Genomic DNA, 72,089 nt, shown 5'->3' with positions numbered 1-72,089 from the left:
TAGATACCATCCCATTTATTGATTCTTGATTTTACTTCTTGTGCTTTAGGAATCTTGTTGAGGAATATGGTTCTCATGCTGACATGCTGGAGAGTTAGATCTATTTTTTTTCTTCTAGTAAGCACCTGGTCTCTGGTCTAATGCTTACATCTTTAATTCACTTAGGGTTGAGTTTTGTTGAGGGTGAGGTATAGAGGTTCAAATTTATTCTACTACATATGGATTTCCATTTTTTACACCATAATTTGCTGAAGAGGCTATCTTTTCTCCAATGTATGCTTTCTGACACCTTGGTCTAGTATGAGGTAACTAGATTTATGTGAGTTTATCTCTGTGTCTTCTGTTCCATTGGTCTTCATGTCTGTTTTGGTTCTGACACCATGCTGTTTTTGTTACTTTTTGTTACTATAGCTATGTAATAAAATTTAAATCTGCATCATTTTCATGCTAAGGATTGCTTTGCCTATTCTGGGCCTCTTATTTTTCAAAAGGAATTTCATGATTTTTTGCTATTTCTGTGAAAAATGTCATTGAGATCTTTATAGGAATTGCATTAAATCTGTATAGTGCTTTTGGTAGCATGATAATATTGGTTCTGCCTATCTAGAAACGTGGCAGATATTTCCATTTTCTGAGTTCTTCTTTACTAGATTGAGGTTTTATCTCTCTCACTTCAGTCAGAATAGCAATTATCAAGAATACAAATAATATAGTGTTGGCAAGGATGTGGGGGGAAAGGTATACTCATACATTGTTATTGGGATTGCAAATTAGCATAACCACCCTGGAAAGCTGTATTGAGATTCCTCAAAAACTAGAGATGGAACAACCATATTGCTGAGGGCCATTACGAAGTAGGAAATTTCCTTGCCAGCGTACCCCATGTTAAATTTGCTGTTGACCTTGCATGTGTGTTTGAGAAAGGTGACCCTGCTCAACGACCAGGGAGGATCCAGGATTAGGGTGTATCCTGCAGTTTGAGGAAGTATCCCACTCCTTGGGTTAAGGGCGTTCCTAGTTTAAGACCTTGGGTTTTAGGGAAGTTCGATGTTGAGGATTATTGCTGCTGGAATTAGGGCGTTCCTCCTGCCTGAGCTCCCGTTGAGTTCTCGTGAGATTCAGAGAGCATTTTGGGAAAAAAAGCCTCGTGGAATTGTGAATTGGGTGGCAGAAGAACTGGGATGGCCCCAGAACGTGTGTGGAGGCCGGTGTGAGTTCGGGAATAAAGAATTGCTGTTTGAATCTACAAAGCTGTGTGGTGGCTCGTGATTCTGTGCCCAGCCAAGACTGCGGCACCATATGACCCAGCTATCCCATTCTTCAGTATATATCCAAAATACTCCAAATCAGCACACTATTGGGATATATTCACATCAACATTTATAGCAGTACAATTCATAATAGCCAAACTATGGAACTAATCTAGGTGTTCTTCAACGGATGAAAGGATAGAAAAAAAGTTGTATATATACACAATGGAGTATTACTCAGCCATAAAGAAGAATGAAATTATGGAATTTACTTGGAAATGAATGGAATGGAGGTTATCATGCTAAATGAAATAAAACCAGACTCCAAAAGTGAAAGATTGAATTTTTTTCTGATATGCAGAAGCTAATATAAAATAACAGGGCCACAAGAGGAGGGGTAGGGGAGTTCTGTCAATATAGAATATTGGTGAACTAGGTGAAGGAGATTGAGGGGGAGGGAGGAGGGATTGGATGAAGGAAGAATAATGGATTGAATCTGAGTAATATATATATATATATATATATATATATATATATATATATATATATCTATCTCACAGTGAATCTCACCATCATGTACATCCATAAGACATTAATTTAAAAACATATAAGTACATAGAAGAAAGATGACTAAAGTAGAGTAAAGAAAATGGGGCTGGGAGGAGTGGAGGGAAAATGAAAGTACTGGGGACCGAATAAGAACACATTATATTCCATGCTTTTATAATTATGTCCAAACAAAACTTAATGTTATGTACAACTAAAAAGAACAACAAAAAGAATGTATTCCACACTTAGTATGTGTCAGGCTGTATTCTAGGTGCAGATAGTACACCAATGAACAAAAAAGATAAGCACCCATGCATCTGGAGAGCACACATTCAATGTGGTAAGAAACTTAAAATTCTGGGCACTATGGAGAATATTTAAATCCATAAACTTCCTTTGAGTTTGTTAAAACTAGTTTAGAAAATAAGATTGCTACTCATGCAACAACAAAACAATTCAAAGCAGGATATAATCAAGAATTATTTCCTATGTCATAAATAATTTTCCTCTCTTGCCTAGACAGCTACAACTTCCATTAAAAATCTTTTTAAGATAAAGATTGAGTAAGTCATATTTTTTGATTTACTGTGCCTGTTATAAATGCTCTATGAAGAGCTTCTTTCTTGCTTTTGTTTATTTATTCACCCATTTGTTTATTTATTTTCCACTGTTATTCCCATTTACAACTCTCATTTCACAATTTAACTATTCCATTCCACAGGCATATATTGGCATCATAAATCTTTCTTAGTTCTCTCTTTAAATATCATCTCACAGAAGCCTTCTTGGATTCTTTTGCCTAATCACTATTTCTTTTTTTTTTTAAGAGAGAGGAGAGGCAGACAGAGACAGAGAGAGAGAAAGAGAGAGAGAGAGAGAGAGAGAGAGAGAGAGAGAGAGAATTTATTTATTTATTTTTTCAGTTATCGGCGGACACAACATCTTTGTTTGTACGTGGTGCTGAGGATCGAACCCCGGGCCGCATGCATGCCAGGCGAGCACGCTACCACTTGAGCCACATCCCCAGCCCATAATCACTATTTCTTATCCCACCGTTATTTTTTTTCTATAGAATATATCACAATTTAAACTTCAATTTTTTATCCCCATCACTAAAATGAAAGCTCTGAGGGTGTAGGATCTTTGTATCAAACCACATTTTAAATTAGGTCATAAAACATCACCTGCCACAAAGAAGATGATTAATTAAATATTTGTGGAATGAATGCATGAATGAATGAGCAAATGAAAAAAAAAGAAGATTATCAATGACTGCAGATTTTGAGAAGTTCCATAGATGGCTTGTAAATTCCTGAAATGTTGTGCATGTTCAAATTTAGTGTTTTTCTTTGTCTGTACTTTTATTGACATATTCCTTCAACAAAAACAATGCCTACTCTAAAACTGGCACTGTGCTAGACACCACAGAGTCCAAAGCAAAAAAGAACATTATTTTCTTCAAGGAAATTTCAATTTAATGTGCAAAATTGGCATATAATTGGATAACTATACAGCATGAGACATAAATAGACATATAAATATACATATATGGTGTAAGAATAACTTTATTAAACACATGGACAAAGTGCTGTGGGATCTCAGAGATATAAGGAATGAATTTCAGAAGGGTAAAAGATGTCTTAATGGACAAGATTATATTTCTTTTATCATTTCAACAACGATTATGGAGCACCTGTCCTGTCTATGCTATGCTAGGTACCAGTGACTCAGTGGCAACAGTGACTGAGGCTCAACATGATGGATAGCTAAGCACAAAACAAGAATCATTCACTATTAAGAATAGCTGAAACTAAGTTGTAACCATTGAATGACTGCTAGTGTGAAAGACTATTTCTCAAGCAATTGAAAAGTCAAGAAAAAGGACTTTTGGCAGCCTCTTGGAAATAGACATGCTCTAGAGAAACAAAACAAACAGAGATTTCAAATAAGTTTAGGTTGACTCTGCTAAGTAATTTAACATTGCTTCAGCTCCCTGCAAAGGAAAGGTGAGACTAAAAGTACACTGTATTCCAAAGGTTAGGTAATGTTGAAGGAAGGTTTTGAGATCCCAAAGCAGAGAAAACTAAACTAATGCAATATATTTGGAATTCAGATAATTTGAAAGCCAGCAACTGGGGGCACAATGCACATTTCAAAATGGTGTGTAAAGGGTATTAAGTACAAATTCTTCAGCTCCTCTTAAAGAACTTCAGCTGCTTTAAAAATCCATAGTTACCTGAAAACATTTGCTTTGTAGCATAACCATAGTTATAAGTCACAATAGCTAATGCTCCAAATGGTAGGTCCTGGTTTTCAATGAAACTGCTTCTTACATGGGCAATTCTAATCTAGTGTGCTATAGAGGGAGGAGCTTCAGAGGTTTATAGTAGATTGACAAATTGTCCATACAACTTCTTTTATACAAGTATAAAACTTCTTTTCAAAGTTAGAAATTATTATAATTCTTTATTATCATAACAAATAGAATCAATAACACATACCCAAATATATTTATTTTATTGGTTCATTGAAGTGTATTTAACAAGGTTAAAATATAATATCTGAGAAACATCTGAGAAACACCAGTTAAGACAGTGAGTAATAAATATAAAAGTTACACACACTGCACCTAAAACTTATCACAATTAAACTATCCATAATATACTACTATCTCAATGCAACATGTTGTGCATTCTGATATTGTTCATGTGACTATCAGGTACCGAGAAATGAAGGCACAAAACAAATGAGACTGAAGTTTGATTGTCCATTTGAATGGGTACATACAGACTAAAATCAATGAAGGACTATGACAAAACTAGTACCTTCCTGAACAATAACTTTAAATATAAAGTGAAAATGAATATGAACATTCCAGGATATGAATTTCAAAGTCTGCATGAAACGCATCTTACAGTCCAAGTCAATGAATAACTGGTTTTCAAAAGAGTTCAAATTTAATGCATTACACATTAATATATTTTTCTTTTGAATAATACTTTATTACAATGGTTTAAAACACCCTTTAGATATATTTAGAAAAAATTTAAAGTAAAATAAAATGGCTGTGGCTTTTCTGAAGCATTTCCATTAGTCCAGTTCATAGTCACTTATCAGGGACTGAGTAAGTCTGACTAAGAGGGAAGGAGGAAATTATCATTTTCTTTCAACAACTGTTTCCTTTTTAAAATTTTTTCTTTGTAGATATACATGACAGTACAATGTATTTTGACATATTACACACAAATGGGGTATTACTTACTCTAATTAGGATCCTATTCTTGTGATTCTACAGGATGTGGACTTTCACTGGTCATGCATATGAACATGGGAAAGTTATGTCCAATTCATTCTACAGTCATTTCTATTCCCATCTCTCCTCCCTTCCCTTCATTCCCCTTTGGTCCCCCAAAGGTCCATGTGTTGACCCAATGAACTTCTAAGCTTATTCCTTCCCTTGTTGTTTGTAGACAGTCACATATAGTAGAGACATTTTGACCTTTGGTTATTTGGGTTTGGGTTATTTCACTTAGCATGATGTTTTCCAGTTCCATCCATTTAATGGCAAATGCCATATTTTTTTCTTCTACATAGTGGAGTTATATATATTGTGTAAACATATCCATTCATCTGTTGAAGGGCTCATAGTTTGTTTCCCTAGCTTGGCTGTTGTGAATTGAGCTGCTATAAATATTGATGTGGCCACGTCACTGTAGTACGCTGATTTTAAGTCCTTTGGGTATAGACCAAGGAGTAGGACAGGTGGATCAAATGATGATTTCATTGCAGGTTTTCTAAGGAATCTCCATACTGTTTTGCATAGTGTTTGCACCAATTTGCAGTCCCACCAGCAATGTATGAGTGAACCTTTTTTCCTACCTCTTTGCTAACATTTATTGTTACTTCTGTTCTTAATAATTGCCATTCTTATTGAAGTGAGATGAATGTACCTCACATAGAGCATTAGTCTCCAGGATATACAAAGAACTCAAAAAATACTTAACACCAAAAAGAAATAATAATCCAATTGATAAATTGGCAAAGGAACTAAACAGGGACTTTACAGAAGAAGAAATATGAATGGTCAACAAATATATAAAAAGTGTTCAACATCTCTAGCAATTAGAGAAATGCAAATCAAAACTACAGTAAGATTCCATGAAAAGGAACACTGTTTTTCAAACTGTGATTAATAACCCACTAAGAAGGCATAAAAGTAATTTAGTGGGTAGATTGTAATCAGTAGTGTACATACTTAAATAGTGTGCATACACACACATATACACACATACATGCACAGAATCAGTAATTGTATACATGTACTTACATATATGTGTTGACTTTTTAATATGTATGTACATATATTCCACTTATATCAATGTTTTATATGCCATAACGCATCATATTTGTTTTTAATAAAAATTGTTTGTGATTCAGTGCTGTAGCTTAGTGGTTAAATGCTTGCCATATCCCTGGGTTTTATTCCCAATACTGCCAAAAGTTGTTTTGAAGGAAGTTTGGTTTCTTTTACACACACCTCTGAACACATATAAAATATTGATGTTCATTTTTTTACAATACATCCCAAACAAAAAAGGATTAGGAATTTTTTGCCTCAGATCTTCTTTTCTTCCATGCATCAGAACTTACTATGACTTTGTTTTGGTTTGGATCTGGAAAGTCCCCCAAAAGTCCATGTGTTGAAGCCTTGATCCGCACTGCACCAATGTGCAGAAAATTGGCCATAAGGAAGTTATTGGATCATGAGTGCTTTCACCTCATCAGTGGATTCATCCATTAATGGATTCATAAATTGATGGCCTTATGGGGGGATGATAGAAACTTTAGGAGGTGGGAACTAGTAAGCCACTGGAGGTATAACCTTGAAGGGTCTATCATGTCCCTGGCACCCACCATCCACTTCTCTCTTTTACCTTGTTGGTCAACATGTAGTAAGCATCCCTCCTCTATCACAAGTTCCCCACCATGATGTTCTTCTTCACCATAAGCCCATAGTGACTATAGATGGAAATTTCATTTTGGGTGGCATGGATACTGGGGACTGAACCTAGGGATATTTTACTCATTAAATACATCCCCAGTTCTTTTTTAAAATTTTCTATGTTGAGACAGAACCTCATGAAGTTGCCCAGGCGGGCCTCAAGTTTGACATCTTCCTGCCACACCTTACTGAAGCACTGGAATCATAGGCATGCACCACCTACCCTGGTTTGGACTAAAATTTTTGAAACCTGAGCAAATTAAATCTTTCTTCCTTTGATTTCCTTGGGTGTTTTGTCATAGTGATAAAAGCTTGACTAACACTACCCTATTTGTTTCTCAATCCTGTCATATGGGTTGCAGCCAGTGCCCATTTTATTTGGCCCTCGTCTACCAATGTTATCTCCAACTGTTTGCCTCAAGGAGATTGGCTTCCTTAATCTCAGCCCTTTGACCACACATTCAACCACACAAAAACTGTAGTAATTTATGTCTTTGAGACATTACTCCTCCAACCTCTCTTATTCAGAGTACCATTTATGTCTTCAAAACTATGAAATTTTTGTCTCTAATACCCAGAATAAGTATGACTTATTCACATGAGGCCATAACTGTTAATTCATTTGTATTAGCACTGACATTCCTCTCTTTTATTTCTGATTTTACCACAGTACTTATATTACATGCCATATGTATCAGTACTTAATGTAAGAATCTCAAAACTATGAGAGACTTGAAAGGCTATTTGTTTTCACTGTGCACTGTAGGCAAGGCAATCCAGAAATTTTCTGTACATGAATAACTTTAAGAATGTATTCTACATTCATATTTCTGAGTTTTATGGCCAGAAATTGTGGATAAGATTCTTGGGTTTAGAGGTTAGTTAGGGATTTGCATGTGCATTGTTCTCTGGGGACAATGATATTCTCAAGTTTGAGAAATGAGTATCTAATTTGACCTATCTCCCACCTCAGGGACTATTGATTTCCTTATTTTCTTGGGAAAAGCACAATGTCATTATTTATATTCGTAAGTATTTTTTTTTTCTTTTTTATGGATCCTGCCTAGCTAAGCAGTAGAATTTCCCATCTTGCAGATTTGTAGATATCAGAATAAGAAAGTTGCCACCAGGCAGGAGGAGGACTAAGTGATAACATGTGCACAGCACCATAGGGAGTTAATTGTTAGGTACCCTCCCAGGACTTTGTGTCCGTCTCTAGAAAGGCAGAAAAACCTCTATTTATATGTATCCTGAAGTTCAAACACACTGCTTCTTTAATCACCAGAGCATTGGCCCATAATCTGAAACTCTTTATTTACAGCTCAGCAGGTTAACTGTTGTGTCTGAGTTTCCTCATCTGGAAAATGGAGGTACTAATAGTACTGACTTTACAGTGTAATGTGAGAATTAAATAAAGCAATGAACAGGAAATTGGCCATCAAACAGGAGAGGCTCAATAAGTGATGTTTGTTGTTATTATTCCCATGGTCTCTCTGGTTCCAAATCGCCTTCAACTCTTATTTTATCACCCAGGCCCAGCAGACAATTCTAAGGCACAAAGGACTCTTTACTGAATTCTGTCAATGTGAATGGATTCAACCCCTGTACAGCTAGTCCTCAGACAATAGCAAAATCATGCCCCAGAGAAAGCTGGAGATAAGGCTAGAGAAATAAGTATGGGCTGATCCATAAGGGCTCTTGGTCTGCCTTACATGGAAAAATCATCTGAAGCAGTTCAGTGATAAGGCAGACTTGAAAAACAGTTGGGTAAACAAGCCTGGATCAAGAGGGTTTGGGGAGGCTTTCTAAAGCATTGTTCAAGAATATTTCTAGCCCACACTTTGCTTTAGCCCCAGATAGGCTGGCTGGGACAGGGGTGTTATGAGGACTGGAAATGGGCTAATGGAACAAGTATGGTGTATGGAAACCATTGGGGAGTAAAGAGGGCCTGGTAACTTGGCAAGTGTGAAAAGAGAAAGCCTTGATCAGGCATCTTATGGGGCTATAGTATTCACCTGTTGGTAGTGTAGGCAGGATAGAGGGAGACAGCAGGGCAAACACAGGTGCCAAGTAGGAGGCAGGTTTAGGGACTTGGACATGATGATCACAAAAACTGAGTTCACTCAGTTATTAGAACCCAAGTGCCTGGTAGATCCCAAAGCAGCAACTTTCCAATCCTACAATGGAACTTCCAGGGGTTTAAGTAGGCATGGTTAGTAGGCAACTCACCCCAACCCATACACAAACAGACATAATCACAAACATAACGGTTCAGCATTTGGTTCAAATGTTAATGTCATAGTTTTTTTGTAAGATTTTGTCTGAAGAAAGGAAAAGTTCCATTGATAAAAAGGAAGTTGTAAGAGCATTCATCATGATACAAATCGGGTATAGGGGAAGAGGCTGGGGTCAAACAGTTTAAGGGACTTGCAAAAGTTTATGGAGCCAGGGCCAGAAGTAGGACAGGAGCCCATTCCATTTAACTACCAATGCAGTACTCCTTGCAGTCTTTACCACTGGCCTCACCAAGTATTAATCAGCCAACCTCAACAGGCTGCTGCCCAAAATAGAATGAGAAACATTTTGGGGATTTTGTTTGAGATACCCATTCTGAGGATCTGCATCTGAATTGAAGTCTGGGATTGGAAACCTAGGTATTTGAGTCTAGTACCCTAGGTGACACTGATGCACTGCACACTTGAGACTGAGAACCATAGCTCCATTTGATGTAGAAATTTCATTTCACAGTAACATTAAAGAATCTTCTCTTTGCACAACTTCTGCTTGCAAGATATTTACTGTGACTTGAGATATCCTATTCAATTTAGTGATGTCTGTGAATAAAAGTCCTTTGTCATAAGAGTTGAAATTTCTTCTTGGTTTCATGTAGCTTCTTAGGTCTCTCAGATCTTGACTGTTCCATTTGCCCTGTGAGAATCCTTGGAAGGTCTGAAGACAGAGATGATGTCCCTGTGATACTTCTCCAGTCTAAAAATTGATTCAGGCTGTTGTATGTATGAGTTGTGTGGAAGTTTCTATTTCTGAGCAGTGTCTCATGGAATGAATATATCACAGTTGATGTTTATCCATTAAACCATTGATGGATATGTGTTGTTTTGGTTTTTCCCACTTGGTGATTTTAAGTAGGGCTGATGTAAACATTAGTATAAATGTTTGTGTGAATTAAAGATTAATTATCTATGTTAAATACTTAGAAATGGAATTTAGGAATCATATAATAAGTGCATTTTAACTTTTTAAAGAAATGTTTAAAATGTCTTCCAAAGTACTTTTACTACTTTACATTCTCATTATTTCACTTTTTTGAACTAAGATTGGGTCCCTATCTTATCACCCCTACTAGTTAGAATCTAGGGGCTTTGTCTCTGTATAACTCAGAGTTCATAGCCCAGGGAAACATATATCAAGTACTTGTTTTGTGTCATTTATGGCTATGTGTTTCCCTTCCACCTCTCATACATGCCCTTTTAAAATTTATTCTACTTAATGGATCCTTTTTAACTCAGAATGAAAGACAAATAATTCAGGGTTGGTCCTCAAATTTGTTTCTTAGCTTTATCACAATATATCATAGCCTATAGCCTAGAAACATCATAAAACTTCAGTTTATTCCTTCATCCTGGAATGCCCCTTTCCTCATATTCTAATTTTACTGTGAATAATAGTAGCTATATTTGCTATTTCAAGTCCATTTGTGCAATATGTTCTTTATGTCATATCACCACTGAAGTATGTTTTATTATCTCCATTTTACATATTCAGAAACAATTGTTCAGATAAAGTAATTTGCCCAGGGTAATTCAGCTAGTGAGTTATAGACACTGAAATCAAAACCCTACAAGATAGAGCTTCAAGTTCTTACCCTGGTGTCCAATGTCCTTTATGATCTTCTTGCAGTTTTTGTTGAAAGGTAATATAGAGTTTGAGAGAATGGGATCTTTCTGTATCCAAACTTCTTGGGTTTGAATATTTATTTTATCTCCTGCTGTTTGTGGAATATTGAGTAAGACGCTTAACTATTTTAGACCTCATTTTCTGAACTAATAAATGGAGATAAAGATGATAATATTAATTTGTCTCCCAGGGTTATAGTGAGGATTAAATAAATTAATACATATTCAACTAAACATTATTCCTGACATATAATAAGTGATCCACAAATACTATTAGTATCACTTTCTATCTTCATCTTCTCCCATTCCCATCAGTACATATCTTGTATTCTTCATTTCCTGTCTCCTTCAATATGTCTATGCATTTCTCTGTATGTAATACATATGTGAGTAAACCCAATTCATTCTTCCAAGGCTAGGTCAACTGCTGCCTTCTTTATATAACCTTGGATTCCTCCAGCTGTAAGTCAGCCCTTCCTCCTCAGCACTCAAAATAGTTTAGGTCTCTCTCATCATAGTGTTTGTCCATGGCTATTTGATTAAGATTGGTAGGTGACTGTCTCTTCCATGTCTTCTTATATTCAAGGATGTCAACTTATTCCTTTTTTCTGTTGCTTACAGTGTGCAGCACTATACATGGCACAGGACTTTCAAATGCAGTAAATTGCTGTTGAATTGTATTCATCTTTTTCTTGTTACTTCCAGCAGTGCCAGCTGCAGCCTGGAACAAGCTGATGGAAGCTTCACTCTGAAGTTAAGCCAGCCAAGGCTTTCATCTCCTCTTTGCAGACACTTTTATTTTGTGTTAATATTTTCCATGTGGGTATCTTTGAACCAAAGCTCTGCAGGTGGGAGTGGCTAGCATAGGCCCAGTCCATGCAAATCACCCTATAGTTAGTAGTTGTTGTCCACTTTAGGGTTTGTTCTTCCAGTACAGATTAGGGTAATAAGCCCCTCTAGTTTCTTAACACTGATATAGATATTGACTCTGTTGACATAAGATACCCTCAAGCAATTACACAGAAATGGGGCTTTCCAGATATCTGGCATCCAAGGTAGCTTCCAAGTTGGCATTGTTTGGTTTCTTCCAGGCCCATACACATACATTTCCAAATGTAATTACAAATAATGCTCAGTCTTCTTCCTCTGCAAGAAATCATATTAGAGTCCTTAGAATGACCAGTCTTCTAATATCTGTTGGGGCAAGCATGAGGAGTCAGTGGGGAATATGGCTAGGCAAGGTTGGGAATAAGAAAATACCTGGAATGGCAATGAAGATAGTTCTAATCCCCCAAATACTGGGGATGAGCCGGAGAGCCATCATTTATTGAGCCAGTTGCATTCATTTGCTTCTCAATCCTCATGGTAGTGGGAGGGACTCATTCCTAGCGTTAGAGTCCTGTCATCGGAGTGTACTGCCCTCTGCTTTTTTTCTTTGCTATCACCTTCTAACTTCCTTGTTGATATCCATCATGTGGATGATTTTGGCACTGTGAAAGATGACCCAATTAATATTCTGGACTCTTGGTCCTTTGATTACCTCATTGGCAATGAGTTTGTCCTCCATTTTTTCTCATCCACTCTAGCTATTGTAATCACCCATAACTGCTCCACTCTTCAAATATTAAATTCAAACATAAAGTTACCATAACACATCCTTCCAGCTTTTCCTTCTCAGGCAATCTCTCTGTATTCTTCCTACTTTATGCAGGTCTTTGCTAGCATAGAAGCTTGTTTATGATGTCTCCAAAAGGTAGGAACTGGGTCAGTAATTGCTCATTGTAGGGTTAATCAACTCAAAATTAAACAATGGTTAGGTTCAACAGCTCCAGTCATTTAGCACTAGAGATAAGGCATGTGGGTATAACAGGTATAACGAGGGTCTTCCTAGATTATTGTGTGGAGTGGCCATATAACTGTAATTATTTGGGGGCAAGTCCTCTTTGTGGGCTTTAGAACCCCAACCAAATGACATTTTTATTTTTATTTTTTATTGGTTGTTCACAACATTACAAAGCTCTTGACAAATCATATTTCATACATTAGAATCAAGTGGGTTATGAACTCCCATTTTTACCCCAAGTACAGATTGCAGAATCACATTGGTTACACATCCACATTTTTACATACTGCCATATTAGTGACTGTTGTATTCTGCTACCTTTCCTATCCTCTACTATCCCCCCCCCTCCCCTCCCATCTTCTCTCTCTACCCCATCTACTGTAATTCATTTCCCTCCATGTTTGTTATCCCATTCCCCTCACAACCTCTTATATGCAATTTTGTATAACAATGAGGGTCTCCCTCCACTTCCATGTGATTTCCCTTTTTGGCACTAGAGCAGATTATGCTTAGTGAAGCTAGCCAATCCCTAAAAAACAAATACCAAATGTCTTCTTTGATATAATGAGAGCAACTAAGAACAGAACAGGGAGGAAGAGCAGGAAGAAAAGATTAACATTAAACAGAGACATGAGGTGGGAGGGAAAGGGACAAATGACATTTTTAAATGAGACTTTCTTCCTTCAGTTACCAGAGTGTTTCTTTAAAGATTTCAATCCTTAAATGAAAAGCAGACCAAAACAACTTGATTATAAATGCAGCAGTTTGGGGCCCAAATATTACACTTGAAATGTAAGAGTGACTTTTAGCAATGTATTTGAAAAGCACTGGTGAATTACCATTGCCTGAGAAAGCTAGGTATGGAACACTTGAGCTCTTGATAAGAGCTATGACTATGCTTAGGGCCTTCTGTATATGGAATCCTGAAGTAACAGGATATATTTCAAGTATCAGACAATATTGCTATCCCTGCTAGAACCTTCCATTGGGATGTTTTCTACAACCAAAGAGGACAGACCCAGATCTTTTGAGATCTTCAGAAGGCTAGAAGTGATGTTCACCAACCTTTTTTATATTCTTCCTAAATGAAAGAAGCTTTTATTTTTTTATCCTCTCTGGTCTAGACAAGAGGTCACTCTAAAACTTGACTTTGTTTTATTTACTTCTGGCCAACCTGTGCTTTCTGAATAAAGGTCTACTTGTTTAGAAGGGAGAAAATGCTACTCTTAGTTTTTACATTTGGAACTGGAAATTTTGTCACAACCATGTAAGAATAGATGTGAGTCAGGCAGGGATAGGTGGAAAGGCTGAGCTGGGTCAAACCAGAAATTACCTGGAACACCACTGGAGTGCATGAGAAGGGGGTCTGGGAGCTGAAAATATTGTTACAATAAAAAAAATTCTCCAAGTTGTCATGTTGTAATAGAGAACAAAATGCTCTAAAGTCAAAATACCTAGATTTCAAAACAAAAGTAGTTGTGTAGACTTGGACAAGTAATTTTACTTCTATGAGTAACTTTACCTCTTAGATTCTCCATCTCTAAATTAGAGATACTTCATTCCCCGTAAGATTATAGTGAATTGTGAATAAAATGATGGATATGGAAGTATTTGACTTTTTATTTATTCATGGCATCTATAGGGAATGAAACGGAATTTCCTCTGAGTAGCAATTTATTCAGAAGTCAAAGGGCAGAAAGGAGAAACAGATGGGAATGTTGAGTCCTGGGGGTACTCGGCTCTCTGTCTGACCACTTAATCCAACATTCCATATCCCCAGAGTTGATTAAGTTTGTCCTTTTCAAAACCTAACAACAAAGAACATGGATTTAAAAGTTACTGATTTAAAATTCTATCACATTCTAGTTATGTCATCTTATGCTTTTCAGGACTCAGTGTGTAAAATTGGGATGATAATGGAATAAATATATTTAAAGCCCTTAGAATTGTGCCTTATCCATTGTAAGTGCCACAGAAGTTATTCCCTTTTATTTCCCTCATTCCAATGCTAGTCAGAATGCATTGCATTCACCTATTATTAGTTTGTGACGCATGCACCCACTTCTCTGGGAACTCATCCAAAACAAATAATACATACTCATTGTAAAAATTTCTAACAATATTACATGAGTAAAATGAAAAATGTATATCATCTTTAACTTGACCCTGGAGATAACCCCTGTTCTTGTGTGAGTTTATTTTATATATATATATATATATATATATATATATATATATATATATATATATATATATATATATTCATACTGTATATACAGTTCTATCATTTTTTGTCACTTAACAAGGAATCATGATAGCCTTTTTATGCAAAATCTCTTTTTTCAAAGAAAATTATGAGGTCACTTATAAGAGCATTGCTAATATTTAGTATGAAGTGATTGAGAATAAATTTAAATATAAAAAGTCACTCCATATCAAAATCATATCTAAAAATCATTGAAAAATTATACCTCTACCACATGTGAGAAAATTATTTTTTCGAGAGATGTGTCTAAGGCTTAAAATACTCCTCCCATATTTTTAGGGTGCCATAACATAGGATTCATAACCTCCAGGAGACAAAATTGTGATGCAATCAAGAGATATTTCCAAATGTGATACTCTATAGCTTTATGTAGGAATGTAGGATGGTAGACTGGAACATCCCCTTTTGCTAATATCCTTGGATGACTGGTGAAAGTAACTGTTTTGTTTTGTTTTGTTTAGGAACAAGCTTTCCATGTGGACTAGAAAGTTAGGAAGGAGAATGGGAGAAAGGAACAGGGTGGAGTAGAATATTCAGAATATTCAATCACCACAGAGTCCACCAGGAGAACCATCAAATGTGTTGATGGGGGATTTGGTCATAGCAAAGATATGTGAGCTCTAAAAATTTTGTAGTTCCTGCTGAGGGTTGGAATGAACATTGATAAAATGCTGTAAAACACCTTTTTTGTAACTTTCATATTGGAAATGAAGAAGATAGATATAAAACAAAAATATAGGCCTCCCACTGTTTCTATAGCCTGGAAATAAAGATATACATAGAAATCACAGACACTTGTTAACAAGGCAGAGGAACCTGTGATTCATACTTCTTGTGTTTTCCATCCCAAATGACTCAGAGAAGGAAGTTAAAAATCCTGGCTATTAAACTATCCTATCTAGTTCTCTGCCTCAGAAAAAATGCAATGCTGAATTTCCTGGAAAGATGGTAGCTTTCTCCAGTACTTTTCATACCCATGGAATTCACAGACTAAAACATTCTTTTAAAGAGGACAATCATAAGGCCATCAGTTCTTTGTTTTGTCAAGTAAGAAAATTAAAACAATAATGAAACTGCTCTTACTAGTTTCACATTTTCTTTAAATTAAGTATGTTTCAATATTTCGAAATTAGGTGTGATTAATCACAGCATATCCAGTTTATAACAAAACTATTTAACTTAATGAAAATTGCTGCACAGCTCTTTTTTTTTTCTATTTCACTAGGAGGGCCATATGTCCCTTGGAGCCCAATATTTGTAAATATCAGCCTGAATTATTTTCATAATAATCTTATTAATAGGTTCAAATAGTTTAGTCAGATAGATCTTTTTCTCTCTGATTTAATGCTCTTCAATTGCTGTCTCTGACATTACTCCCTTCTTCCATCCTCCAAGCAGACAAAAACACTAGAACAGCACCATTCTTAAGGTAAATCTTCAGATCCAGAGAGAGTATCAAGTCACCCTTTTTGTACATAGGATCATTGCAGAAAACACGTGGCACACGCAAACTGGGAATTTGAATTTAATAGGAAAAATATCTCTTTCAATTGACAAAATCAAGGTAGTTTAGTACCTTAGGACTATTACAATATGGTGCATGTCCATTCCCCTAGGCCTGAAGTAGACAGGTACACAGGGAGGTTGCTGCCCAACTATGGCAAAATCTCTGCCCGCAAAGGACTAAATGGGGGAGACAAATATATTAACTGCTGTACTCCACTTCATACTTCCTTCCAGGACACCCCTTTGGCTAAACTCAATCAAAAACTCTAGAAAATACCCTCATACATATATGAGAGTGAAATACGGATCTGGAGTGAGAAACAGAAGGTATTTAGTCCACCTAATATCAAATGACTTTTTAATTCCTAGAAAATCAGATAAAAGTCCAGACTTTTATCTGTATGAAACTAAGATCCATGTAAGGAAAGTGACCTACCAGTGCTACAGAAAAACCAGATGAATATTTAGGGAATTTTTTCATTTCAGTTCATAGATTACATTTCAATTTTGTAGTGTCATTTTATGACTGATATATATTTTTTAGAAACTACATGTCTCTTTCAAAATAAATACACAAAAATAATAGAGAAAAAAAAGAGATGTTAAAGATAGATTTAACTTTATGGAATAGATGATTTCCTGAGGGGACAAAAGGTTCATAAATCAAATTTTGCATCAAATTAAATTCTACCAAGGATTGAAGGTATATTTGTAATTGAAATTACTTTTTAGATATCAACTTTGTAACAAAATAGCAAGCTTACAATTAGTGATATACAAAAACATAATTTTAAAAGTCTCAATAATAAGCATAAGTATATCAAAAATTAAAATACAAAATTTATTCAAATATAGTGCAGACAATAATGACCATGAATGATACATTTAAAACAATTTTAATAAACTCTCATTTCCAAAAATAAAATGAATTTTTAAAAATTACCTATTTTGGGGCTAAGGATGTAACTCTGTGGAAGAACACTTGTCTAACATGTGCAAGGTAGTAGGTTTATTGCCAGCACCCCCACACACACACACACAAGCATAAATCAGATTACATATTGAAAGAAAAATTAAATTGTACTTGCACATTAATATTAAAAATGTCACACAGAAAAAATATCAAAACAAACCCTCAAATATACTAGACACTGAATTTATTGAGAAAGATATTTATGTATTAGAAAATGTATTGTGCATGCTGAACAAAGCTTTAAAGTTTTTCAATGATTCCATATCTATTCATTAAAATATACCCTATTAAATTAAAATAGGCATTTGCTTGTCCCTTTTGAAATGGGTTATAGTCTAGGAAATGCTTTAGTTCCTGCTATTTATCATTGTAAGTAAGAACCATCAATTATTCTCCATGTGTTTGAATAGTATTCTTTGCAGAACTCCATGGTGATGCTATAATAGTTCACTGCATTTACCATTAAATGCATAATTTCCAGGTTAATTTGTGTTTCTCTAGGTCATACTGCACTAGAATTTTTTTAAAATAGGCCATTTTTCTAGTCTTCCCTCTCTCCTACTTTATAAGGACATCGAGCTCCCGTAACCTTTATTTTTTTTTACTTTTTTTCCCATGATTTTGTGCAGCACAGTGTTATCAAATGAAGACTATGCAGTTGAGAGGGACATAAGTTAAATCCTGGCTTTTGACTTGCTAGTTTTTGACCTTAGCCAAATTCCTATTAATTTCTCTGAGTCTCAGCTTCTTAACAGCTAACAAAGGGAACTAACTTATGTAATGGTTCTGTGGATCAAATAAAATCATACACACTTTGAATGAAGTACCTAGAAAACTGAATGTGTGTGTGTGTGCAGTTTTGTATATATACAGATTTTATATAGAACTAAAATTATATATATAATATATTTGATTATTATACATAAAAATTATTTGAAATAAAACACAATATATGGGTAATGAAGTTTCTACCCCCATGATAGGATATGTAAGCAGACAAAAGAAGCATGTACCTTTAACTTGTGGTGTCATACTTAGTTGTATGTGATATCCTCATTTCTTCAGAGGTATTATGATTTGTACCTGGATTGTCCCCTAAAGGCTCATGTGTTGATGGCTTGGTCTCCAATGCAGTAGTGTTCAGAAATGGGGCCTTTGGGAAGTGATTGGATCATGAGATTTCTAATCTCATCAGTGGATTAATCCACTGATAGCCGAATGAACTACTGGGATGTTGAGGGAACTATATCTTGTCCCTGGTTCCTTTCTCTGCTTCCTGGCTGCCATGAGGTGAACCACTTTCCTCTGCATTGCATTCCTACCAAGCTCTGCCTCACTATGGGCTCAGAAATAGTGTAGCCAGCTGACTAGTGACTAACCCTCTGAAGCCATGAGACAAAATAAATATTTTCTCCTTTATGTTGTTCTTCTCAAGTATTTTTGTTACAGTGACAAAAAGCTAACAAACACAAGATATTTCCATGAAGATATCTATTTCAGTGTTTTTCATAATTTTTCCCACAAGGATTTAGGAATGAGTGCATGGAGATCTGGAGTATGGAATATATTCAAATGATATCACACTGTATATAGTATCATTTATTCTCTCCAACTGAGATGTTGTTACTGAGACAAATTTTCTTGTCCACCCTCTCTGCTCTTAGTGTGATTTTTCCCCCAGAAGATTCCTTTGTCCTTTATATACAAAATAAAATGTCCCTGGTGGGCTTATCATATCTTTAGTAATGGTTGAGCCTCAATGAATAAACACAAATTCAATTGAAACTTGGATCTGTGGTGTTGTAAACATTGCTAACTATCCCTCAATATCCATTCTCCATGCCTTCCTTTTTAGTAATAAAACCATTCTTGTTTTGCTAAGTACATGAGCTAGAAGCTACATTTTCTACCATTTCTTGCAGCTAAGTATGGTAATGAAACTAAGATGTAACCAATAAGCTGCAAGTGGACATGATGAATGCAATTTCTTGATTATCATCTTAATGTTGAACTTGTGTTTCACAAAATTTATCTCATTCTCCAACCTTGATCACCTTGAAAAAAGAGACGATGGTGAAATACTTACATCCATTTTGATGAAGTAAACATTCTAGGAATTCGGAGAAATTTAGAGAAGTTCCCAAATGTTCTACCTCTAGAAATTGGTTCACAGTACATGTTCATCCCACTCTCTTAAGCACTTGAGACAAATTTTCCTAGATAAACCTTAGGATTGAAACTGCTTCACCAACCTGGAGCATTTACCTCTGGAGAGTTAGGAGATTAAAAAAATTCTAAATTAAATCTCTGAGTTTGGGGGTCTCTCTTATAGTAGTAACTTACCTACCTGACCCTATATAATAAAATTGTGTTTTTGTATGTGTGTGTGTGCTTATGCCACAATAAAATCCATCATTCTGTATAACTGAAATGAACCAATTTTTAAAAATTACATAGTTTTTCCGAGCATAGAATGTCACACAATGGTTCTTTTCCAGTGGGGTATGTATCTATGTGTTATGCTCCTTATTCCTTTACGAAACTTATTTTGCCAGTCCAATGACACACATAGCAATGGCCATTGAGGTGGGAGGGAATCCTTTTTCAGAGGTCAAAGTGGTACATGTACTAACCTTCCTTCTGGGCAATTTCCTGGGGTTGGATCAAATGGGAGCTATATTATGATTTTTCTCCTATGACCTAGATGTTTAATAATCAGTCAGAATTAGCTGAAAGCATCTATTACTTATATCACTGACAGACATTCAACACAGACATTCTACAACCAGATGACTTTGGGAGCCACATGAGAAAAGAGTAAATTTGAATTTGTCCTCTCTCCAAATCTAGTGCCTTCTTCCCCAACAGGTAGTAGCTATATGAAAATAATATAGAGTAATTATGAAAAGAACAAACTCTGGAGCCATACCTTGTGGGTTTGAATCTCAATTCTTGTACATAATAGTTGTTTGACCTTGAACAAATAACTTATCTTGTCTGAGTTTCCCTGTCTATAAGATGGACATAATGATGGTACTTTGCTCACAGATTTATTGTGTTAATTAATTAAAATAATTTAGATTCCTCAAAAGACTAAGAATGGAAACACAATATGATCCAGCTAACTCACTTGTTGGTGTTTACTTTATAGAACTAAAATCTGCATACTACAATGATAATGGAAAATCAGTGTTTATAGCAGCACAATTCACAATAGCCAAGTTATAAAACCATCCCATAAGCTCATCAACAGATGAATGGATAATGAAAATGTGATATATATATTTAATTAAAAGATATAATTAATTATATATAATTAATTAAAATGTGATATATATATATATATATATATATATAATTAAAAGAATTTAGATTCCTCAAAAGTACTATATAGATATATAGATATACATACCCATACACATAGACATACACACACACAAATACATACACACATACACACTATAGGATATTACTCAGCAATAAAGAAGAATGAAATTATGGTATTTACTTGTAAATGGATGTAACTAGATACTCTCATGCTAAGTGAAATAAACCAAACTCAGAAAGTCACGTATCAAATGTTTTCTTTCATATGTGGAAAGTAGAACAAAATAAGCAAAATCTGGTAGATTTCCATGAAAATAGAAGACAGAGCAGAAGAGTAGAGGAAGAGAATGGGAGGAGGAATCGTGAGATGAAATTAACCAAACTATGTTCTGTGTATTTCATGAATGTACCATAGTGAATCTCTCATGTATGTATATCCTCAAAGCACTAATTTTTAAAAATCCAACTAAGTAAAGAGCAAAAAGATCAGTAGAGTAGAAGAAAGGGAATTTGGGGAGGGAGGCAGGGAAGTAATTAGAGCAAATTATATTCCATACTTTTATAATCATGTCTAAATTAATCCTAACCCTTATATTATGTATATCTAAAAAGAACTAATAAAAAACACAAATAAATGGAAGGTCAATTGGATAGAGGAAGGAAAACAGGGGAGGAAAGAAAGAAGGGTATAAGAAGTTATTGGGAACTCAAGTGGAGCAAATTATATTTGATTCATGCATCATTAGGACAAAATAAACCCAATATTATACATAACTCTAATGTACTAATAAACATTTTTAAAATAATCTAGAATACTATTATTGATATCATTGTTCTATAATGACTGGTGTGGGCCTGAGGCTCATAACTTACAAGTCTATTCACTGAAATACCCATTACCCCATTCTAACCCCTGAGTTTCATGAGATGCAGAACTGAGATTCAGTACTGGAAAATTTGGGGTTCACCCCAGGTACAGATCTATTCCATACAGTCTCCTTCTCTGATGGGATGCAGTTGTAAAATCAAAGAAGCATTTTAAAATATTTTTAATTATTGATGACCTTTATTTTTTATTTATTTATGTGTCATGCAGTGCTGTGAATTGAACCCAGTGCCTTCACACATGCCAGGCAAATGTGCTATAAATTATGTTCCCATTAACAGAATATAATTGTTCCTCATTTTATACATGGATTTATAATTTTTTCCTTTTGAAAATATCCATCCCAACTGTGATGAGATGATAGTTCATTGTATTTTCAATTTGCATTTCCCTGATAACTAGTGTTACTGAGTATTTTTTACATACACTTTTTGGCTCCTTCTCATCCTCCAAGTCAAAAATGCTCTTTTGGTTTGCACTATAGAGATAGTTATCCTGATTTAAATATTACACAATGATGCATGTATCTAAACATTGCATGTGCCTCATAAATATGTAAAATGTTTTCATTTATGTATCAGTTAAAAAGAAACTTAAATTAAAAATTAAAACATTGGAAAACAAAAGTTAAAATTATGTATAATACAAAATAAATGCTATAAAACATGCAAATAGAAGAAATCAACCTACCAAAATGACTCTCAGATAATTATAAGATTGTTATTAGCCTACATTATAGTCAAAGAATATGTCTAGGGATAAAAAGCCCAGAAAGAGTCAAAGGTCTCAATGACATTACAAAAAAGAAAGCTGAACTTGTGTTATTAATATCATATATCACACAATTTGAATTAAAGATAAAATAATTAAAGGACATAGAAGTGGCAGTTTATAATAACAAATGTAGAATTTACTGTAAGTACATAACTATCATATATCTGTGTATGCCACATATTATCATATATAAACTATAAAACTTAGAACATGTAAGCATAAATTGGCAGAGAACACAAGTCCTAGGACACTTTAAGTCATTTAGTTAGCCAACAGTTGAGCAAATATAGCAAAAAAGTCAAAAAAGAATGAAAGGTTCTAAATAGCATTACTAATAAGGTTAAATTAATGAAGATATACAAAGCACATTACCATGAATGTATACAATACAAATTATTTTTTGGCTCTGGAGAGCACTTATAAATAAATACATTTAATATTGTTCATTGTAAAAAAAAAAAAAAAAAAAAGAATTAGCCATGTTAGACCACACACAAAAAAAATGAGGTATAGTAAAGATCACACTTGCTAATCAAAATACAATTAAGCTAAAATTATTTTATGGAATAAAATACAGAAATTAATGAATTGAAAATTACTAAATTTAAATACATAAAATGAGTTGAATTAATAAATACATCTTAAAACTGATTCTTGAAAGAAAATAATGGAATGCATACAATATTTCCTAAATCAGTATCAGAAAATATATGCAGACTTTGAGGAAAAGGGCTAAAATTATGTACAGTGAGGATTTAAAAGACTTGTGAAAGAGTATTTTCAAAAATATTATGCAAATTACCTTGATAACTAGGATGGGATGAATGGTTTTTCCTAGGAAAATACAAATTTAATTATGACCCCAAAATATTTAAAATTCATACAAACAATATGGAAAAAATCAAGAACATTAAGTGATTTCCCTTCAGAGTACCAACTCCCTATGTTTTTAAACATTTACAAGTGATGCGAACACTTAAATAAACTTTGGCTAATAGAACACAACAGTATTCATTGGTGTGAATATACTTTGTATACAACCAGAGATATGAAAAATTTGTGCTCTTTATGTGTAATATGAATTGTAATACATTTCACTGTCATATATAAATTTTAAAAAGTAATTAAAAAGTGTATTATGATATACTAATGATTTTAAAAGTCAAATATATGAACAATTTCTCTGGAAAAATGAATGCAGCATCAATAAATATAATAAAAATGTTGCAATATTTTAAAATCTATTATAATAATCTATTAAATTTCTAAAGAGAAAAAAAAACATGATAATGTCAAAAAGGCATTTGACAAATCCAACATCCATTCCTGATTTGAAGCTATGTTGTGTTTGTTTGCACTGAAGATCAAAACACATGGATACCATCCTTAAATAATAAAAAATTTCTTAAAGCAAAACAAAAATCCTACTTCAGGCTGGACATAGAAGTACTTTTTATTAAAGTCAATAATAAGAAGTGTCATAACATAATATCTTTCCTAATGTTGTTTAGTAAATTTTACCCAATTATATTTGACAAAGGGAAAATAATTAAAGGCTCATTATTAAAAAGAATAAGGCTAAATTATACTTAATTGTGAGACAATTAAATAAGTAAACAAAAGAAATACAGAAAAAGTAATCAAGTTGGACATTACAAGGTTAATATATATATATATATATATGATAAGTAAACCTTTTTAATTTTTATTTTTAATTGATATAATAATTACATAAAATTGGTAATAATGATCAATAATTGTTATTTCAATTTATGTATACATTGTATGAATGATCAAATCAGGATAATTAACATTGATTATCTTAAATATTTATAACTTAAAATTTTAAGGATTATAATTTTATATAAATTATTAAATTTATATAAAATACATTTTATTTTTTATTTTAATAAATAAATCCAAATACGTGCAAGGGCATTCAAACTCCTTTCTTATAATTTATAATATATAATGTATAACTGTTCCATATATTTACCTTATTCTAAAATTTAAAAAAAAACTGTAGTTAACCTTTTTTTTTTTTAAAGAGAGAGTGAGAGAGGAGAGAGAATGAGAGAATTTTTAATATTTATTTTTTAGTTCTCGGCGGACATAACATCTTTGTTGGTATGTGGTGCTGAGGGTCGAACCCGGGCCGCACGCATGCGAGGCGAGCGCGCTACCGCTTGAGCCACATCAACAGCCCTAACCTTCTTATCTTAAAGTAACTGTACTCAGTGACCCTCCCCACTACTTTTCCCAGTTATTGTTAAAGCACTATTTTACTTTCAACTTCATCTTCTGTGTGATGGACTTTGGGTTTGTGTGTTTCTTTTTCTTTTCTTTTTTATAACATTATAATTAGGTTAATTTTTTACAAAATCATTCATGCAAGGAATTTGATTTTAATCACCATCCCCCTCTTTTCTGCCTTCCCTCCTCCCCTATTCTCCTTCCTCTAGTCTACTGATCTTACTTTCACTCTTTCATTTATTTTTCTTGGTACTTTCTACATATACATAAAGGTGAAACCCCCTTTAATACATTTATATATGCATATAACATAATTTTTAATTCTTTTACATATTTTCTTCCCTCTCCCATTTCCCCTCCTTCAGTCTCACTCTCCACCTTTTACTCCACTGATTTTCACTACATATTTATGATACCTGATTCCCCCAATACACCCTTTTCCCCCTATTTTCTTTCGCTTCCACATATGTAAGAAAACATTCAACCCTTAATTTTCTGAATCTGACTTGCTTCACATATGAAGATGCAAGATAGCTGGATCATATGGTAGTGATTCCATTCCTAGTTTTTGAGGAATTTCAGGAATCTTCACAATGATTTCCAAAGTGATTGTACGTATTAATGGTATTAATGCAGTCCCACCAACAGTGTATCAGTATATCTTTTGGACTACATCTTTGCCAGAATTTATTAACATTTGTGTTATTGATAACTGCCATTCTGACTAGAATGAGATGAAATCTTTGTTTTGATTAGTATTTCCCTGATTGATAGAGATGATGAACATGTTTTCATATTTTTATTGGTCATTTGTGATTCTCCTTATGAGAAATGCCTATTTAGTTCTTTTGCATATTTATTGATTGGGTTATTTATTTTGTTGTTGTTGTTTTGAGATTTTTGAGTTGTTTTTTTTTTTTTTTTTTACATATTCTGGAAATCAATCCCCTGTCAGAGGAGCAGCTGGCAAAAATTTTTATCCCCTCTGTAGACTCTTTCTTCCTGCAGAAGGTTTTTTACTTTGATGACATTCAACTTATTGATTCTTAGTTTTATTTTTTTTTTTTGAGCTTTAAGGGTCGTATTGAAGAAATCAGTGCCTGCACATATATTTAATGGTATGGTAATCCCACCTTTTTTTCTAGAATTTACTAGGTTGCTGGTCTAATTACTACATTTTTGATTCATTCTCATTTGACTTTTGTGCAGAGTGAGACATGTAGATCTAATTGCACTTTTCTACATACGGATATCCAGGTTTTTTTCCAGCACCATTTTTTAAAAAGACTATATTTTCTCTGACACATTTTTATCACCTTTGAAAAGTCTCACATGGCTATAAGTAGGTGGGTTTGTCTCTGTGTTTTCTATTCTATTTAATTGTTCTTTGTGTTTATTTTGATGGCGGTATATACTTTTTGTTACTATAACCCTGTATTGCATTTTGAGATCAGGTATTGTGATGCCTCCTGAATCACTATTCTTGCTCAGAATTGCTTTGAATATTCTGGATCCATTACTCTTCCATTTGAATTTTGAGACAGGTTTTTATAGCTCTATGAAGAATGCCATTGGTATTAGATGTGGATTGCATTTAATCTTTATATTGGTTTTGGTAGTATGGCCATTTGACAGTATTAATACTGTCTATCAATGAACATGTGAGGTCTTTCCATCTTCTCAGATCTTCAATTTCTTTCTTTTGTGTTCTACAGTTTTCATTGTACAAATCTTTTACCTCATTGGTCAGATTAATTCCAATGAATTATTTTGAGGTTATTATTAAAGGGATGGTTTTCCTGATTGCTTTTTTCACCTGAATCACTGTATAAAAAGTGAAAGGAGTATAGAAAGCTGTGTATGTATGAATGTTGATCTTGCATCCTAATATGTTGCAGAACTCATTCATCAACTCTGGAAGTCTAGTGGAATGATTTGTGTCTTCCAGATATAGGATCACCTCATCAGTGGAGTTGGTTTGATTATGTCTTTGATTTTCAGTTTTATTTTTCTTTGTATCCCTTTAGTTTCCTCCTCTTGTCTGATTGTGTAGTTAGAGTTTGGGAACTATATTGAATAGAAATGATAGGAGTGGATATCCTTATCCTATTCCTCATTTGGGGGAAATGCTTTCAGTTTTTGTTCTTCATTTACTATGATGTAGGCTTTAGGTTTTTCATATATAGTCCTTATAATGTTGAAGTAAGTTCTTTGTATCCCCAGTTTCTCCAGTATTTTTAACATGAATGGCTGATATAGTTTATCAAAGGCCTTTTCTGCATGAATTGGGATGATCATACGATTCTTTAACTTAATTATATTTATGTGGTGGATTACATTTATTGATGTGCATATGTTGAAACAATATTTCATACCTGGGATGAAACATAGCAGATTTTAGTGTATTATCTTGTTGATGTGCTTTTGAATGCAGTTTGCTAATATTTTATTAGGGATTTTTGCATTTCTTTTTATTAAGAATATTGATCTATAAATTTCATTCCTTGATGTGTCTGTCTGGTTTTGGTAGCTGGGATATGCTGGCTTTACAGACTATATTTGGGTATGTTCCTTTTCCTTCAAATTGATGGAATAATTTGAAAAATACTAGTGTTAGTTCTTCTTTAAAGGACTGGTACAACAAAGTGGAGACTCTATCTGTTCCTGGGCTTTTCTGTCTTGATAGATTTTAAATTGGTATTTCAATTTTATTACATGGTCTCCATGCATTTAGCTTTCCTATATCATCCTGCTTCAATTTGGGCAGGTCTTCATGTCAAGAAATTTCTCAATGTCATCTAAATTTTCCAGTTTAAGGTGATATGAATTTTCAAAATAGTTTCTAATTTTTCTCTTGAAAAATTAGATGACATTGCCTAGTTTGTCTAAGGGTTTATAAATCTTTTTTATCTTTTCAAATAAATTAATTGTTTGACTGATTTTAATAAATGTATATATATTATTCTCAATTTCATTAATTTAAGCACTTGATCAATTTTAGCAAATTAATCAATTTCATTAATTGAACCTTCATTATTTAGTGTCTTCCACTGATTTTGAAATTGTTTTTTTTTAACTTCATTCAAAATGGATTTTAGGTTATGAAAATTTAGCACCTTTGCCACAGTACTCTCAAAAGAATGCAATCTTTATACTGGTAAGCATCCAGGCACAGGTCGGGTTGCTATGTCCAGGTGTGGATGGAGACATTCTTCAAATTTTTACAGAATGGAAGTATTTGTTTCACTTTTTCTCAATTTCCCACTTTTTCTCCTGTTGTTTTAAAGATAGATTTTTATTTGATATTATTAAAGATTCTTAAAATTGGGGCATACTTGTCTTTTAGTTAATTATTCTTTTTTTATTTTTTTTTATTGTTGGTCGTTCAAAACATTACATAGTTCTTAATATATCATATTTCACAGTTTGATTCAAGTGGGTTATGAACTCCCATTTTTACCCCGTATACAGATTGCTGTATCACATCAGTTACACTTCCATTGATTTACATATTGCCATTCTAGTGTCTGATGTATTCTGCTGTCTATCCTATTCTCTATTATCCCCCTTCCCCTCCCCTCCCCTCCCCTCCCCTTTTCTCTCTCTACCCCCACTAATGTAAATCATTTCTTCCACTTGTATTATTTTTCTCTAACCCCTCCTTTCCTCTTATATGTAATTTTGTATAACCCTGAGGATCACCTTCCATTTCCATGCGATTTCCCTTCTCACTCCCTTTCCCTCCCACCTCTCATCCCTGTTTAATGTTAATCTTCTTCTCATGCTCTTCGTCCCTACCCTGTCCTTGGTTACTCCCCTTATATCAAAGCAGTCATTTGGCATTTGTTTTTTAAGGATTGGCTAGCTTCACTTAGCATAATCTGCTCTAATGCCATCCATTTCCCTCCAAATTCTATGATTTTGTCATTTTTTAAAGCAGAGTAATACTCCATTGTGTATAAATGCCACATTTTTTTATCCATTCATCTATTGAAGGGCATCTAGGTTGGTTCCACAATCTTGCTATCGTGAATTGTGCTGCTATGAACGTCGATGTAGCAGTGTCCCTGTAGCATGCTCTTATTAGGTCTTTAGGGAATAGACTGAGAAGGGGAATAGCTGGGTCAAATGGTGGTTCCATTCCCAGCTTTCCAAGAAATCTCCAAACTGCTTTCCAAATTGGCTGCACCAATTTGCAGTCCCACCAACAATGAACAAGTGTACCCTTTTCCCCGCATCCTCTCCAGCACTTGTTGTTGTTGGACTTCCTAATGGCTGCCAATCTTACTGGAGTGAGATGGTATCTTAGGGTGGTTTTGATTTTCATTTCTCTGACTGCTAGCAATGGTGAGCATTTTTTCATGTACTTATTGATTGATTGTATGTCCTCCTCTGAGAAGTGTCTGTTCAGGTCCTTGGCCCATTTGTTGATTGGGTTATTTGTTATCTTATTGTCTAATTTTTTGAGTTCTTTGTATACTCTGGATATTAGGGCTCTATCTGAAGTGTGTGGAGTAAAGATTTGTTCCCAGGATGTAGGCTCCCTGTTTATCTCTCTTATTGTTTCTTTTGCTGAGAAAAAACTTTTTAGTTTGAGTAAGTCCCATTTGTTGATTCTAGTTGTTAACTCTTGCGCTATGGGTGTCCTATTGAGGAATTTGGAGCCTGACCCCACAGTATGTAGATCATAGCCGACTTTTTCTTCTATCAGACACCGTGTTTCTGATTTAACATCAAGCTCCTTGAGCCATTTTGAGTTAAGTTTTGTGCATGGCGAGAGAAAGGGTTTCAGTTTCATTTTGATGCAAATGGATTTCCAGTTTTCCCAACACCATTTGTTGAAGATGCTATCCTTCCTCCATTGCATGCTTTTAGCCCCTTTATCAAATATAAGATAGTTGTAGTTTTGTGGATTGGTTACTGTGTCCTCTATTCTGTACCACTGATCCACCCGCCTGTTTTGGTACCAGTACCATGCTGTTTTTGTTACTATTGCTCTGTAGTATAGTTTGAAGTCTGGTATCGCTATACCGCCTGATTCACACTTCCTGCTTAGCATTGTTTTTGCTATTCTGGGTCTTTTATTATACCATATGAATTTCATGATTGTTTTATCTATTTCTACAAGAAATGCTGTTGGGATTTTCATTGGCATAGCATTGAACTTATAGAGAACTTTTGGTAATATCGCCATTTTGATGATGTTAGTTCTGCCTATCCATGAACAGGGTATATTTTTCCATCTTCTGAGGTCTTCTTCTATATCTCTCTTTAGGGTTCTGTAGTTTTCATTGTATAAATCTCTCAACTCTTTTGTTAGGTTGATTCCCAAGTATTTTATTTTTTGGAGGGATATTGTGAATGGAGTAGTTGTCCTCATTTCCGTTTCAGAGGATTTGTTGCTAATATACAGGAATGCATTTGATTTATGCGTGTTGATTTTATATCCTGCCACTTTGCTGAATTCATTTATTAGCTCTAATAGTTTCTTTGTAGACCCTTTTGGGTCTGTTAGGTATAGAATCATATCATCTGCAAATAGTGATAATTTAAGTTCTTCTTTTCCTATTTTTATGCCTTTAATTTCTTTCGTCTGTCTAATTGCTCTGGCCAGTGTTTCAAGGACTATGTTGAACAGAAGTGGTGAGAGAGGGCATCCCTGTCTTGTACCAGATCTTAGAGGGAGTGCCTTCAATTTTTCTCCATTCAGAATGATGCTGGCCTGTGGCTTATCATAGATTGCTTTTACAATGTTGAGGTATGATCCTGTTATCCCTAATTTTTCTAGTGTTTTGAACATAAAGGGATGCTGTACTTTGTCGAATGCTTTTTCTGCATCTATCGAGATGATCATATGGTTCTTATTTTTAAGTCTATTGATGTGGTGAATAACATTTATTGATTTCCGTATATTGAACCAGCCTAGCATCCCAGGGGTGAATCCTACTTGATCATGGTGTATAATTTTTTTTGATATGTTTTTGAATCCGATTTGCCAGAATTTTATTGAGGATTTTTGCATCTAGGTTCATTAGAGATATTGGTCTGTAGTTTTCTTTCTTTGAAGTGTCTCTGTCTGGTTTAGGCATCAGGGTGATGTTGGCCTCGTAGAATGTATTTGAAAGTTCTCCCTCTTTTTCTATTTCCTGAAATAGCTTGAAAAGTATTGGTGTTAGTTCCTCTTTAAAGGTTTTGTAAAACTCTGCTGTATACCCATCCGGTCCTGGGCTTTTCTTAGTTGGTTGTCTTTTGATGGTGTCTTCTATTTCCTCTATTGTTATTGGTCTGTTTAGGTTGTCTATATCTTCCTGACTCAATCTGGGCAGATCATATGACTTAACAGATTTATCTATGCCTTCACTATCTTCTATTTTATTGGAGTATAAGGATTCAAAATAATTTCTGATTATCTTCTGTATTTCTGAAGTGTCTGTTGTGGTATTGCCTTTTTCATACCGTGTGCTAGTAATTTGGGTTCTCTCTCTTCTTCTCTTTGTTAGCATGGCTAAGGGTCTGTCGATTTTATTTATTTTTTCAAAGAACCAACTTTTAGTTTTGTCAATTTTTTCAATTGTTTCTTTTGTTTCAATTTCATTAATTTCAGCTCTGATTTTAATTATTTCTTGCCTTCTACTTCTTTTGCTGTTGTTTTGCTCTTCTTTTTCTAGGATTTTGAGATGAAGTATGAGATCATTTATTTGTTGTTTTTTTCTGTTGTTAAGGAATGAACTCCAAGCAATGAATTTTCCTCTTAGAACTGCTTTCAATGTGTCCCATAGATTCCGATATGTTGTGTCTGTGTTTTCATTTAACTCTAAGAAGTTTTTAATTTCCTCCTTAATGTCTTCTATAACCCATTGATCATTCAGTAACCTATTGTTCATTCTCCAAGTGATGCATGATTTTTCCTTCCTTCTTTTATCGTTGATTTTCAGTTTCATTCCATTATGATTAGATAAGATGCATGGTATTATCTCTACTCCTTTATATTGTCTAAGAGTTGCCCTGCGACATAATATATGATCTATTTTTGAGAAGGATCCATGTGCTGCTGAGAAAAAAGTGTAACTACTTGATGTTGGGTGGTATATTCTATATATGTCAATTAAGTCTAGGTTGTTAATTGTGTTATTGAGTTCTATAGTTTCCTTATTTAACTTTTGTTTGGAAGATCTGTCCAGTGGTGAGAGAGGTGTGTTGAAGTCTCCCATGATTATTGTATGGTGGTCTATTAGACTCTTGAACTTGAGAAGAGTTTGCTTGATGAATATAGCTGCACCATTGTTTGGAGCATATATATTTATGATTGTTATGTCTTTTTGGTGTATGGTTCCCTTGAGCAGTACGCAGTGTCCCTCTTTATCCCTTTTGATTAACTTTGGCTTGAAATCTATTTTATTTGATATGAGTATGGACACTCCTGCTTGTTTCTGCAGTCCCTATGAGTGGTATGATTTTTCCCAACCTTTCACCTTCAGTCTATGTATATCTTTTCCTATCAAATGCGTCTCCTGTAGGCAGCATATTGTTGGGTCTTGTTTTGTGATCCATTCAACTAGCCTGTGTCTCTTAATTGGTGAGTTTAAGCCATTAACATTTAGGGTTATTATTGAGATATGGTTTGTTCTTCCAGCCATATTTGTTTATTAATGTTACTAAACCTGATTTGTTTTCCTCTTTGATTACTTTCCCCCCTTTACTGTCCTACCTCCCACTATTGGTTTTCATTGTTATTTTCCATTTCCTCTTCCTGTAATGTTTTGCCAAGGATTTTTTGAAGAGATGGTTTTCTAGCTGCGAATTCTTTTAACTTTTGTTTATCGTGGAAGGTTTTAATTTCATCTTTCATCCTGAAGCTTAATTTCGCCGGATACAAGATTCTTGGTTGGAATCCATTTTCTTTCAGTGTTTGAAATATGTTATTCCAGGATCTTCTAGCTTTCAGAGTCTGTGTTGAGAGATCAGCTGTTATCCTGATTGGTTTACCCCTAAATGTAATTTGCTTCCTTTCTCTTGTAGCTTTTAAAATTCTCTCCTTAGTCTGTATGTTGGGCATCTTCATTATAATGTGTCTAGGTGTGGATCTCTTATGATTATGCACATCCGGCATCCTGTACGCTTCTAGGATTTGGGATTCTGTCTTGTTCTTCAAGTCTGGGAAGTTTTCTCGAATTATTTCATTGAATAGATTGCTCATTCCTTTGGTTTGGAGCTCTGTGCCTTCCTGTATCCCAATGACTCTTAAGTTTGGTCTTTTAATGTTATCCCATATTTCTTGGATGTTCTGCTCCTGGTTTCTTAACAGTCTTGCTGAGCTGTCTATGTTCTTTTCAAGTTGAAATACTTTGTCTTCATTGTCTGATGTTCTATCTTCTAAGTGTTCTATTCTGTTGGTAGTATTCTCAATTGAGTTTTTAAGTTGGTTTATTGCTTCCTGCCTTTCTAGGATTTCTGTTTGTTTGTTTTTTATAACCTCTATCTCCCTGTATAGTTGATCTTTTGCTTCCTGGATTTGTTTATGTATTTCATTGTTGAAGAGATCTTTCATTGTCTGATTTTGCTGTCTAATGTCTTCCTTGAGACTCCAGATCATCTGAAGCATGTATCTCCTGAATTCTTTATCTGACATTCCATCTGCTGCAGAAATTACCTCTTCTAACATTGAGTTGACCTGCATTGCTTGTGGTCCTTTCTTTCCTTGTCTCTTCATACTGTTCGCGTTTCTTTCTGCTTACTGAGACTGTTGTGTTGTTGAATTTTCCCCCTATATATTTGTATTACTCTTGTATAGTTGCAAAGTCTCCCGCGCAGGCGTGGGCAGGGGCTCTGCTCCTCCTCCAATTGCGGCACTATGCCTACCACATCGGCAGGCCGCTGGGCCTGTTCTGCTGGTTTGTAGCAGGTGCGCCTACCTTGCAGGCGCATGGGGCGGTTCTGCCACTCCCAGGTTGCTGGGCCTGACCTGCTGGTGGGTTGCAGGTCCAGCTACCTTGCAGGCGCGGGGGAGGGCACACACCTATTTGTATCGCTCTTGTATAGATGGGAAATCTCCCTTGCAGGGCGGGTAGTGGCTTTGCTCCTCCTCTAATTAGGGTGATCTGTCTACCACGCTGGTTGGTTGCAGGTCTGCCCACCCTGCAGGCGCGGGTGGCGGCTCTGCTCTGCGCCCACTCCAATTGGTGTGACGTGTCTACCATGCTGGTCGGCCTCTAAGCCTGTTCCGCTGGTGGGTCGCAGTTCTGCCTACCTTGCGGGCTCGGGCGGCAGTTCTGCTCAGCCCCCACTCCCAGTGGGGGTACCTGACTGCCTCTCCAATGGGTCACTGGGCCTTTTCCGGACATGGGCGGCGGCTCTGCTCCACCCCCACTCCAACCAGTGTGACGTGACTGCCTCGGTGCTACTTGTCCACCACACTGGCAGGCTGCTGGGCCTGTCCTGCCAGTGGGTCGCAGGTCTGCCTACCTTGCAGGCTCAGACGGCGGCTCTGCACAGCCCCCACTCCAAATGGGGTGATTTGGCTACTGCGCCGTCGGGTCGCTGGTCCTGTGCCAGGCGAGGGCGGCTACTCTCCTCGGCCACAGCTACAGTTGGGGTGTCGTGATACCACGCCGGCGGGTCACTTGGCCTACTCTGGGTGCAGGCGGCAGCTCCACTCTGCCCCCTAGGCCCCCATAGCACCCAGCAGCACCCGGACCGAGAAGCAGTCCCCGCAGGTTCCCCAGCCCTGGGCTAAAGCAGCTTCGGGAGCCAGAACCCGGCCTCTCCGATCCCGGCCACGCTATGCTAGGAGCAGGCTCCACAGAGTGACCCCCACGGGTTCCCCAGCCCCAGGCCAAAGCAGCCCCGGAAGCCTGAGCCCGGCCGCTCCAAACTCTCCCCACTTGGTGCACGCTCCTCTAGGAGCAGGCCCAAAGACGCAGTCCCCGTGGGCTCCCCAGCCCCGGGCCAAAACTGTTCCGGGAGTCAGAGCCCAGCTGCCCCTCAGCGCACATTCCCCTTGGAGCTGGCCTCAGCACGCAGTCCCCGCAGGTTCCCCAGCCCTGGGCCAAAGCAGCCCGGGGAACCAGAATCCGGCCGCTCAAAGCCCGGCGCACGCCTTGCCAGGAGCGAGCCCTGAGGAGTATTCTCCACAGGTTCTCCAGCCCCGAGCCTGAGCGATCTGTCTGCGAGATGCAGGCAAATACCAGCCTGAAATCAGCTGTTCCGTAGTTGAATGAGCTGAGATCAGTAGAAAACAGGGATGATTACATCAGCTCTCCAAGATGGCGGCTGCTGTCCTCCTCCGTGGTCTGACCGGTGTCGAGAACCGAACTGGACCGCTTCTCTCCTCTGTCTCAAAGCCGGAACTCAGCACTAAGCACCGCCATTGCTCCGCTGGCAGGAGCCCCCAGAATCCGCATCGCTGTACTCTGGCCCCGGTACCTCGCCGCTACCCAGCGCGCGCTGCAGACTCCATCCGCGGGGCGGTCCGCCGACCAGGCTCTGCTACCCTCCGTGCGGAGAAATCGCCCACGACCGAGCCCCTGCAGCCAAACCCCGCACGATGTAAATCCGTCCTCTAGATTCTGGAGCACCTCAGTTTCACTGGAAATTCCCAACAAGGTAGCCTTCAGCCGTTTCACCTCGTCTTTCTCCCGCACAGTGACGCGGCGCACTGGGGTGATGCACTCCCATCGCCGCCATCTTCTGAGAACCTCTTGAAATTGTTTTTTCTAAGGTCTTGAGGTGGAGCATAAGCTCCTTTATTTGTGAACTCTTTTTTTTTAATGTAGGCACTCAATGTCATAATTTTTTCTCTTAGTACTGCTTTCATACTGTCTCATAAAATTTACTATGTTGTGATCTATATTCTCTTTGTTTTTAAACATTTGTTGATTTATTTTCTCTCAATTTCTTCTTTGATTCATTCTTTATTTCAAAATGTATTGTTCAATGCCCATGTAATTACCTGGTTTATTTTGTTTTCTCAATGTTGATTTCTAGTGTCAATTCATTATGATTTGATAGGATGGATCAACTTACACTCTTTTTGTATTTGTTATGATTTACATTGTGATCCAAAATACGATCCATTTTTTAAAAGGTTCCATGAACTCTTGAGGAGAAGTTAAATTCACCTCTTTGTGGGGTAAAATATTCTGTAGATGTCTGCTGGGTCAGTTTGATTTAGAGTATTCGTTACATTGGAAATATATTTATTGATATTTTTGCTTTGATGGGCTTTCTGTTTTTGATAATGATGTGTTGAAATGACCCAGAATTGTTGTATTAGACTCTTTGAGATTTAATATCAAGAAATTTTTTACATAATTGAGTACACTGACATTTAGGCCACATATATTTACTTCTGTCTTTGTCTCTTCTGATTATTTTTTGTTTGAAATCTCTTCTGTAAATTATAAGAATAGCTACTTTTGCTTGTTTCTGACATTTATTGCATTGAATAAATTTTTCATCCTTTTATTTTCAGCTTATGAATGTCTTTGCCCATGAGTTGAGTCTCTTGCAAACAACTATAGTCTTACCATCTTTTTAAAAAATTCATTCTGCTAATCTTTGCCTTTTTTATTGAAGAGTTGAGATTATTTGTATTCAGTGCTATTATGGATATGTATTTGTGGTTTCCAGTCATTTTTTATATTTAATTCTGTCTTTATTCTGATTTGTTTGATTAGTCTTCATTGATTTGGGAGAGTTTGGTTTTGTTTTTGGGTTCCCCTGTGTGAAGTTGATCTTTGAGTATTCTTTATAATATTGCATGGGTGGTCATACATTTTTTTTTTTTTTGTTTATCCTTATCATGAAAAGTTTTATTTATACATCAAATTTGAAAGAGAACTTTGCTGGATATAGGAATATTGACTGCCAATTGTTTTTCTTTTAGAGTTTGGAATATCACATTCCAGGCCCTCCTTGATTTTAGGGTCTGAGTTGAGAAGTCAGAAGTCAGAAATGATCCTTATTTGTTTGCCTCTATATGTGTCCTGATATTTTTCTCTGTGTCTTTTAATATTTTTCCTTTTTTATTATTATTATTATTATTATTATTATTATTATTATTATTTCAGTACTGGGGAATGAATCTAGGGGTAGGTAACTACTGAACCTCATAACCGTCCCCTTTTTATTTTATTTTTTAAATTTTGAGACAAGACCATGCTCAGTTGCTTAGGGCCTTGCCAACTTGCTGAGGCTGGCTTTGAATTTGTGATCCTGCTGCCTGAGCCTCCTGAGTTGCTGGAATTACTGGCTTGCACCACCATGCTTGGCCTTTTTCCTTATTTTGTACGGTAAGCATTTTGATTATTATGTGTCTTGGAGAATTTCATTTATAATCTGGTCTAGTTGGGATCCTGTATAGTTCCTGTATGTGTATGGCTCTCTCACTTCTGAAATAGGACAAGTTTTTTGTTATTATCTCATTCAAGGTAATCTTAATGTCTTTAGCCTTTATTTCCATGTTCTCTTATACATGAATGATGTTCAAGTTTCTCCTCCTGATGGTGTCGTGGAATTCTTGAGTATTCTGAACAAGTTCTATCATTTTTTCTTTTATTGCCTACTGTGTACTCAAGTTCATGCACCCTATCTTCAAGACCTTAAGTTTTGTCTTTGGGGCCTAAAACTCTATTTTTCTGTGCAATCTAATCTGCTTCTGATGCTTCCAAGTGAATTTTTTAGTATTTATTTTTTAGTTGTAGCTGGATGCAATACCTTTATATTACTTATTTATTTTTATGTGGTGCTGAGGATCAAACCTACGGCCTCTCATGTGCTTGGAGAGCACTCTACACTGAGCCACGCCCTCAGCCTCCAAGTGAATTTTTAATTTGATTAATTTTATCTTTAATTTCCAGCAGTTCTGATTAGCTTCTTTTTAATATTTCCATTTGTTTTTCATAATAGCCTTTCATATTCTGTATTTTCTCTCAATTCATTCCTTAGATCTTCTTTTAGTTCATTGAATATTTTAATAATCAGCTTTTTTATAAACATTCTCTGGAATTTAATCTACTTCCATACCTGTGGGATCCTTTGAATTTCGTGAGGCTATTTCTTAGGCTGTTTCTTCATATATTCAGATGTTTTGGACTTGTGTATCAATTGAAATGGGACCCCCTTCCGCTTTTATTTGCAAATATTTTTATGTAATTATTATTTTTCCTTTGTAAAAGAGACACATGACAGTAGAATGCATTTTGACATATTATACATACATAGAGTATAACTTAATGTAATTAGGATTCCATTCTTGTGGTTGAGCATGATGTGTAGTAGTACTAGTTTCATATTCATAAATGAACAAAGGAAATTTATATCTGATTCATTCTCTGTCTTTAATATTCCCATTTCCCTTCTCTTCCCTTCCTTTTTTGTTCTGGAGTTTCTCTCTGTTTTTAACATGTGAGTCACTCTCAAGGGGTGCAATCTGAAGTTCTTCTTTTGCTGTTTCTCCTTGGAACCTGGTTGTGAGTTTCAGGTACTTGTCTCCAAGATTCTATGAGTTGAAGTAGTGTTATGGCTCAAGTGGGGCTAGATCACTTGTGGAGTGAGATGCACTGTTGCTTGGCTGAGTGTGAGTGTTTCTTGGAAGCAGAATCTCTGTGATCTTTAAGTGTCTCAAACACTTTCAGCCTAAGATGGAAGGGGATCCAGGAAAAGTATTTAATGTCAATAACACATATGAAGCCTTAAGATAAATTTCCAGTGTCTAATTCAAAATATATAACACTAATTGCCACCTATGTAGAAATGGTGGGGTCATCATTTAACATCAGAACCAATATTATAATACTGAACTAGCTCAGGCATTTGATAGCAGGTATCTACTATGTAATCTACTCTATTAATAATCTCAACAATATAAATGTGGCAAGAATTGCACAAATCATACAATTCTATTATATGGTAGGATTAAGTAAAGACAAATTATGGTGGGAAAGTGAGAAAAATGCAATATTTAAAAAAAACAATCAGAGGAGAGGCAGGAAGTAGGTTACAAGGGTCATCTGGAAAATGAAGGAATAAAAACCTAACTGAAAGTAATAAAAGAATAAAAACAGTAAAAGAGAATAAGAAAATTTATCTGTTGGTGGAGAAAGGGAATGAAAAGAGGGACAAGAAAGAAGGTATGAACAAACCAACAACTCAAACCCTTGTATAATTTTAGCTCACTGAAGCCTATCAAGGCTAAATATTTTAAAAGTGCAAAAGAAATCCATTAATATGAAAGTACAATGATATATGTAAACATTCATATAAATATATGCATATATACATATACATATATTTGAAACTATATACATATGTAAGTGAGAGCACAGCCATATATACAAACCCATATAGTCACTCAAAATCATGCATAATGGAAAATTTTTTAAAAAGCAATACAATACTATGAAATTAGGTTTGGAAAAATAAATTTACAATTTAAGAGAATAAAATTAAAATAGATAAAAATGGGAATATGTAGGGGAAAAAAGAAAGAATGAAAAAGAAAAAAAAAATCTTACTGTGAAATAAAGGCTTCATTTTCACTGAGGTGACCAAAATTGTTGGCAGGGATGGATTTTCATTCTTTGTATCTAGTTTTGGCTTTATAACCCTTGAGCTATAGACTGAGGTTTGTTAAATCCAATGTCTGTGTTTCTGATTGAGCTTCCAGACATTATGACTAGGAGGCAAAACTTACTGTAATAGTTCTCAGCATCCGGTATCCCGTGGATGTTTGCGATTAATCCATGTTCCCTATTTTTGGGGAGATGCCAGTCTGTGCAGAATAACTGGATCTCCAGGACCTCCTGTAAAATCCACTTTTAGTGAATAGGAACTAAACCTCTATATATTTCACCTTTACTGACATGAATGGGAAGTACTATGTGCCCTGGAGTGCAGATGCTTTTGTGTGGCTGCTAAAGGAATCTTCCCATAACTCTTATGTGGTGCCAGCAACAGAGAGAAATTTCTTCTCTGGTATTAAGTGTCTCTATGGTCCAGGTATAATATTCTTTGTGCCTATATCTGTCTTTCTGGTATACAAACCCTCAGGGAACTCTTTTATCTGACTACTGGTGACTTCCTTCATAAATTCTGATCATTGATCTTTGCTAACAGCTGCATAGCACTTACATATGTTTCCTCCAGTGCTTGGAAGACACTTTACATGACTGGGAGAAATTTCCAAACTATAGAATGCTTTCTGCCTGTGGGGTGAGATATTTTGGAGCTTTCTTTCACTGAGTCATTTCCCCTGCTGAGTCCATTAAATGAGCCATCCTTTTTAATCCCTAGGTTTCCCAAAACAATTTGTCTTTATTCTTTATCCAATAGCCAAGGTGGATCTTTGTCTCTACTCCTATAACACTCTGCTACAGCCACTACTCCTGCTGGCAACCAAGCTGGCATGTTTGTAGGATATTATTCCTTATATAATGTTCAAGATTCTGACTTTTCTGTATCTCTATGATTTCTTTTACAGTCTAATATTAAGCATCAGTGAGTTTCCCTAGTTACTCACCTCATTCACAAACAATCTTCCCACTTTGAAAGTCTGCTGCTGATAAAATACTGGGAAGTGCATCATTCCTCTACTCCAGCATCTCTCTCTTCTGAGATTAAATTCTTGAGATTCTACATATGAATAACATCAAATGGCATTTGTTTGCTATACCTATTTTTCCTCACATAATGTGAAAAAAAAATATTAGGAAAATTTGGAAATTTTAATGGAAGAAAAATTTCATTTTTAAAAGTGAGCACAAATAAGTACACTATTCAGAAAATATTAAACCAAAATTATAGTTACTTTATAAAGCCTACCTTAAAATTACTCTGGAACATAAAAGAATATGTATAAATAAATGAAAGCAACTTTTTTTTCATGTACCTAGGGTAATGATGCCCATTTCATTCCACCACTTTTCTGCCCCCATTCCCTTCCCCTCCCCTTCCTTCCCTTTTCCTAATAAGAGTTTCTCCATTTTTTCTATGCACCCCCCCATATGGATCAGCATCCACTTATCAGAGACAACATTCAGATTTTGGTTTGGGGGGATTGGCTCACTTTGCATAGCATGATATTCTTCAACCCCATTCATTTACCTGAAAATGGCATGATTTTATTCTCTTTTAATGCTGAGTAATATTCCATTGTGTGTGTGTGTGTGCCCTTCATCTATTGAAGGGCATCTAGGTTGGTTCCACAGTTTAGCTCTCATGAATTGAGCTGTTATGAAGACTGATATGGCTGTATCACTATAGTATGCTGATTTTAAGTCCTTTGAGTATAGAACGAGGAGTGGGATAGCTGGGTCAAATGACGGTTCCACTCCAAGGAATCTCCATACTGCTTTCCAAAGTGGTTGCACCACTTTGAAGTCCCACCAGCAATGTATAAGTTCCCCCATATCCTTGCCAACAAATTTTGCTGTTTGCATTCTTGACAACTACCATTCTGACTGGCATGAGTTGAAATCTTGGAGTAGTACTAATTTGCATTTCTCTAATTACTAGAGATGTTGAACATTTATTAATATATTTGTTAATCAATTGTATATCTTCTTCTGAGAAGTGCCTGTTCAACTCCTTAGTCCATTTGTTGATTGGGTTGTTTGTTTTTCTGGTGTTAAGTTTGTTGAGTTCTTTATATATTCCGGAGATTGGTGCTTTATCTGATGTGCATATTGCAAAAAATTTGCTTCCAGAGTGTAGGCTCTATTTTCACCCCATTGTTTGTTTCTGTTGCTGAGAAGAGGCTTTTTAGTTTGAATGCATCCCATTTATTGATTCTTGAATTTTATTACTTAGAAATTAGGAGTCTTCTTATGGAAATCTGGGCCAAATCCAATGTGATGAAGATTTGGGTTACTTTTTTATTGGCACCATTTGTTGAAGCGGATATCTTTTCTGCAATGTATGTTTTCAGCACTTTCATGTAGAATGAGATAACTGTATTTTATGTGGGTTTATCTCTGTGTCTTCTATTCTGTACCACTGTTCTACATGTCTATTTTGGTGCCAATACCATGCTGTTTTGTTACTATTGGTCTGTAGTATACTTTAAGGTCTGATATAGTAATGTCACCAGCTTCACTCTTCTTGCTAAGGATTCCTTTGGTATTCTGGGTCTCTTATTTTTTCCAAATGAATTTTATAGTTGATTTTTTTCTATTTTTAAAAGGAATGACATTAGTATTTTACTTGTACTAGCATGGAATCTGTATAACACTTTGGGCAGTATGGCCATTTGACAATATTAATTTTGCCTATCTAAGAGCATGAGAGAGCTTTCCATCTTCTAAGGTCTTCTTCAATCTCTTTCTTTAGTGTTCTCTAGGTTCTTTGTGTGTGTGTGTGTGTGTGCGTGTGTGTGTGTGTGAGAGAGAGAGGTTTTTCACCACTATTGTCAAATTGATTACCAAGTATTTTATTTTTTAGGCTAATGTGAATAGGGAAGTTTTCCTAATTTCTCTTTTAGAGGATTCATCACTTATGTATATAAATTCATTTGATTTATGTGCATTGATTTTATATTGTGTTACTTTGCTGATTCATTTATTAATTCAACAAGTTTTCTGGTGGAGATTTTTGGATGCTCTAAGTAGAATCACATCATAAGCAAATAATGATAGTTTGAGTTCTTTTCCTATTCATATCCCTTTAATTTCTTTCATCTATCCAATAACTCTGCTTAGTTTCAAGGACTATGTTGAATATAAGTGGTAAAAGGCAGCATCCCTATCTTGTTTCAGTTTTTAGAGGGAATACTTCCAATTTTTATCCATTTAGAATGATGTTGGACTTAGGTTTAGCATAGATAATTTTTACAATTTTGAGGTGTGTTACTACTATCCCTAGTTTTTCTAGTGTTTTGAACATGAAAAGGTCCTGTATTTTGTCAAATGCTTACTTTGCTTCAATTGATATAATCTTATGATTTTTATATTTAAGTCTATTGATCTGATGAGTTACATTTATTGATTTCCATATGTTGAACCAAACTTGCATCCCTGGAATGAACCCCACTTGATCATGTGCGCTATTTTTAAAATATTTTTTGTATGTGATTTGCCAGAATTTTATTGACAATTTTTTCATCTATGTTCATCAGGGATATTAGTCTGAAATTTCCTCTTTGATGTGTCTCTGCCTGGTTTTGGTATCAGGATGATACTAGGTTCATAGAATGAGTTTGTCAGGGTTCCCTCCTTTTCTATTTCATTGAATAATTGGAGAAGTACTGATATTAATTCTTCTCTGTAGGCCTTGTGGAACTCAGCTGTGAATCCATCTGGTCCCGGGCTTTTCTTTGTTAGTGGGTATTTGATGGTGTCTTCTATTTGCTTGCTAGAAATTGATATGTATACATTATGTATGACTTCTTTACTCATTTTGGGTTGATAATATGCCCCTAGAAATTTGTTGGTGTCCTCTAGTTTTTCTATTTTACTGGAGTATAAATTTTCAAAATAGTTTCTAATTGTCTTTTGCGTTTCAGTAGTGTCTCTTGTGATATTTCCTTTTTCATCATGAATTTTATTAATCTGAGTTTTCTCTCTCCTTTTCATTAGAGTGGCAATTTTACTTATTTTTTCAAAGAAACAGCTTTTTGTTTTGTGAATTCTTGAACCACTACTTTTGTTTTAATTTCATTAATTTCCACCATGATTTTAATTATTTCTTGCCTTCTCCTATTTTGGTGTTGGTTTGTTCTTCTTTATCTAGGGATTTGAGATGTAATTTCAGGTCATTTATTTGTTGACTTTTTCTTCTTTGATGAATGAGCTTAATGCAGTGAACTTTCATCTTAGCAATGCTTTCATAGTGTTCCAGAGATTTTGATACATTGTATTGGAGTTCTCATTGACTTCTATGAATTTTTTTAATCTCCCTGATGTCTTCTGTTATCCATGCATGATTCAGTAGCATATTATTTAGTCTACAGGTGTTGGAGTACCTTTTAGTTTTTATTTTATTATTAATTTCTAATTTTATTCCATATGGTCAGATAGAATGTCGGGTAGTATCTCCACTTTTTTTGTATTTACTAAGACTTGTTTTGTGACATAAAATATGGTCTATTTTGGATAACGAACTATGTGTTGCTGAGAAAAATGTGTATTTGTTCATTGATGGATAGAATACTCTATATGTCTGTAAAGTCTAAATTATTGATTGTTTTATTGAGTTCTATAGTTTTGTTGTTTAGTTTCTGTTTGGAAGATCTATCCAGTGGTGAGAGAGGTGTATTAAAGTCATCCAGTGTTACTGTGTTGTGGTCTATTTGATTCATGTAGTTGAGAAGGGTTTGTTTGATATACATAGATGCCCCATTGTTTGGGGCAAAGATATTTATCATTGTTAAGCCTTCTTACTGTATAAATCCCTTAAGCGGTATGAAATGTCTTTCTTTATCCCATTTCACTAGATTTGCTTTGAAGTCCACTTTATCTGATATGATGATGGAAACTTCTGCTTGTTTGCAAGGTCTATATGAGTAGTACGGGTTTTCCCACCCCTTCACCTTCAGTCTATGGATGTCTTTTTCTGTGAGAGAGTCTCTTAAAGGCAGAATATTGTTGGGTCTTTTTTAATCCAATCTGTCAGTCTATGACTTTCAATTGATGAGTTTAGGCCATTCACATTCAGGGTTATTATTGAATTATGATTGTATTCCCAGACATTTGGTTTATTTTTGGTTTCTAACTCCATGCAGTTTTTCTTTTGATTGGCCTTTCCTTTAGTGTAGTTCTTCCCATTGCTGATTTTCATTGTTGTTTTTCATTTCCTCCTCCTGAAATATTTTGCTGAGAATGCTTCATAGTGCAGGTTTTCTCACTGTAATTTTTTTTAACTTTCATTTGTCATGAAAAGTTTTCATTTCATCATCAAATCTTAAGCTTCATTTTGCTGAATATAAGGTTCTTGGTTGGCATCCATTTTCATTCAGAGCTTGGTATATGTTGTTTCAGGATCTCCTGGCTTTGAGGGGGTCTGGATTGAAAAATCTGCAGAGATCTGAATTGGTCTCCCAGTGTATGTAATCTGATTCCTCTCTCTTATAGCCTTTTAGATTCTATCCTTATTCAGTATGCTATACATTTTCATTATAATGTGTCTTGTTGTTGATCTGCTGTAATTTTGTACATTTGGTTTCATGTAAGCCTCTTGTATTTGATTTTCCAATTCATTCTTCTTCATGTTTGGGAAATTTTCTGATATTATTTTATTGAAGAGATTATACATTCCTTTGGTTTGAATCTCTGTGCTTTACTCTATCCCAATAAATCTTATATTTGGTCTTTTGATGCTATACTGCAATTCTTGAATGTTCTGTTCATGGTTTCTTGCCATCTTCACTGTGTGGTCAACTTTATTTTCAAGTTTGGATAATTTGTCTTCATTATCTGTCATTCTGTATTCCACATGATCTAATCCATTGTTGATGCTTTCTATTGAGTTTTTTAAATTGGGTTTATTGTTTCCTTAATTTCAAAGATTCATGATTTTTTTGTTGTTTCTAAGAATCTCTCTTGAAGTAAACTTTTGCTACCTGTATTTGCTCCCTTATCTCTTTATTGATATGATCAATTGATGCCTGTATTTGCTCTCTTAGGTCATTCTTTAAATCACAGATCATTTTAATTATGTACATTCTGAACTTCTTCTCTGACATTTCACAAACTGTGCTGTCCATGGGTTCTGTTATTGTAGTATCTTGGTTTGTTTGAGGCACTTTCTTCCCAATTTTTTTCATGTTGGGTATGTCTCCCTTTTTTAGAGTGGCTATGAGGTATTACAGTTTCTACCTATAATTTCATAGTGTCTGTGCAGATTACCTGTACCTCCTCTTGGTGTTGGGCTTCCAGTCCCTTGCCAGTGTCCCAAGATGGATGCTACTGCAACTAAAGATGATGGTGGCAATAGCATAGGTAAATCAAGGTAGCAGCAGGTACATCCCAAGATGGATGTAACCACTTTCAGAGATGGGGCTAAATCTGGGCTTCCACATGGGTCAGCCAGGTGGTCCTGAGACTGGGCCTAGGCTCCTGCCTGGGTTGGCAAGGTTGGTCTTATGCTTGGGCCTGGAGTGTGTCTGCAGGTCAATAGGGTGGTCCTGGGCCTGATCTGGGCCTAGGCTTTTGCAGGGATCCTCAGGGGTTTTCCTAGATCTGGGCCTGGACTTCTTCTGGGGACCATGGGGGTAGTCCTAACCCTGGACCTGGGCTCCTGCATGGGTCAGCAGGTTGGCAGGTTGGCCATGAAATAGTAATATTATACTCAGAAAAATTATACTTCTCATTTGAAAATGAAACAAACTTTTCATGATAAGTAGAAAACAAAAGAATTCATAAACACAAAGCCTTCACTAAGAAACATACTCAATGATATATTACATGAAGAAATATAAAAATAATAACCAGCATAGTAATGCATTACACTAGAAGAATAGTCAATTAAAGGAGAACTAAGCCTGAATTAATCCTCAGAAATAAATCAAAATGGCTGGAAATAACAAAAAAAAATCTCTAAAAATATTGAATGTAAATAGTCTAAACTCTTCTATCAAAATTTATAGATTGGCAGATTGTATTTAAAAACAAAACCCAACAACACATCATTTGTAAGAGACACACCTTACAAAGACATCTACAGACTGAAGGTGAAAGAATGGGAAAATATATTCCATGCAAATTGTACCCATAAACAAACAGGGGTAGCCCATCAAAAGGGACATCAAGTCAAAATTAATAAGAAGAGACAAAAAGGTCCCTTCCTACTGATTAAGGGAATCATCTGACAACATGTTATAATGATTTTAACCATATATTCCCCAACAATGGTGCATCTACATACTAAAATGATTCTTCTCTCAATATAAAGAATCAGATAAACTACAATACAATAGTACTCAGTAAATTCATCCCACCTCTTTAACCACTACATAGGTAATCCAGACATAAACTTAGTAAAGATTCTTTAGATCTAAAAACATACTATTAACCAAATAGACCTAACAGGCATTTATAGAATATTTTATCCATCAAAAACTCAATTCATCTTTTTCTCAGGAATGCATTGACTGTGTTATAAAATTGATCATATTTTAGGTTACAAACCAAATCTTAACCAAATTAAAAAATACAGTCAATTCCTTGCATCCAGTCAGATAATAATGGAATAAAAGTATAAGATAAAAAACAGAAACCGCTCTAACAGCAGGAGTCAAAATGATATGCTTTTGAATAATATCATTTTGAATAACAAATGGATAGCAATAAATAATCATAGGAGAAAAGGTGTTTGAATTACAAATGGATAGCAACAAATAATCAGAGGATAAAAAAAATCTTACAAATGAGAAAAAAGATATAACAAAATTTCTGGGACAGTATGAATAGTTTTAAGAGAAATGTTTATATAACTGGGTTCAAATATTTAAACATTTAGAAAGATATTAAATAAATAATCTAACATCACACTTGAAGGCCATATAAAAAAAGAAAAAAAATGTCCAAATCAGTAGAAGACAGGAAATTATTATAATCAGATGAAATTGAGAATAATCACTGAAATTTAGAATAAAAACAATACAAAGAATCAAAGAAACAAAGACTTGGTTTTTAAAGGATAAAAATATTCATAAACCCATAGTTAAAATAAACAAAATAAAGACAAAAAAGACTCAATCAAATAAAATTAGAGATGAAAAAGAAAATATCCCTATAGATACTACTGAAATCCAGAGGATCATCAGAAACTATTTTGAAAATGTACACTTCAATAAGCTTGAAAATCCTGAAGATACTGACAAACTCCTTGAGATATATGACCTACCAAATTGAGCCAAAAGGACAGAGAAAACCTAAATAGATAAACAAAAAGTAATGGAATTCAAGCAGCTATCAAAAGGCTTCCAGTGAAGAAAGAAAGCTCAGAACAGGATGGATTCTCAGCAGAGTTCTACAAGATTTTTAAAGAAGAAATACTAATCCTTCTCAAATAATTATATGAAATAAAAAAAGGATAAAACACTGCCAAATTAATTCTGTGAAGCCAGAAAAACCTTGATACCAAAAAACAGATAAATACATAGCAAAGAAAGAAAACTTCAGTTCAGTAACCCTGATGAACACATATGCAAAGACTCTTTAAAAATATTGGCAAACCACATACAAAAACAAATTTAAAAAAATAATGCACCATAGCCAAGTGGGTTTCAGTCCAGAGATGCAAGGTTGGTTCAACACATGCAAATCAATGGACAAGAATCACATGATTGTCTCAATACAAACAGAAAAATGTTTTGGCATATTTCAGCCAATATGCATCTTTAAAACATTAGAGAAACTAGTTACAGAAGTATTACCTCAACATTTTTTAAATATACTTTTTGTTGTAGTTGGACACAATACCTTTATTTTACTTATTTAATTTATGTTGTTCTAAGGATCAAACCCAGCACCTCGAATGTGCTTGGTGAGTGCTCTATTGCTGAGCCACTCCCAATCCCTTACTTCAACATTTTAAAGGTCGTATATGACAAGCTGAAGGCCAATGCCATACTGAATGAGAAAAATTGAAAACATTTCCACTAAAAGCATGACAAGATTGTTACCAAATCTCACCATTCCTATTCAACATAGTCCTTGAAACTTTAGCCAGAGCAATCATGCAAAATAATGAAATTAAAGAAATACAGGGGATGAGGGTGTAGATTATTGGTAGAGTGCTTGCTGAAAATATGTGAGGTACTGGGTTCAATCCTCAGCACCACATAAAAATAAATACAATAAAATATGTGTCCATTTATGAAATATAAATAAATAAATAACAATAAAAGGATACAAATAGGAAAAACAGAACTTGAATTATCTCTTTGCTGATGACATGATCCTATATTTATAAGATAAAAATAATCTACTTGAAGACTTCTAGAGCTGTTAAACTAACTTAGCAAAGGTTCAGAATATAAGATCAACATACATAAATCTACCACTTTCTCATGTTTCAATAATGAAACCAGTGAAATGTAATTAGGAATTCAATGCCATTCACAGCAATCTTTAAAAAATACTTGGAAATTAATCTAACAAAGAATGTGAAGGACCTCTACAATGAAAGCTGTAGAATTCTTAAAAACTAAATTTAAGACCTTAGAAAAAGGAAACACTGTATATACCCACATCAGTGGTTTATAGAAGCTCAATTCGCTATTGCTAAACTATGGAGCCGAACTACTTGCCTTTCAACAGATGAATGGATCAAGAAAATATGATATATATACACAATGGAGTATTACTCAGTGTCAAAGAAGAATGGCTTCATGACATTTACCAGTAATTGGGTGGATATAGAGATTAGAGGCAAAATGAAATAAACCAGCCCCAGAAAACCAAAGGTTGAATGTTTTTGGTAATATATGGAAGTTAACCCACAATAAGGGGGAGGTGAGAATAAAAGCTCAGTGGATTAGAAAAGGGAAATTAAGGGAAGGGAGGGAAATAGGAAAAGAAAACACAATGAGATGAGTCTTACATAAGTTTCTTATATTTATATATAAATACAAAACAGTTAATCTCACAAGAACAGTGTCCTAAAAAGAATAAGATATGTTCCATGCTTACATAATTATGTCACAAAAGAAGTATACAGTCTTTTTAAAAAATTATTTATTTTTTAGTTGTACTTGGACACAAAACCTTTATTTTATTTATTTATTTTTATGTGGTGCTGAGGATCGAACCCAGGGCCTCACACATGCTAGGCAAGCACTCTACCACTGAGCCACAACCCCAGCCCTCTACTGTCTTTTATAACTAAAAAATAAGAGAAAAGATGAAAAGACTTCTCATGTTCTTGAATAGATAGAATTAATGTTATGAAAATGGCCATACTATCAAATGCATTATACAGATTCCATACAATCTGTCATGGAAATACCAATGACATTTCACAGAAGTAGAACAAGGTGTTACAAAATTAACTTAGAAAAATAGGAGACCCAGAATAGGCAAAACGTTCCTTAGCAAAAGAAGCAATACTGGAAGCATCACAATACTGGTCCTCAAATTATACTACAGAGATATAGCAACAAAAACAGTATGATACTGGCATTAAAATAGACATGAATCCCAATGGAATAGAATAGAAGACACAGAAATGGATGAACCTATCTGAATATAGTTGTCTGATACTAGACAAAGGTGTCAAAAACATATGTTGAAGAAAAGATAGGCTTTATAACAAATGGTGGTTGGAAATTATATGTAGAAGAATGAAATTGATACCATTTCTCACCCTATACAAATGTCAACTCAAAGTGGAACAAAGAGATTAGACTGCAAATTATACAACCACTTGAACAAAATGTAGGCCCAACAAAGTACAAGAAATAGAACAAAAAGTTAATAAGTGTGATGGAATCAAATTAAAATCTTCTGCACAACAATAGAAACAATTATGAGCATGAAGATAGCTCACAGAATGAGAGAAGATCTGTGCCACCTGCTCTTCAAATAGGACATTAATACCCATAATATATAAATAACTCAAAAATCTTGACATACAAAAAATAATAACCCAATTAATAAATGGGCAAAAGAACTAGACACTTCTCAAAAGAAGAAATGCAAATAGCCAACAAATATGTAAATATGCTCAACATCTCTAGTAATTAAGGAAATGAAAATAAAAAATACATTGAGATTTCATCTCACCCAGTGAGAATGTCAATTATTAAGAACATAAATAGCAATAAATGTCGGCAAAGATGTTATGGAAAACATACACTTTTGCATTATTGATGGGATTGCAAATTAATGCAACCACCCTGGAAAGTGGTATGGATATTCCTAAAATACCTGTAGGGATTCATATGACCCAGCTATCCCACTTCTTGATATATATACAAAAGATTTCAAATCAACCCACTATATGAATATAGCCACAACAATGTTTATAGCAGCATAATTCACAGTAGCCAAGCTTTGTGAACAACCTAGGTGTCCTTCATTAATTAATCTCTGTGTATTACCAAATAAGAATATTTAGTTAAATGCATAAATTTCTAGATATAACCCAAATTCATGAAAAAATAGAATTCTTGAATTGACTGATTAGTAAAAACCATGAATTATAAATTTGAAAATTTCCTATAAAGAAAATTCCAGACTGAAGCAACTTGTGTGGTAATGTCTATTGAAAATTTAAAGGGAATTAACAGTAATACCTCAAAAATTCTTCCCCAAAGTAGAATTAGGTGTCAATACCTCACTTCTTATATGTGTCTACTCTTACTCTTGTTCCAAATCCAGGCAAAGATATTACAAGGAAAAAAATAGAACAGATCCCTATCTCTTTGAATGCAGGTGCAAAAATGCTCCAAAATTACTCCAAAATCAAATCCAGCAATATTTGAAAATTATTCTAACTCATGACTAATTGGAAATTATCCTAGTAATTTCAATTTGGATTAACAGTTGAAAGTCAATTAATGTAATACATCATAAAGGACAAAAACTATGTGATTTCAATAGACAGAGAAATCCATTTGATGAAATCCAATACTCTTTCATCATAAAATCTCAACAAAATTGTAATAAAAGGAACTTCCTCAACCTGATAAAGTGCATCTATGAAACACCCACAGCTAACAACATACTTAAAAGTAAAAGGCTGAATGCTTTCTCCTCAATATAAAAAGAAAGACGAAGATGTCCACTTGTATCATTCTAATTCAACATTGTACTGGATGTTCTAGCCAGAGCAATTAGGCAAAATAAAGAAATGAAAGGCATCCAGACTGGAAAGGAAGAATTTAAACTAGCTCTATTTGCAGATGACATGATCTTGCATATAGATAATACTAAAGAATCCACTATAAACTACTAGAACTAATAAACAAGAATAGCTTTTTAAAAACTGATTGCTGAAATAAGACTATATACAAACAGCAAAGAATGAAGTTAAACTCCATGTTACCCATTAAAATCAACTCAAAATGGATTATGGAGCTAAATGTAAGAAGAAATATTATAAAATTATTAGAAGATGGTAGAGAGAAATATTTATAATTCTTTTAGGTAAACATTTCTTATATTTGACAAAAAACAGCGGCAAATTTTAAAAATGAATAAGTTTGATTTAAGCAAAATTAAAAACTTTTGTGCACAATTAATGTTATTAATAATAGAAAAGATAACAAATAGACTGGAAGAAGGTACTTGTAGATCTTATATTTGTTAAGGGAATTAAATCCAGTGTATTAGAAAAACCTCAACAATAAACATTACCAATTAAAGAAGAAAGAAAATATTTTAGTAGCTGTTACCCAAAGTAGATGTAAAAATGGCTTGTTTGCCATCAGGGAAATGGAAATCAAAAGCACAACATGTACCACTTCACACCTTCTAGAATGGCCATAATGTAAAAGACAGACAAAAATAACTATTGGCAAAGATGTAGAGAAATTTTGTCCATCATATATTGCTGATGGGAATGTTAAATAGCAGATCCACTTTAGAGAAAAATTTGAAAACTCTTTTTTAATCAAACATAGGCTTACCATATGATCTATCAAATCTACGTTTATATATAAGAGGAAAGGAATATACATATGCACAACAACTTTTACATGAATGTTCATAGAAGCAATATTCATAATAACCCTGAAGTGAAAACAACCTAGATGTCCATAAATTGATGAACAGTTAAACATATCCATGCAGTAGAGTATTAGCCAGTTTTAGGAACTGAATATTTGTGTCTCTCAAAATTTAAAAATAAACTACGTGAATTTTCAGTCCCCATGGTGATGGTATTAGGAGGTAGGGTCTTTAGGAGGCAAAGAGGTTTATATGAGGTCATGATGGAACCCCATCAAGTAGGTCAGTGTTCTTATAAGATAAAGTGAAGCATGTACAAGACTGTGGGTTCAAATCCCTAAACGGGAGAAGTGGAGGAGGAAGAGCAGAAACAATAAAGGAGGAAGCAGAGTGAAGGTAGCAAGAGGGCTCATACAGAGTCCAACTCTGATAATAAATTGATCTTGGACTTCTAACCCCCAGAACAAAGATAAATAAATGTACATTAATTAAGTCACCCAAACTATGGTATTTTGTTATAACACCATAAACTAGTACAGTTTTGTTATACCAGTGTATAATGGTGCAGCCAATATGGAAAGCAATATGGAGATTCCTTGGAAATCTGGGAATGGAACCATCATTTGACTCAGCTATCCCTCTCCTCGGTTTATACCCAAAAGACTTAAAAACAGCATACTACAGGGACACTGCCACATCAATGTTTATAGCAGCACAATTCACAATAGCTAAACTGTGGATCCAACCTAGATGCCCTTCAGTGGATGAATTGATAAAAAAAAATGTGGTATGTATACACAATGGAATATTACTCAGCAATAAAAGAGAATAAAATCATAACATTTGCAGGTAAATGGATGCAGTTGGAGAAGATAATGCTAAATGAAGTTAGCCAATCCCCCCCAAAAAAATGGTGAATGTTTTCTCCAATATAAGGTGACTGACTCATAGTGGGGTAGGGAGAGGGAGCATGGGAGGAATAGACAAACTCTAGATAAGGTAGAGGGGTGGGAGGGGAAGGGAGGGGCAGAGAGTTAGCAATGATGGTGGAATCATTATCCAAAGAACATGTATGAAGACATGAATTGGTGTTAACATACTTTATATACAAACAAAAATATGAAAAATTGTGTTCTATATGTGTAATAAGAATTGTGATGCATTCTGCTGTCATGTATTTAAAAAATAAAAGCAGTTAGAAATAAAAAAGAAGATGGAAAAATCTCCCATGTTCTTAAATAGGCAAAATTAATATTGTAAAAAAAAAAAGTGCTACACAGATTTAATGCAAACCTCATTAAAATTCCAGTGATATTCTTAATAGAAACACAAAAATAAGTCATGAGGTTCATTTGAATAAATGAGAGGTCTAGAATAGCTAAAACAATCTTTAATGGAAAAAGTGAAGCTGGAAGAATCACAACACCAGAGCATAAATTATATTACAGAGCTATAGTATCAAAAACAGTATGGCATTAGCACCAAAACAGACATGAAGACCAAGAGAATAGAATAAAATAAACAGAGACAACCTAAATCAATACAGTTATCTCATACTAGAAATAGGCACCAAAAATTCACTGGATGGCCTTTTTCAACAAATTGTGCTGGGAAAACTGGAAGTCCATATGGATGTAGTAGATGGAATTTGATGCCTATCATTCACCCTGTACAAAACTCAATTGAAAGTGGAACAAAGACCAGGAAGTTAACCAGAAACACTGCACCTACTAGAAGAAAAATTTAGGCCCAACATTCCAACATATCAGCTCAAGAATTGACTTTCTTAAGAAGACTTTTAAAGTGCAAGAAGTAAAATTTTAAAAAATCAATAAATGGAATTGTATCAAACTAAAAAGCTTCTTCACAGCAAAAGAAACAATCAAGAGCTTGAAGGTAGTGCGTAAAAGTGGGAGAAAATCTTTGCAATCTACATGTAAGATAGCATTCATTTCCAAGCTATGCAAAGAAATCAAAAAGCTTAACAACCAAAAACCAAATAACTCAATCAATCAATGGATAAAAAACTGAAAAGACACTTCTCAAAAGAAGTATAGGGGCTGGGGTTGTGGCTCAGTGGTAGAGTGCTTGCCTAGCATGTGTGAGGCACTGGGTTTGATCCTCAGCACCATATATAAATAAATAAAGGGCCACCAACATCTAATAAAATATCTTTAAAAAAGGAGAAGTACAAATTATCAACAAATATATTAAAAAATGTTCAATTTCTTTAACAATCAGAGAAATACAAATTAAAAGTACACTGAGATTTCATCTCATTCCAGTCAGAATGACCATTATGAAGAATACAAATATTGAATTCCATATGTTAAACCAACCTTGCATCCCTGCAATGAACCCCATTTTGATCATTTTGCACTGTCTTTAAATATGTTTTTGTATGTGATTTGCCAGGATTTTATTAAGAATTTTTGCATCAATATCAGGGATATTGGCCTGAAATTTTCTTTCTTTGATATTTCTTTGTCTGGTTTTTGTATCAGGGTGATAATAGCTTCATAGAATCATTTTAAAGGGTTCCCTTCTTTTATATTTCATGGAATAATTTGAAGAGTATTGTTGAAATTTCTTCTTTGAAGTTTTTGTAGAACTCAGCTGAGAAGTCATATGGTCCCAGGCTTTTCTTTGTTAGTAAGCTTTTCAAGGCATCTTCAATTTCATTGCTTGAAATTGATCTGTTTAAATTTTCTATACACTCCTGATTTAATTTGGGTAGAACATATGTCTCTAAAATTCCAGTGATATTCTTAATAGAAACACAAAAATAATTTGTCAATGTTTTCATTATTCTCTATTTTAATGGAGTATAGATTTTCAGTGTACTTCTTGATTATCATCTGTATTTCATCTTCATGGTGATATTTCTATTTTCATTGTGAATTTTAGTAATTTGTAATTTCAATCTCTTTCTCTTCTTTAGTCTGGCTAAGAGTTAGTCAATTTTGTCTATTTTTTCAAAGAAGCAACTTTTTGTTCCCTTGACTTCTAAGTTACTTTTTACTGTTTCAGTTTTGTTAATTTAAGCTCTGATTTTAATTATTTCCTCTTTTCTAGTGTTTGTGATGTTGATTTTTCTTCTTTTTATACAACCACAATAATAGGATCCTACTTGGAAAAAGTTATACTTATTCTATGTACATAAAATTGGTCAAAATACACTTTATTGTCATGTATATTTAGAAAGAACAAATTTTTTAAAGGAATATAAGTAACAATAAATCTTGGTGAGGATGTGGGGAAAAGGGTACACTTATTTATTGCTGGTATGACTGTATATCTATAAAATCCTTCTGGAAAACAATAAAGAAATTCATCAAAAAACTAGGAATGGAAGGAACCACAATTTTAACTAGCTATTCCACTATTTGGTACATGACCAAAGGAGTTAAAATCAACATACTATAATTTGCAAAAGATGAATAATTTATTCTATTAAACATTTTTTTCTGGACGTCCTAATGAGCTAAATAAAGCAAGAAAAAAAGCATAATTTATACCAATTGAAAAGGTAAAAGTTTTTGCTCATATGTTTCACAATCACTAACCAAATCCTAGGAGAACAATGAAAGAGCTACTAGATCTAGAGATAGGTTTAGGTTTAGAAATACAAGTCAATATACAAAAATCAATTGTATTTGTTACAAATCTATACTACTCTAAGATTTCATCTCACTCTAGGCAGCATGGCAATTATCAAGAATACAAGTAACAATAAGTGTTGGTGAGGATGTGGGGGAAAAAGCTACACTTACGCATTGCTGTTGGGACTGCAAATTGGTGCAACTATTATGGAAAACAGTATGGAGATTCCTTGGAAAACTGGAAATGGAACCATTTGACCCAGCTATCTCACTCCTCAATCTATACCCAAAGGACTTAAAATCAGCATACTACAGTGACACAGCTACATCAATGTTTATAGCAGCTCAATTCACAATAGCTAAACTGTGGAACCAACCTAGATGCCCTTCAACAGATGAATGGATAAAGGAAATATGGTACATATACACAATAGAATAATTACTCAGCCTTAAAGAAGAATGAAATTATGGCATTTGCAGGTAAATGGGTGGAACTGGAGAATATCATGCTAAGAGAAATAAGTCAAACCCCAAAAAACAAAGGCTGAATATGTTCTTTGGTAAGCAGATGCTAATCCATAATGGTAGAATGAGGGAAATTTGGATTATGCTCAGGGTGGCAAGGGGTGTGGGGATGTAAGGGACAGTGGAATGAGATGGACATTATTACTCTCTACATGTATGATTACACTACCAGTGTAACTCTGTACCATGTACAGCCAGAGGAGAAAAAAATTGTGCTCCATTCGTGTACAATGTGTCAAAATGCATTCTACTGTCATGCATAACTAATTAGAACAAATTTAAAATATATAATAAATAAATAAAAAAGAATAAAAGAAAGAAATCAATTGTATTTTGATTGGCTAATAATAAAAATTGGAATATAAAATTTAAAACAATACCATTTGCAAACCAAAATGAAACACTTAAGGGATGTTTAGCAACATATGTGAAAAATTATACACAGAAACAACAAAACATTGTTTATAAAGTTAAGAAAAGCCATAATAAATGGTGAACTGTATTGCATCCATGACTCAAAAAAAATCAATACTATTATCATATCTATTTTTCCAAAATTGATCTAAATATTCAATATAATCTCAGTCAAAATCTTTGTCTTGAAAGAAATTACAAGCTAATTCCAAAATGTATATGAAAATGCAAGGAAACAAGAATAACCAATGAGGAGTTTTAAATAAAGGAAAGAATGGAAAGAAGACCATTATTTCAAGATTATTATTTACCTAAAATAACCATAAAATTGTGTTTTTGACATACAGATAAGCACACAGATCAATGGACCACAATAGAGATACATCCACACTTATATGGTGAAGTAAGTGTTTTTTTTGTTTTTTTTTTGTTTTTTTTTTTTTGACAACAGATTGAATCCAGGGTCATTTAACCACTGTGCTACATCCCCAGTCCTTTTAAAAAAATATTTTGAGACAGGGTCTCACTGAGTTACTTAGGGTATATGCTAAGTTGCTAAAGCTGGATTTGAACTTGTGATCCTCCTGCCTTAGTCTCCTGATCTGCTAGGATTACAGGCATGCAGCACTGTGCTGGGCACATGCTCATTTACTTTTTATTTGCAGTAACAAGAAATAACAATGGAGAGAAAAAATAACCTTTAAACCAAAGATACCATGAAAATTGAATGTCTTTATGTAAAAAGGAATCTCAAACCTTACTTTACACCATATATAAAACTTACCTTTAAATGAATCATATTCCTTAACATAAGAGATAAAAGTATAAAGTTTGTAGAAGACAACATAGGAAAGAACCTTTTCTAAACTTGGGTTAAATATAAAAATAAATAAATAAATAGGAGAAAATAATGAGGCACAAAGGAAAACAAGATAAACTTGGACTTCATCCAAATTAAGAACTTCTGTTCTTCAAATAACACTGTTAATATAATTAAAAATCAATCCCAGAGTGGGAAATAATTAAAATAACTATAATTGAAAAAGTATTAACATATAGAATCTATGTGCACATTCACAATTCCAATAGCAAGAAAAAAAAACAAGAACAAAATAGAGAACAGGTTGTGACATACACATCAGCAAAGAATATATCATGAATGGTCAACAAGAGTAGAAAATATGTAAAACATAATTTTCATTAGAATAGTGAATTTAAAACCACAATAAGTTACCATTATAAATGCAACAGAAAGTAAAAAATGTAAAAGACCATTAAATGACTGCAGGGTTGTAGCACGGGGAAATTTCATTTATTGCTGGTGAGAAAGCTAAATGGTACAGTTACCTTAGAAAATATTCTGACAGTTTCTTAAAAACTAGGAATAAATTTACCACGTGACCTAGCAATTCTTCTCCTAAATATTTACTTAAAAAATATGAAGATACTTCCACACAAAGATATAAAATGCCATAAAATGGTCATAGCTATATTATTCATAGTAGTCCTAAACTGGAAATAAGCCAAATATCTATCAACTGGAGAATGGACAAACTGCAGTGCATCTATGCGATAGAATGCCACTCAGCAATAAAAAAAAAAAAAAGAACTACTAATAATGAACTACTAATAATGTAACAACATGAATGAATCTCAAAAACATTATGCAAAATGAAAGAATCTAGACTCAAAAGGATATAAATTGTGTGATTCCACTTATGAGACATTCTGGAAAAATCATAGCTGTATAGAGAAAACCAGCTAAGTTGTTACTAGGAGATACGGGGGCCTTAACTGTAAATGAATAAGAGTAAACTTTTAGGGTTAATGACTATATTATATACATAAGCTTTGGTGGTGTTGATATTAATAATCAAAATTAATAGAACTATTCTTAAAAAGGATGATATTTTTATATGTGTAAATCATACTTTGATAACAAAAATATATAAAATCCAAAATAAGGATATTTATAATAGATATAATTTTAAAAGAAATTTAAAAATAAACTCAAATGTAGATTTATGAAATTGAAATGGATTTATAAAGCACATAAGGCTTTTTAATTTATAATATAATATTATTTATAATCATTTGATGAAAAATTTTGAAATCTTGAATAAATGGTTAAGATTGAACAATATAAGACCTGGTTAAATAAACTATGGCAAATTTACATGCCAAAATACTATTTAATCAATAAAAATAATAATGCATAAGACAATTTTGTGACATGATCTCACTAATATAAAATGGATATATATATATATATATATAAACTGGTAGTATTGCTAATAGCAATGGTCACCTCAGGGTATATTTGACTTTTGCTTCATCTTTGTACTTTTTTTTTGTTTCTAAGTTTTCTGGATGTTGACATTGTGTAATTTTTGTAAATCATAAAGGCTATTGAAATAATTTGGTGATATCAGAAAATAAATGCATGCTAAATGCCTAACAAAATTATGTCAAAAGAACACATGAGATAGCTTTAGGGATTTCTTGCTGGCAAACATTGGGCAATTTTATCATGAAAAAGAATAGTAATGACAGCATAAATAACCATTTAATTTTCACAGAAATATGAGTTAATATTGCTAGTCTTTAAAAAGTTGGAGAAAGTAAAGGAAGGCAATTTGTTAAACATGTATATATGGTGGTAGGATATACTTCTTTACAAAAGATAGTCTATGAATAAATATTGAGGGAATAGTAATAAATCACAATTCTGCCTTAACTCTGTGATTAATTCAACCATTTATTATCATTAACAGATTCTAATAGATACTATTAATTATAACTAATAGAAACTATCACATATAGCATCTATTATAACAGAAGCTTTTTTCTCTTTTATGTATTTATTAGTACATTATAGTTACATATAAAATGGGGTTCATTCTGACAGAGTCAAATTTGTTTTTAATATAAGTTGCTCCATTTTAGTCTCTGATACTTTCCCTTTCCCTTTCTTCCTCCTTCCCTCTGTTCCCTTCCTCTACTCAACTGGTGTTACTCCTTTATGTAGTTTTTTGAATTGGTATTTTACAGATTTACATAAAGGTAAAATTTACTGTGGTATATTCATATATATATATATATATATATATATATATATATATAATGATTAGATCATTTTCATTCTACCATTCCTCCATTTTTCTAACACTCCTCCCTCCCTTTCAAGACTTCCTCTACTCCACTGATGTCCCCTCAATTTTTGTGGAATATGCCCCCCTTTTCCCTCTTATTTTGGTCTAGCTTCAACATATGAGAGAAAACATTTGACCTTTGACTTTGTAAGTCTGGCTTAGTCCACTTATTATGATAGTTTCTAGTTCTACTCATTTATCTGTAAATGTCATAATTTCATTCTTCTTTATGGCTGAGTAAAACTGCATTGTGTATGTATACCACATTTTCTTTAACCATTCATCTGTTGACAAGTGCCTGGATTGATTCCATAACTGGGCTATTGTGAATTGTGCTGCTGTAAACATTGATGTGGTTGTATACATATAGTATTTTAATTTTAGAACCCTTGGATATATAGCAAAAAGTGGGATAGCAAGATCATATAGTGATTCCATTCTTAGTTTTTTTTTTTTAAGAATCTCCATACTTTTTTTCCAAAGTGGTTGTACTAATTTTCAGTGATCAACTGATAAATTTAGTATTATAAGTAGAGGGACTTCCTAATATTATGTCTTTCTGGTTGTAATTAAATTCTAAATACAAAAAATACCAGTGAAGTATACTTGCCAAGCATCATTAACTAGCATATAGTCATAAAGGCATAATCAGAATAAATAATCAGTAGAATCAGTGACATTTTGCCAGACAACTAGTTGATCTTGACTTCGTAGACAATATAAGCTAATTTAAAATGAGTGGGGGAAGGGAGGGGAAGAACAGAAGTTCAGTAGATTAGACAAAGGGAAATAAAAGGAAGGCAGGGGAATAGGAAAAGGAAAGACAGTGGAATGATTCTGACCTGACTTTCCTTTGTACATATATGAATACATCACATTGAATCTCACCATCATGTACAACCACAAGACTGGTATTCTAATTATAATAAGATATACTCCATGTTTGTATAAATATGTTGAAATTTACTATAATGTGTAAATAAAAAGAAAAACAAATTTTAAAATGGGTGGGTGAAACAGAAGAATTGTCCTAGATTAAAATGACTAAAAAGACATAAGCAAATGTAGTTAAGAACTTCAATTATGTCGAGGGTTAAACATATTGTATTTGGGAGATAATTGTGGAATTATGAATATGGACTGTATATTAGATGATATTATTGAATTAATTATAATTGTCATAGATGTGATGGTGATCTTGTGGTTATATAATGAAAATCGAGGAAAATTATTTCTTTTTTTTCAGAGAGAGAGAGAGAGAGAATTTTTTAATATTTATTTTTCTGTTTTCGGTGGACACAACATCTTTATTTTATTTTAATGTGGTGCTGAGGATCGAACCCAGTGCCCCGTGCATGCCAGGCGAGTGCGTTACGGCTTGAGCCACATCCCCAGCCCAAGGAAAATTATTTCTAAGTAGTACATGTAGGATTATTTTGGTATAATAAGTTGTGATGTTTGAAATTAACTTTTAAATGGTTTAGCAAAAGCTAAACATAGATCCTGCTGTGCCTGCCAGGGCACCCACCAGCAGCCACATCCCACCCATGCTGGGGACCATGGCCACCAACTTGTGGCCCTGTTCGTGGATGAGCAGGAAGCAGCAGCCTAGTCTGTGCTGTTGTCAAGACCAATACTAATGCAGGTAAGACAGATGAAGAAGAGAAAGAGGACAGAGCTGCCCAGTCTTTACTCAACAAGCTTATCCAAAGCAACCTTGTGGATAACACTAAACAAGTGGAAGTCCTGCAAAGTAATCTGAACTTCGTGGCTCTCCTCAGTGAAGTCTTTTGAAGAGCTTCACCTAAAACCACAGCTTCTCAAAGGAGTCTATGCCATGGGTTTCAACTGTCCATCTAAAATCCAAGAGAATTCATTGCCTTTGATGTTTCCTGAACCTCCACAGAACTTAATTGCCCAGATTCAGTCAGTACTGGTAAAACAGCCAAATACAACCTTCAAAGAGATACCCCCAAATTTTTGTGCCTCTCCCCCACATATGTGCTCACCCTTCAAACAGGAAAAGTAATTAACAGATGGACAAATTTTATCCTGAACTGAAGCTAACTTATGCTGTTTGTGACAATAAATTGGAAAGAGAACCCAAGATCTGTGAGAAGATTGTCATTGGTACCCCAAGGACCGTCCTGGACCGGTGCTCCAAATGGACACAAAAAGAATCAAGATATTTGTTCTGGATGAGGCTGACATGATGATAGCCACTCAGGGCCACCAAGATCAGAGCATCCATATCCAGAGGATGCTACCCAAGAACTGCCAGATGTTGCTTTTCTCTGCCACCTTTGAAGTCTCTGTGTTGAAATTTGCTCAGAAAGTAGTTCTGAGCAACATTATCAAAGTAAAGTGTGAGTAGGAGATTTTGGACATCATCAAGCAATACTATGACCTGTGCAGTAACAGAGATGAGAAGTTCTAGACCTTGTGCAACCTGTATGGGGCCATCACCATTGCTCAAGCCATGATCTTCTGCCATATCTGCAAAATATCTAGTTGATTGACAGCAGAGTTCTCAAAAGAAGGCCCCAAAGAGGCCCTGGTGAGTGGAGAAATAATGGTGGAGCAGAGAACTGCTGTTATTGAGTGCTTCTGAGAGGGTAAAGAGAAGGTTCTGGTGACCCCCAAGGTGTGAGCTTGTGGTATCAATGTTGACCAAGTGTCTGTTGTTATCAACTTCAATTTTCCTGTGGACAAGGATGGGAACCCAGACAACACGATCTACTTGTACTGGATCGGGTTTACTGGTCACTTTGGCAAGAGGGGACTGACTGTGAATATTATCAAGCACAGCATGAACATCCTGAATAGAATCCAGGAGCATTTTAATAAGAGATAGAAAGATTAGACATGGATGATTCGGATGAGATTGAGAAAATAGCCAGTTGAGAAGCTCTACCAGCCCTTGGCACTGCCCTGCATGGGTGACAATTGCTTTCACAGTAGAGGCCTCAACCATCACTACAAAGATGTAGACATGAGGAAAAAACTACCTACCTCACTTTACATTATGTTTGGACTTGACAAAAATTTTTGCTAATGATGAGGGATGGTAGAAATTTTTTACACCACTGTAGAAGATTAGGTGTAAATATACAGAAATTTACCTTTTGGAACTTCTGTCAGTTTTTTAGCCAGCACTTCTCTCATCATTACCCTAATCTAGACATTGTGGCTATTTACTTACCAGGATCCCCTGCTGAAATTTCCGCCTGTTCTCTGGCTTAGAGTGTGGAGGGCAGCCTCCAATCCCTGTAGAAATGACAGAATAGAAGTGAAGAGGGATTACAGAGGGAGAGGATACCCACAGTAAATAGGTGTTACACTTGTGATGTCTGGAGGCCACCATGAGGAAGCAGAGGAGACCTGTGACCTGCTGCTTTGGACTGACTTGGTATGGAATAGCTCATCTGCATATTGCCAGCCCCTCTGTCCTAATGTCCACAATAGGAAGGTATTTGCTGTGATGGACAGAAATGCCAGGCTTTGGGCCTTTCTATGCAGGCTTGTGTCTCAGGACCATCATTGGCTCTTTTCAGCAGGTTTGATGTGGGTGTAGTGTACATTGGATTATTGGTGGGTCCTTTGCTTGTGCTTGGGCAAGTCCTTTGGAGAAGTCCCCGCAAAATTGCCACAAAATTTGGTTTCACTGGCACTTACAGCATCTTTTTTTGTGTTGTCTTTCTTAATCCTCAGCCCAAGCAAATAAAAAGTGGCCTGGGATTTGGATTCTCAGTGAAAATTGTGGGTTCAACTTTCTAATGGCCATCTTCAAGGCAGTTTCAATGATAGTCACAAATTCTTTCTTTGCCTCAAGGTCCCAGAAGTTTTGTCAGATCTGGGGAAAGATTACAGATATTTGGCATCTTGATTGTAAAGAGGTTTTGAACATCTGTGTTCACAGTGCTTGGAATATACAAACAGGTTCAACTGAGGGATTAGATGGATTACAACTATTCATCTGTCCAAGGCATGAGTAATTGCCAAGACCAAACTTCCTCACACCTGGCCAAGGCTCTTGGGACCCAGAGTGTCAGAGCAAAGATGATCTCAGTTGCAAGAGCAATCTGAGACCCCCAACCAAAAGGAGTCTTCTTCAGCTCTTTGGCCTTGATATAGAATGCAACTTATCTAGGACCTAGAAGAGGAATTTTTATTATTATTATTATTATTATTATTATTATTATTATTATTATGGTTCTGGGGATCAAACCCTAGGCAAGTGCTCTACCACTGAGCCTTGGTAGAAGTCTTTTATGTGATTAGAACTATTCTAATCTCAGATCTTCTTTGAGTTGTCTCTGTTTTAAGGCTGTCACCTAGAAAGGGAGGTTGCCTAATATCAGCCTCCTGGTACTTTTCTTAATCTGACATGGTAGAGAGATTGACAGACTGCCAATTCTGATACATTTGCCAGTGGGTTCTTGATGGTGTAATTTTATGTATGCTCCTGGTCAACATTGACCCATAGTAGGAGTCTTGTGAGAAGAAATGTTATAGTATCCTGCAGATCTGTGGACCAACTTTGAAATAACTAAAAACAAGGACAATAATTAAAGAAATAAATAGACTCCCTACTAATCTATAGGCCAACTCCACTCCTCACAACAGGTATGACTCATCTACTATTGCAGCCATAAGTCTGAGAAGGAAAGGGAAGTGGTGTGCAGCTGACTCTTTAATAGTAGGAGTAAATAGGTTTCTGGTGAAAGTGTAGATCAACAGTTCTTAACCTGAGGTATTAGATCTCTGAAAATTCACTGGATAGGTTTCATAGAGTCTTTGAAATATATGCATTAGTTTGAATTTAAATGCATTTTCTTGGGGAAACTCCCAAAGAATTATGCATCTTTTAAAAAACCAAGACACACTCTGTTGTTGATGGTTCTGGAACATCACCCCAGTATCACTGTGGGTCATAACCCTTCACAGTCCATTTTCATTCCTGCAAGTGCCTGTATCCAGGGCTCAGTGCTCCACAACTGCTTCTGTGACCTTGTACAGTCTGGAGACCTCAGTGATGTAAAAATGTATTGAACTTAGTTAATCTTGGTCCCCAGGGATTTTTTACTGATTTTATTTATGGAAAGATAAACTGTGCCCTAAAAGAGAGAAACTCAGGAAAAGAAAATTTTGGTGCGGTAGAAAATTCTGGATTCTCATTATCTATAAACAGTGAATTTTCTTAGGATTTTTTTGTGCCATCCATTGACTGTATGCATAAGAACAAATCACTTGTTGATGTATTCTTTATTAATGTTAACTAAACTTAATTAAGGTGTGTTCTCAAAAGAAAGTTAAATATATATATACCCAATATATAGAGAAGGGTATGGAGAAAGTGAGAGGACAAGTAAACGAGAAAGAAAGAATGAGGGTACAAAGTAATTAAAATGCTATCAATTAATGAATATGAGAATTTGGGTGAAGAGGTGTTCAGTGTATGACTACTTTTCTACACATATCAAACTTTTTTTCAGAATAAAAATTATGAAAACAATCATTTGACACTTTACATGAAAAAATATTAAAGCTATTCTGTTAACCAGAGTTTATCTGTGTGCCCCTATAAATTATATGGAGTAGGGATGGCTGCTTAAATACAGCCCTTGCTGACAGCAAAGAGGCCAACTTACAAGAATAAAAATCAGTGAGTTTTTTTAGGTATATGTGAAAGAACAGATAGATGGTGGATCAGTTTTACAAGTACAATTCAAGACATTTAAAAGCATGTATATATATATATATATATATATATGCAAAATTGATTTCAAATCAATGTTCATTATCCTTCAGGATGATAAATGACAAAAAACTTAAGAAATGAAATGTGACATTCAATGACAACTTATATCATACCATTTTACAAAATGAAGAAGCAGATACACTGGAAATATTATGTATATTCTTTAATTATAAAAATTAAGCCTGTCACAGTGGTATATACCTTCAATCCCAGGTACTCAGGAGGCTATGGTAAGAAGACTACAAGTTTGAGGTCAGCCTCTGCAACTTATCAAGATCCTGTATCAAAATAAAAAACAAATAAAATAAAATCATAAGGGCTGGTTATATAGCTCACTGAGGAAGACTGTCCCTGAGTTTAATCCTAGTACTATAAAAGTACAAGTTAGGGGTTGGAGTTGTGGCTCAGTGGTAGAATGCTTGCCTAGCATGTGTGAGGCACTCGGTTTGATTCACAGCACCACATGTAAGCAAATAATAAAGGCCCATCAATAACTAATAAAAATATTTTTAAAATAAAATAAATAAAAATACAATTAATGTGTTTCACTGTGACATTTCTATATATTCTTACATATTGTGCTTATATGTATCCACCCTCCTTACTACACTTACTTAATGTGATATTTGGCTTAACATGATATCCTCCAGTTCTATCCATCTTCCTGCAAATGATGTGGTTTCATTCTTCTTTATATTACTCTATTTTTATATCTGCCACATGTTATTTTTCCATTAATCTGATGATGAGCACACAGGCTGAATTCACCTTGGATATTGTAAATAGCACTGCAGTAATCATGGGTATGTAAGTATATCTTTTGTGTTTTTGACAGCAGAATATTAGGGTTAGCCTTCAGTCCATTTTCCTCCAGTCTTGACAACAGTGTGCTATCAGCAAGAATATAGGAGTGAAATATGCTGAGGTCCCCTATAGTGTCCAAAACAGTTGTGTTATTACTGTCTGCTATTGCTATGGGGAAAGTATACAAGAGGGGAACTTCTGCCCCCTCAGACATGCCTACCTGGGGCTGAGTCATTGGCTGAGCATTTTAATTCCCCATATTCTTTAAGTTGAAGTGTTTGCAAGGTTTGAGTGAGAATACGTCATGGCATAACTTCTTTTAACTGGGCTATGGGTGTATTTCAGCAATAAAGCCCCCACCCAACATGCTTAAGGTGCCAGGCTTGATCTCTAGATCCACTCAGAAGGAAGAAAACAAATAGTAATACCCATAACATCAAAACAGATCATATATAAAAATACAGTAGCAATTAAAAATAAAAACAACCACAACACTAATAACAATAGAAAAGAGAAAATACAGAAAAAATTAAGAGTTAAAAAAGTAATAAAAAAAGGGTAAAATGGGGGAATAGAAGCAAAAAATCCTATTAAGATACAAGTCAAAAATTAAAATAAGATGATAATGAAAAATATCAAAATAAAAATAATAAATGACAGAATGAATCGAGGAAAAGGAAAAAGCAAAGCAAAGAATAAAAAAAAAATGAGTCAAAAATTCTTCCTAGCTGAGTTTTTGGATTGGAAACAATCTGTGTACCTGGTAATGTGGTTAATGTCTGGGCTGCAGCAAAACCTCCTCACCGGCTGAGCTGCAGCATTATGTGAGCTCTACCAGGAGCCTGTATATTCAGCCCCACAGAATACAGCAGGTGTGCACCAGGGACATGGTAAATGTTTAAGTTGAGGCATATACACAGGATATCTCTGGACATGGGAGGGAAGCAGTCAAACCAGCAAGTTCTGTACTAGATTTGATGCAGCTTTGGGGACCTGAGAATTTTCTCCCATTGGTCTCAGAATTCTCAGACCTGGTTCTCCCTCAACACCATGTGTAACTTGACTGAAACTCTGTTTCAGCCTCCACTCCTCAGATGTTCAAACCACTAGGCAGACAGATGTGTGTCACTCATCCAGCCAGGACTGTCTTGCATGGTTGTCTCCCTCCAAATCAATATTGTGTCATGGGTCCACAGGAACTCTGAATTGTGGTTGCTGTATGTTTAGTTTATTTCCTAAGAAAGGACTCTGTTAAGATGGATTCTAGTTGTAGTATTCTGAGGTGTTGTTGACCTATGTATTGAATTTTTTCTCTAAAGCTAGCTTGCTGCCCAGAAAGAGTCACTCTCAGGCCAAATTCCTCCAAAAGGATTTAAAGTTTGTTTGAACCATGGATTTCTTGGGCAGTTAAGACTGCTGGTCTGTAATTATTATTGGGTTGATTGCATTTTCCAGCTTACCATGTTCTTGTGAGGTCTGTTTTTCCTTCTCTCACCAGGGAGCCACGCCATTAGAACAAACTTTTTCTCTTTGATGTCTTTCCTATTCTCTCTGCTGTTTAGATTCTCTGTCACTACTTTATTGATTATCTGAGTATTCCCTCACTTTCTCTCTTTGGCATATAATTTATCCTCTGTTTCTGACTTTTCTCACTTGCAGAACCACACAAAGGGTAATCCTATTCCTCCATCTTTCTTCTTTCTCACTACACTTAATAGCATAGTTGAAACTGGATCACAGTCTCCTAACTTCCAGTTCCATGTGCTTTTGTGTTATAAAGCCAGAACTGAGAAGTGAAAATCAAGGACCATTATCCCCAAAGATATGAAAAGGGGTAAAATAGCCTTGTTTAAAAAATGCAGAATAAGAGAACTTGAAGATTCTTTCCTCAAAGCTTGAAAGAGAACATTTTGAGGCATATAAAAGAAAGTGCTATATTACACAGAAAATAGTAATTGCACACAATTGTTACCCTAATAGGTAGTATAAAGTAGAAATTGAAAATAAAATTTAAAAAGCTTAGGTAGTCATAGAAGACAAATTAAAAAAGACTGCTATTAAGGGAAGCTACTAAGGGAATGTGATATAGTGCAAGCAGCAGTAGACCACAGATTCCCAAGATCTAGGCATAGTTCTGGACCAGCCACTGAGCCAAATAGAAATCTCAGGTAAAATTATTTCTCTTATCTGAATCTCAATTTTCTGTCAAAAACAAAGATTAAACTACATCAGTGTTTCTCAAAGCATACTATTTAGAATATGAGTTTCCACAAAATCCTCTACAAAAGGGTAATTTCATACCCCAATTATACTTTGCTCTTAGAAATTTATAATGCACATTCTTCTATTGCACATTATAAATTTCTAAGAACAAGGGAGTAGAACCACCATTTGACCCAATTATCTCACTCCTCAGTTTATACCCAAAGGACTTAAATTCAGCAAACTATAATGATGCAGCTCAATTCACAATAGCTAAACTATGGAACCAACCCAGATGTCCTTCAATAGATAGATAAACAAATGTGGTATATATACACAATGGAATATTACTCAGCCCTAAAGAAGAACTGAATTATGGCATTTGCTAGTAAATGGATGGAACTAGAAAATATCACATTAAGTGAAATAAGCCAGTCTCCAAAATCCAAAGACCAAATGTTTTCTCTCATATGCAGATGTTAATTCACCATAAAGGGGGTTAGGGAAGAATAGAAGTACTTTGGATTAGACAAAGGGGAATAAATGGAACAGAAGGGGAATAGGAATGGGAAAGGTAGAATGAATTTGACAATATTACTCTATGTAAGTCTACAACATGTACAACCAGAAGAATGAGAAGTTATACTCCATATTGTATAATATGACAAAATACATTCTACTGTCGGCATAACTAATCAGAACAAATTTTAAAAATTAAAAAAAAGAAATTTCTAGTGCACATTATGCTACTAAGGGCTCTTACAAGCCCTACTGTATACCATAATTTTAAACTTTTTGTCCACTTTTTTCAGTTTTGATTTTAGGAGTTTCTGGGGGATTGAAACCAAAGCCTTATGAATGTTAATTACCTGCTTGACAACTGAGATACACACCAATATATTTCAAACATATAATCATGTAATCCTTGTGTCTTAGAATACTTGATGCCATCATGTAGGTTCAATGCAACCTCCTTTTAGATAACTATACTCTTCCTTTGAGGACCTTGATAATGGTTAAGCCAGGCCTCACATGCAATTCATAGCATAATGTGCTTTTGATGTTAAATGGGAAACAAAAATATGTGTTGAAGGAGATTATATATACACATACATATACATATATGTATGCATACATATACATGTGGTCATGTATACACACAAAAACAAATATGTATGCATATGCATACACATAACATTTTCCCTTCAAAATTCACTCTCGGAACAGTTGACCTGAATGGAATTAATGTTGTGAGCACTTATGCCTCTGAGTTTAGCCAACATGAGATACCATCAGAAAATTAGATATAAAGCAGTGAGGAAAGGATTCTTATGCCCAGGGATTCTCTATGGTAATTTTCCTTTAATTTCTGGACTGAAAAACACTGCTCCTTTCAAGGTGGCCAAATTTATAGAAGTGTCTCTTCTACCAGACTCTACCAACTCCTTTCCTTCCCTTGTCCTCCCCTAGGAGTGATAATAGCTTAAATGATAGTATCTTGGAATATTGTTTTATGCCTTGTTGTTCCCCTACATATACCTCTTTTGAAAATAACCCATTTGTAATGAAGCTGATTCAAATTATTCTGTTTTAAGTGTATCATCTGATTTTGGTTGAGAACCTTAACTAACCCACTGTTTTCAGTAGGTCAAGTTTGTGATTAATATGGAGTGTCCAGTTGGAGATAAACAGTAGTAGGAAATTCCATCAATGGATTTGAAACTCAGGAGAAACTAGAGTTAGAAATTTGAAATTCATTAGTTATGTGAGGAAGGTGAAGCTGGTGAAGTTAAAATAATTGTCCATCAAGAGAGCTGAATAAAATTAGGACTTAAAACAGAAGAGAATTGTAAGGAAGGAATATCTCCTTCTGGAAAGTCAAATTATTAAGCAGAAAAATAAGGCTGTGTATATTAACAAGGATTGAGACAAAAAGGTAGATAATGACTTTATAGGATATTTTATAAACACCATCTCTACCTATTGAAAACACCTTTTCTAGTGACTTGAGTTTAGAGGTCCTTTAAATTCTAGTGATATTTAGAACTTCCCAGATACACCCTGCCAACTGGGATCTCTTTAACACCCTATTTACCTCTGTGTCCATAACGTTTCTGTCATCTTCCTGATTTACACATTCTACCTCTAGATGATCACACATCTCATTAAGATAAAATCAAATTAATTTTTCTGCTTCAGGAGAAAAATATATTTTAACATTTTTTGTTTATATTATTGACCAATTGTTGAGATCTAGATTGTTCTATTGCCTCTGCCACCAAAAAAAAAAATGTATCAATGTAGTTGTCACTGCAAAAGGAATTTACAAGAACTATCAGTTTTCAATATTGCTATAAAGGAAAAAGTATCCTAACCTATAGGAATTAAGTATAAATTTCCAAAAATGATGCAGCATAAAATCATAAAAGGTCCCTGAATTAATAACCAGGAAATTTGGATTCTAGATGTGGAAAGGAACCAAACTTCAGAGTGACTTTTGGCCTTAGTTTTATCATCTACAACATGAGAAAATTGGAATATTGACATATTTTTTTAAATGTATTCCTTGGGGCCTTGAGGAGCTACTTCACAAGGTACTTAAGTAGGAAAAGGAAATTGAAAAGGTGGCCTCTGAGCCTATCCCCTCACTCTTTCAGAGCACTTTTTTCCTCTTGTTTATATTTCATTCTGTGTATGATTTTTAATGAACAAAGCCCTCACCGCATATCAAGTAGCCTTCAGAAACAGCCTTGATGATCTTTCAGATCTCTTCTAGTGTTGACAGCCTAGAATTCTAAATGTGAGGATGTAGCTATCTAGAATGTCATACCTAAACAAGAACCTCATTGCTCCCAGGTATAGTCACCATTCGGGCAGAAGAAGGCCATGACTAACTAACCCCAGCCTCCTGATTCTGGTGCTGCCTTGTTCTGATTTAATCCTTGATCTTAAGTTTTGCGGTGACAAAAGGAGGGAGCCTTGGCTTTATTACAATGTGCTTTTTGTCCCCCTCCCACTGTGCATTATTCAGGGCTACATGGGAGAGAGGGTTGCTATTTAGGTAAGATGGGCCAAGTTCCAAAATTGGAAAGCAAACAAACTTGAAATGTTTCTCTCAAAATCATACTCTTTAATCTCTCTTCTTCCATTTTTATTTATTCTTCTGTTAATTTTGTGGTTGGAACAAGTCTAAATATAAATGAAATCTCCCCCAGCTGGTCACCTTCTCCAGCCAGATCCTGAAGTACAGGGAACCATGTTGCTGTCACCATTTGCTTTACATCTGGAATCTCAAACAAGGGATTCCTCTTACCTTATGCCTCCTGATAATATTCCTGATGCTGGACTGGGTAGGTACTGAACTAAATAAGGCAAGGGAGAATGATTCCCCTCTATTTTAGTATGAAAGTAGTACAGAAAATAATAAGACACCACAGAAGACATGAATTGATTAGCAGGAATGTAGTTTCTAAGTCAGGCC

At 34.8% G+C, this 72,089-nt stretch overlaps 1 pseudogene across 1 annotated transcript; it reads left to right on the top strand.

Moving 5' to 3' along the window:
- The first annotated feature begins 45,430 nt into the window (after nt 1-45,430).
- LOC308639443 (ATP-dependent RNA helicase DDX19B-like) lies at nt 45,431-62,745 on the top strand (annotated as a pseudogene). The gene is made up of 3 exons: nt 45,431-45,473; nt 57,037-57,092; nt 61,326-62,745. The product of its transcript is annotated as an ATP-dependent RNA helicase DDX19B-like (transcript).
- The last annotated feature ends 9,344 nt before the right edge of the window (nt 62,746-72,089 follow it).

This window comes from Spermophilus citellus (assembly GCF_964194105.1).
Source record: "Spermophilus citellus genome assembly, chromosome: X".
In the NCBI taxonomy this organism is placed as follows: domain Eukaryota; kingdom Metazoa; phylum Chordata; class Mammalia; order Rodentia; family Sciuridae; genus Spermophilus; species Spermophilus citellus.
The sequence above is the reverse complement of the archived record's forward strand: the minus strand, read 5'-3'. Positions and strand labels throughout refer to the sequence as shown.